The 72,089-nt window shown below is 38.3% G+C and overlaps 2 protein-coding genes across 2 annotated transcripts in view; one reads left to right on the top strand and one right to left on the bottom strand.

The window, feature by feature from the left end:
- The window catches only part of LOC118803063 (natural resistance-associated macrophage protein 2-like), a 17,697-nt gene extending 73 nt beyond the window's left edge, over positions 1 to 17,624 (bottom strand). Inside the window, exons 1-15 of the mRNA XM_036563569.1 lie at positions 17,502 to 17,624; positions 15,817 to 15,956; positions 12,900 to 13,019; positions 12,689 to 12,808; positions 10,451 to 10,557; positions 9,347 to 9,417; positions 9,177 to 9,244; positions 8,039 to 8,194; positions 6,469 to 6,627; positions 6,067 to 6,153; positions 3,450 to 3,569; positions 3,161 to 3,310; positions 2,956 to 3,029; positions 2,466 to 2,619; positions 1 to 2,192 (exon numbers count right to left, since the gene is read on the bottom strand). The exon at positions 1 to 2,192 is cut by the window's left edge and continues 73 nt beyond it. Coding sequence (XP_036419462.1) covers positions 2,085 to 2,192; positions 2,466 to 2,619; positions 2,956 to 3,029; positions 3,161 to 3,310; positions 3,450 to 3,569; positions 6,067 to 6,153; positions 6,469 to 6,627; positions 8,039 to 8,194; positions 9,177 to 9,244; positions 9,347 to 9,417; positions 10,451 to 10,557; positions 12,689 to 12,808; positions 12,900 to 13,019; positions 15,817 to 15,956; positions 17,502 to 17,526 — 1,659 coding nt within the window. The 5' untranslated portion in view covers positions 17,527 to 17,624 and the 3' untranslated portion in view covers positions 1 to 2,084. The remainder of the gene's footprint in view (positions 2,193 to 2,465; positions 2,620 to 2,955; positions 3,030 to 3,160; positions 3,311 to 3,449; positions 3,570 to 6,066; positions 6,154 to 6,468; positions 6,628 to 8,038; positions 8,195 to 9,176; positions 9,245 to 9,346; positions 9,418 to 10,450; positions 10,558 to 12,688; positions 12,809 to 12,899; positions 13,020 to 15,816; positions 15,957 to 17,501) is intronic.
- Positions 17,625 to 31,432: 13,808 nt separating this feature from the next.
- Positions 31,433 to 68,439, top strand: anos1a (anosmin 1a). Its single transcript, XM_036563571.1, has 14 exons — positions 31,433 to 31,634; positions 39,168 to 39,215; positions 50,989 to 51,051; positions 53,699 to 53,921; positions 54,024 to 54,208; positions 55,674 to 55,803; positions 56,937 to 57,145; positions 59,623 to 59,764; positions 60,774 to 60,884; positions 62,922 to 63,010; positions 63,821 to 63,992; positions 65,242 to 65,459; positions 67,029 to 67,173; positions 68,070 to 68,439. Exons 1-14 carry the CDS (start codon positions 31,464 to 31,466, stop codon positions 68,117 to 68,119), a joined length of 1,956 nt encoding a protein of 651 aa, XP_036419464.1. The 5' UTR covers positions 31,433 to 31,463; the 3' UTR covers positions 68,120 to 68,439.
- The last annotated feature ends 3,650 nt before the right edge of the window (positions 68,440 to 72,089 follow it).

The raw sequence follows: 72,089 nt of genomic DNA, 5'->3' as shown, positions 1-72,089 counted from the left end.
AATAAACTGACTGGAAAGGTTAATAATCAGAAGTATGCTGAAAAAAAAACAAAAATGGCATCTTGAATATATATGATTAAAATATGTCAAGCAGTCGCACATGAACAAAAAGTAAATAAATCAACACGATTCTCACCAAAAAAGGAAACTTAAAGATAACAGTTGTGCTGATGTGATATTTCAGTTCTGTGCAACCACTTTTATTATTACGTATTTTGAGCATGAACCATTTTTCAGTATCCAATATTATAGTAATAATATGTTTTTTTGACAAAACAGCATGTTTATTATATTACATGCTTAAAGCTAATAGCCTTATTTAATATATCTTTTTGTAGCATTTGCATTGTTCTTTTTAACTTGTCAGGGAGGACCAGGAAGTAACAGATCCTATCAAACTAGTAGAATGCAAGTACAGGTTTAAAAGCCAACTAGAAGCTGATACATTAAATAAAACAGATGACCAGATGAAGTCCATGCAAAGAAATCCAACTCATAATCCGAAAACATACAAAGACTTCACAAAGAGAGACTGACCAGTGTGAATATATAAAGCCCCTAGATTAAGGGACGGTTGGTTGCAGCAGCAGGTCGCAAACAGCTCAATATTGGGGATAATGCGACCTCTGGAGGTGTGCATGGGAAAAACCATCAATATATTTGTGATGCAGGAACAAGATATTGTTATAGACAGTGGAACTATTTAAGAGTAACACTTTAAATAAGGCTGACTATTTTATTAGCTCATCCTCTAAATGTATAATTTGTTGCTATAGACTTCCTGTGGTGTAATAGATTAAAAGATGGTTAGAGTGCTATTTAGGTACTGTACAGTTAATTACAACAATATGTCAAACAGCTTATGAACATGCAGTCAGTATACAGAAACTTGTTCACTATTTAAAACAAAGGTACCAAAAAGGTCCTTTGGGGCCATGCCATAGAACCAGGCCCAGTTTAAAACAAAATCACTGAGGATGCCTCAGAAATAAACATAGATGTGTATTAGGACAACGCATAGTTATTCAAAAACATAATGAAATGGTTGGATAGTATTTGTTCATGATTATATTACAAACAAAGAACACCAGGGTTACTGTTCCAGAGCACTGCTTGGCATGAATAACACAATAAAATAGTATGGTTTCTCTTTGGAATATTCAAATACCAATTGTTAAAAAAAAATCCATTCAGAGACTTTTCCCTTAACTCATTTAAATGTGCCGCCAGAAGAGTAATGGCATGTACACGTCCACACTGGCCATTGCGAAATGGAATTATGAAATCTGTGCTAACAAGTTTTCTATCATTATATTAAATATGCTTCTATTATGTAAAGTCTTTTATTATTGTTGGATGCGCTGTGATTTTTCCCAAGTGAGCACATGAACTCATTTTCAGTGCAGTTTGGATTGGCAAACACTTATTTTTGTTGTATTTAATCAGAGTAACTACAGATAATGTAAATAATGTGTGATTTATATTTCTATTCGTGCATTTTTTGTTCAAAAAAGTAGTTTGTGACACTAACAAAAATTTAAATCTATGCATTTTCAGTTTTGTTAAATGACATTACATTGTATTAACTGAGAGGGCAGATTAACATCGGCCTTAAATGATTTATTAAACAGTTGATATAACCAATTGGCCACCTAGTACCATACCCTGTAGAGAATACAAAATCCAGGACCAAGGATAAAGACTTCTGCTGTAGAAGAACCACAATTGGCTCCCCAAAGGACCTTCCAATGGATGATTTCTCCAAGAACAATTTTCGTAAGTGAGATATAGGTGTTGAAGTTTGAAGAACCTCCATATCATGCAAATATTCCACACCAACTAAAGTTTTTTCCTAACTGTATGACCAAGCCAAGAACCATTTTGGAACCATTATTTTAAAGTGCTTACTAGACTGTAGAATAAATGTACTCAGACCAGACTCTACAGAATCTGTTGCCATATATTGCAACAGAAAGTGTTAATGTTAAAACACTACTGTGCAATATTTAATAAAAAGGTGATATTTAGTAAAATTCCAAAAAATGTTTTCCTGCTAGTGGCTTGCACTGGTCCCAACCATCTGCTTAAGAATCTGAGTCTAATTGATCCTCAACAAGAACTGATCTTGGGTTCCTCATTCTGCAGCTTACATCCAGACAGGAGACACCAAGGGCAATCAAGCACTTCCACGCCTGGGAAGACAGGAAAAGAGAAGTGTTGTAAACTCACTGTAATGTACATCTAGAAATCATAATTAGGAGTCACTTCACCTGCCGACTTACGAGTACAGCACTAACAGACACTTTCTCATAATACTGTATAGTATGTGTTTATGCTAGTAAAACAGATTTGACGTCCAAGAGCTTTACTATGACTTGTCCTTGAAGAGACTTTAAGTATTTGATGCTGTAATGAATGTATTGGACATAAAGATTGCATTAATGAATGTAAATTAGCACACTCACCAGGTAAACAACGAAAAACACATAGGCAATAGAGAGGACAGCAGTGATGGCATAGACTGCTATACTGTTGAGACCAGTCACATAGACCACCACAAAGTATATATTTATTACACAGATGCCCAGGATGGTCAGAGCTCCACCAATTTTCCACACTCTGTAATTATAACACAGAAATAAGGCATGTGATTATGGTTGTAATTCCAATGCAGCTTTTTTATATATAGGAGGTCATCATCTCCTGAATACTAACCGTACCTCTCACACACCTGTTCTCAGTCTCCTCTCATCAGCTCCCTTACAAATACTCTCACACTTTTCCTCCAACACTGTTAGCATATCCCTGCAACTCTGAGCCTTTTACCTTGCAATTTATTGGACTTTGTGTCTTTTTTGATCTTGGCCAGCCTTTTTTGACTTTGATTTTGGTTTGCATAGTATTCCTACCCTATAAATCAACTGAGACAGCTGCACTATGGGTAGTGATACTCACAGTCCATTAGCAAAATCATTCATAACTCTCGTCAGGCTGGTGAAAGTCAGAATCGGGAATAAAGCAAACGGCAACTATTTGTGAAAAAGAAAAGAAAAAAAAAACAAGCAATGTTACATAGTAGGTATAGTACAGTCACAATGGCACTACCATCATTAGTTTAAGATAAACTTCCTACAGTCGTAAGATTAGAGTCCTGACCAACCTGTATGCTCTGCAGTGCATTCAATAAGTCATTCATGACAGTGAGGTCCTTTAAATCCTGGAAGAAGGCCACCAGTAGGGTGGGGACAATAGCAATTGAGCGTGTCACCAGCACTCTAGCAAAGCGGGAACAGTTGAGTGTAAGAAAACCCTTAGGATAGAGAGAAGAAGAGGGAAAGTGTGAGGAAAACAATGGGAACAAGTACAGCCATGTGTGTACCACAAACTGTTCTCTGTAAAACAGCTGAAAAAACTTCAGAAAACTGCTGCACTCCTTTAAGTTCTCTTACTTCCATCACAAACTGGCCAGCGTATGTGCCTGTCATGGTAGAGCTTTGTCCCGCTGCAAGGATTCCAATAGCCCAAATATAAAGCGCTGCAGGGCCAAAGTAACAACCCAGGACTGCACCCTGTGTTACGAAAAAATCAGGAAATTAAGTGAATGTTTCATGTAAACTGCCCTCAGAGATTTTATGAGACTATATGCAACTGAACTTGCAGTGCGCCTTATTTCACAGACGGTTTTATGAAGTCTACAACATTTCTATCATAATTCATTTTTACATGATCATTTTCTAGCCTCTCGTTATCATGTACAATTAAACAGCGTGTTTTTTTTTGTTACTGTGCTTTTAAGACTGATAGATGAGCTCTGTTCTGATTGGCTGCCCTGTATTGTGTCTCTTTCAAAAAGCGCTGAAACACTTCTTATAACTCAAGCGTAAATGGGTGGAGCTAAACTGCTGTAGGTTAACGGGACAGATATATGTTAATGTGTTGGTTTTTGTGACATGACAAAAAAAAGAAGTCAAAACAGCTTAGCCTCCATATATTGACTGTATGGATTGGAGAGTGAATTTTATTTTTAAAAAAGTGAGAAAATTCTGTGTTCCATGATACGGGTCCTTTGAAAACCTGAGCAATGTTTTATTTGCTGTTAAATCATCAAAATCAGTATTAATACTAATAACAAAGTATTATAATACCATGTTACGTCCATAGGACGTATGCTTTGTTTTGCTTGCTTCTCTTTCTTTCTCTCTCTCTCATACTCTTGCTTATTAGGAACCTGCCCACTCGTGCGTCTGATTGGCTGCCTGAAATTGAATGGAGTATTTCTTCGACGGCTGCGCTGGATGTCATCGAGGCTTTCCTCCATGCGGGCTTGGGGCGTTTGTTGTAGATCTGAACCGCAGCTCAGCTCGTTTGTTTTATGGCTTGTCTGTCCTTATGTCCAATGAAATAGCTTAGCTTAACCTCTTGTTCTTTATCCAGTTATCTCTACAGTTAAACCGTAAGCTCATGATCTGTCTCTGTAAATGTTCACTCTTATGCCGGTTGTAGGAGTGGGTGCCATTTCTTTTTTACTTTGTTTTCTCCTGTTTTGGTATAGATAGGGAGTTAGGGAAGACTGACTGTGTTTTTGTTTCTTGTTTTTTGTTTCCCTTAGATAAGTTAGTTTCCTGAACTCTCTAGCTAGGCTGGTTTTTGTTTGTTGTTTTGGCGTATGCCCACTCTGACGTTCCCCTGTGTCGTGTACCCAAAAGAGCAGCATAAAAAGAAAATAACATGACTTGATCTGTTTAAACGTCCTCTGGCTCTCTTTTGTCCTTTTTTATGTTATGATCATTACAAACCCCTAGACAGGTTGTAACACACCATTATAATAAAATTAAAAAAACATCAATAAGGATTATAATTACACAAATGCTTTTACTAACAACTTTTAATGTTGCCAACATATAATTTGTAACTTTTGGTTCTTTAATTGAGTGGTAGGTGTAAATACAAAAATGCTTGAGGGTCAAGCATGCAATCATGGCAGATTTGGCACTCCTGGAAGACCTCAACATATGTAAAGGAGTAGTCCATGATTGTGCTTAATGAAAAAATCCAGTTATACTCTGTCCTTTTATTATCTTGCTGTCCTAATATCTGTATGAATTAGATCACTTTTCATGTAACCAACGTGGGACGTGTCATGTTCAGATAGTCCTTGTAAACGCATCTATTTTTGAACCACAAAAGGCTGCAGCTTACAAAGTCATGAATTCATGTGGTAAACTCATGCAAGTTTCATACCAAGTTGTGACATATCACCAGTCAGAGCATTCTCTAATATCATGTGAAAACAACAGACCAAGCATAGACGACATCCAAACATGTTGCCTGCTCGTATAATAAAAGTATCAGTTGCCCATGACCACCTGAATAAAAACAATTCATTACAATCTGGTGATGTGACAGTTTTCCGACTTTATGAGTTGACAAAGACAATCTGGATGCACCATATGTGAATACAGGACTGGTGGTTGGTGCTTGTTTAAAGCAGCAGAGGCTGATCCTGCTGTGTAATAGTTTTCAGAACACCACTCATTTGAACGTCACGATAGTTTCATAATGTGGAGTTTGAATCTGCACTCAGACACAACTCTGATGAATATTTAAATGTATGTGTAAAAGGTAGCAGATGGGGGCAATTTCTGCAAAAGTGGCTTACATATACAGTAGTATGCAAAAGTTTAAACTCCCCTGGTCAAATTCCAGATTTTGTTGATTTTGTAACTAAAAAAATTGTTTCTATTATCTGAATTCAACATATTAGAAAAAACATACAATGTAAAAAGTGCCATAACTTTTGCACAGACCACATTTTATTTTATTTTATTTCCCCATATGTTTAATTAATTAATTAATTAATTAATTAATTAATAGCAATAGTGTGCTCCAGTGTGCAGAAGTGTGTTCTCTGTAGAGGGTGGGTTAGCTTAATTTTGCTTCGCAAATCAAAAAAACGTAATTTGACCAGGAGCACCCAAATTTTTAAATGCAACTGTATCAGCTTTTCAACTCATCAAATAATTTTTCTGTTCCAAAAATACATTTGAATGACAGTTTCTGACGTACCCCTTTGTAGAGGTCGACTTCCAATGTTTCATTGTTGTAGGGGAAGAGGCCTGCGTACGAACTTCCTGACTGGTTACACTGTTGCCTCTAAAAGTCATAGATTTAGTCATCACAAATATAGGAATTTTAAATTAATGAGTCATCATAAATGTAGGTGTTTTAAATCAATGATTCATCATAAATATGGGCTTTTTAATTTAATAAATCATTCAAAGAGTCATCAGTGATATGAGTGCTTAAATAAATTAGTCATATAAATATGGGTCTGAACTGTTATGTTAATTAAAATTACATCATTACATTAATGTAATTTAAACTGCTCTTGTGGCTTTAACAATGGAACATGAAAAACTGCAGTCTTTTCAGTCGCCTGATTAAGGGTGGAGCTTGTGCAATACTTACCACCTGCATATTTGTTTTTCCATAAAAAGCCTCAGCAAAGACAGCCACCACAAACACATTGATGAGGAAGGAGACAAAGAGTGCGATACTGGCCTCAATGAAGAAGTACTTGTTGGCCTCTTTTACCTCTCTGTTATTAGCTCGGTCTATCTGCCGCGACTGTGGAAAACGAGAAGACAGGGCGTCAGTCCTTTCACATACTAGACATCGCTTATCTTAGGTTAAACGCCAAACGTTGCCTTGATTGGTCTTAACAAAACAATTGCAGTTGGAGGATGTGCTATTTAAACTATACTGGTGTTAAGAATCTTTAGAAATATCGTTCATAAAATCCTGAATTTGATATGATTAAACACAAAAGACAAATACTGCCTATACACCACCATTTAAAAGCTTCTCATATTAATAATTGGGTAGTAAGTGGGTGGCGCTGTTGCCTCACAGCAAGCAGGTTCGATTCCCCAGTGGGCAACCAGGGTCCTTTCTATGTGCAGTTTGCATGTTCTGCCCATATCTGCCTGGCTTTTCTCTCATAGTCCAAAGACATGTGGTCAGGCGAATTGGAGATACTAAAATGCCCCTAGGTGTGAGTGTACTGTGAGAATGTGTATGTCTGTTTGTCTGCCCTCTGGTGGACTGGCAGCCTGTCCAGGGTGTTTCCTGTCTTTTTCCCAGTGAGCGTTGGGATGTGCTCCAGCACCCCCCGAAACCCACAAGGATAAGCGGCTTAGATGATGAGTGAGTGAGTGAGTGAGTATTCAGTATGTCAAGTTTTTGGGAACACAGAGAAGTTATTAAATTATAAAAAATACACTCCAGTTATCTATTTATAGTAATGTCTTTATGAGTTATCTGACCATTATGATATGTTTGATTGAGATATGAGGCATTATGATATTAATTTTATTATAATTTCATTCTCAATGTTGTACAGCTTTCTCGGTCATTATGGAATCATGTACATAAACAGCTGTACATCAGTACATTACAGCTTCCTACATATTTATATCGGTGAATCTGTAAAGTAGTAACATCATAATAGAATCATTTTATATCTTCAACAAATTTGTTTGACTATAATGACATTTTCATTATAGTCAAACAAATTTGTTGAAGATATAAAATGATTCTATTATGATGTTACTACTTTGGGTGGTAGTGCGCATGATTATGTAGGCCTTAAAATTTTTAAAACCTTTTTAAAAATGTTTTGAATCCTGCTATAATTGATATTATCCCAGATTATTGTTCAAATCCAAAATATCCCCATATTCAGTGTTTTTCAAGTCCAAAAGTCCCCATTTCCCAGTTAAACGTGTCCCATACAATAAACTGTAGTAACACAGTTAGGGCCCAACAGTAAAACATTTTGCTGTGTACATTCTGAGCTGTATGATAAAGTTAACTTTAACAATCCAAGCAATTTTGTAAATTAATAATAAAAAACAATGTTGTATGTATAATGTATTAATGTAAATAAATGTAAATCTATACATCTCTAAAAAAGAAGAATATTCAAAGATTTATTTATTTTTTTAGTCAATAAGATGGACACAGCACATTGTCTTACCTTAACGAGGGCTGAGTGCAGGTAGATGTTATGAGGCATTATTATAGCTCCAACTATTCCTATAGCCTGTTCTAGCTGTGCTGATCCACAGCCCCGACAGTATGGAACAAACATACCCTTCAGCACCTCCGCCTGGTTTGGAGCCACAATCACATACTGGAAGAGGACAGGAAGAAAAGAGCATGTAGACCTGCTTCAGAATCCGTTCTCATTATATTCTTATGCAATGTGATGCCTTCCATTAATGCCAGTGTAATAGTAAACAATACATGTTCACAGAACCATTTCCTAAATCGTAAAACTGACATATAATTACAGATTATTATTATTATTATTATTATTATTATTATTATTACCATTGTGTGAACATGATAAACAGTTAAACTAGACTTTTTTTTCCTTTGTTTTCCATTTTATTATTAATTCCACAAATAGGTTTTTTTTTTATAACAATAAAACAACAATAATAGCAACACTTTTTGTCTGGTAATTTTAGGACTAATTTAGGACTTCCTCAATAGCGTGTGAGCCACAAAACTGTTATTAATTTAGTAAGAGAATGTAATTCTCTAAGCCTGATGCCTACTTCTTCAAATGCCATTTCTCTGTTTAAAAAGGCCCATTTCACTTAATATACGAGGGCCGAGACATTATTTTATTCATGTATTTTTCTCGAGATTCAATGCCTGATGTCTGAAACCTGACACTGTGATTTGAGGATGTTCTAAAATCTACACCATACCATACGGGCAGCTTTTTATACAGGCATTTCTGCCTGCAGCACCGAGAGTGTTCAACCAGTGCAGCTCAACAGTCATGTTTCTACAACAAACTAATCTATGTTAGCTACAACAAATGTGGTTTAAATGTAGTATATCTCATCAAACAACATGCTTAAAAGCTCAGCTATGTTTAGATGTGAGAATAGTAGTGTCTTCCTAAGGAGTGCTCAAAATAAATCAAAATAAATCAATACGTTTTTTAAACCGGCTGAGTTTTACCCTTACTGGGGGCTCTCACCACGGTATCTCAGTTAACCATCACAGGGCACAGACCTATCAGGCACACACTCTACACATGGTAAAAGTCTTTGAAAGGGGAGATGTAAAAAAAAAGTCCCCAAATTCTCTAAATATACCTCATATCCAAAGGTGACAGCCATGACAGTGATAAGAAAGCCAAAGAAAGCCTCCAGCTTCCTCAGCCCTGTTGTTCAGTGATGCACAATAAGACATGTTAAGTGTTATTCAACATAACTATTATTATGTATGTCTTCTTACATATTAGATTTCAGTAAGATAGACCCACCCCACTTATCACAGAAAAGGAAAATAAGTGTGTCTCCAATGGTGATGATTACTCCACCCCACAGAGGGATTCTGCAAGAGTGAAGAAATACATTAGGTCAAATTATTATTGGATACAGTCATAATAATTTAATAGTAATTAATAAGTCATTAAACACCAGATGTAGCTCCATCAAGTGTAAGCGTGAGGGAAGTTTTCCTCTGTGAGACAGTTAATTAATTTCTGAATTAAGTACAGAAGTTGCAAACCTATTTCTAAAAAACTGATCACAAACATGCTCAAAAATGAAACTTTCTGTCTGTTTCAACTGTCTTTGTCTATAAAGCTGAACTGTCTTTACCAAGCCACACACCATTCAAATCAATTTACATACTTCAATTACAAAGCTGGGACAGTGTGTGAAATGCTAATCAAAGCAGACAGCAATGAATAGAAAATTCAATGTGACCTCCAAAAACAGAACGTTTGTCTTTTTTCTTATGAGCTTTTTTGTAAATATATGCTCTGCTCCAAATTTAATGTAATATGTTCCAAAAAGGAGGCAGGAGCATGTTTACCACTGTGTTACATCAAGTTTCCTGAATAATCACTTGGGGACTGTAGACACCAATAAATCCAGTTGTGAAAGCTGGATTTTTAAAATATTTTTTCTGTTATACAAATCTTCACCTGCACATATGAAGTCATTATTTTCAATGGGATACAGCAGGCATGCTAGTCTGGACTGAAGGCAAGCCAGTCTAGAACCCACACTCGCCAATTACATAGCCATGCCATTATAACATATTTCAGCATTAATTGTACCTTCACAGAAGTGCAAGTTATCCATGCCATTAGCACTAATGCACCCTCATACCATGACAGACCTTTACACTGGGAACAATCTGGACGGTCTTTTTCTTCTTTGATCTGACATCCATTTTTTCTATAAACTATCTGGAAGGTTAACTCATCAGGTCACGTATATGTTTGTACTGCACACATGTACTAGCTCTTATGGTGGCTGGGAGTCCCTCAGATATGTAAAACAATATAAAATGAATTGCTCTAAATCTGGTGCTTAATAATATCAAGAATGTCATTTGGACAGAAAGCTTATGCCACCTTCCAGCAGACAGCAGATTGAAAGCGATGGCAGTACCGATGACCTCTTGCATGTCTGAACCAATGATGGCCACTTCTATCATCAACCACAGGATTATACGAGGACCCTGGAGACAGAAAAGGGTGATTATTAATGCAGATAGGGGGTGCTATATTCATTTTAGTTTTCTGCATAAGTACACCACACATCTTCAGTGCAGTAAAGAGCAAAAAGTATCTGGACATGTTTTAAAAATGTATTCAGTTTATTGTGTTAGGAAGCAAAATGTCAAACCAAGTGGCATTTTTTTTAAACAGATCATTCTGTTGTTTTTTCTTTGGCAGCATTTTATTTCCTAAAACAGCTGGTGTGTTTCAGATTATCTTTTGAGCAGTTTCTTTGCAGACTCAAAATGTTTTTGTACACCTCTGAGTTTGTGATCCCATCAGTGAACACATGCTCACTCACACCAAAGTACAATCCTGTTTCCAAAAAAGTTAGGACTCTGTGCAAAATATAAATAAAAACAGAATGCAATAATGTGCAAATCATTTAAACACCACGTTTAATTGAAAATAGTACAAAGACAACATGTCAGTGTTGAAACTTTTAAGTGCTGAAAACATTTTTTGAAAAATAGAAAAACGTGGAACATGTCACAGCTACTTAGGTAAATTGGCAACAGGTCAGTAACATTATTAGGGTATAAAAACAGCATCTCAGAGAGGCTGAGTCTTTCAGAAGTAAAGATGAGGAGGGGTTCACCACTCTGTGAAAGACTGTGTGGGCAAATAGTGCAACAATTCGTGAATAACCTTTCTCAACATAAAAAAAGAGCTATTAAGAGGATTTCATCATCTGTGGTACCTAATATCATTAAAAGATCCATAGAATCCACAGAAATCACTGTATGCAAGGGACAAGGCCAAAAACCAATATTGGCTGGCTGTAATCTTCAGGCCCTGAGGCATCATTGTATTAAAACAGACACAATTCTGTAGTGGAAATCACTGCATGGGCTCAGAAACGCTTCTGAAAACCACTGTCTGTGAACACAGTTCATTGCTGCATTCACAAATAAGTTAAAACTCTAAAACGCAAAGAAGAAACCAGATATAAACAAGTTCCAGAAATGCCGCCACCTTCTCTGAGCCCAAGCTCATTTAAGATGGACTGAGGCAAAGTGGAAAAGTGTCCTGTGGTCCAACGAATCATTATCAGCATTAGCGACTGGCATGGGTGACTGGCACATCTGTGAAAGCACAATTAATGCTGAATGATATATACAGGCTTTGGAGCAACATATGCTGCCATCTAGACAACGTCTTTTTCAGGGAAGGCCTTGCTTATTTCAAGACAATGCCAAACCACATTCTACATGTATTACAACAGCATGGCTTCATAGTAAAAGAGTCCGGATGGTAAACTAGCCTGCCTGCAGTTGAGACCTGCCACCCACTGAAAAAAAATATTGCATTGTGAAACAAAAAATCCAACAAAGGAGACTTTGAAAAGTTCAGCAGCTGAACTACTACATCAAGCAACAATGGAAAAATATTTCACTCACACGAGCCCCCATAGCTTATGTAAAATGGATATTGAAGAGGATTAGTGCACAATTATCCTTTCAAAGTTATACTGGATTTATTTCATTGATTCAAACAAAAGAAATCCAGTGGATTTCAAAACAGATCATACTTGCATTTATGTGTGAATTCAACCTCATTTTTTGAAAACAAGCATTTTGTGGCTGTGATTTCCTAGAAAACATATCTTACATCCTGAAATAATGTACATTCTTGCAGGTTTCATTTCTTCTTCTTATTATTATTATTTTGCTGAAAGGTAGATGCACTCTGACAAGATGTGAGTTTGATCAACCAAGTACAAAATAGTAACCCCCCAAAAATATATAATTTTGGATTTACCACTTTTTTACCATTGCCACCATGATAACTGAAAATTCAGAAGACATGAGAAGATCCACTAGTAGTAATAATGTTAAACAAATTGGCTATATTTGCATTGTAAACATCATGACTTCTGTTTCCTATCACCACCACTGTAAAGAAATCTGAGTCGGTAAGTTCTCTACAATTTATGATTTTTTATTATTATTTAATTTTAATTATTGATTATTGTTATTAATAATTTCAGCAAAAACAACTCTGAATTATTTTGTTTGCATCTCAAAGATTGAATTATGCAGATTATTTTCACAATTGGCAGTTTTCCTATTTAAGGCTTTGTTAACTTACACAGGGGTACTCTTGTTTGCAGACTTCTGCCAAGTGCATCCCTGTGACCACGCCAAGACGAGCAGCCAGTCTCTGTAGTAGAAGGCCGATGACAGTGGACAGCAAAAGTACCCACAGGAGCTAAAGCATAAAAAGAAGCATGCAGAGTTTAGATGTGCTCACAAATAAAAAAAATGACAGAAATGGAAAATATTAATTCCTTTAAACACACCTGAAACCCAGCTATGGCCCCTGAATCGAGGTCAGATTCTATATTCCCAGGATCCAAAAAGGCAATACTCATAAGGAATCCAGGTCCTGTGAAGGCCCACAGCTTGCGAAAGCTAAATATCTAGAGAAAGAGGTAGAAGAGAGATACAGTCTTAGAAACAGAAGTGTCAGACGGTCTCTGGAGCAGCCAGCTTTGTTTCTCTAAAACAATCTTTCAGTTGATGCTTCTTTAAAAAAATAGTTTGATAAAAATCTAATTTACATGATTTTCCACTTACCCCAAATGCATTACCCTATTTTCGCACCTTATTTAATGCATCAGTTTATTGTTATTCAATATGCAACTTCTAACTCTCTTACAGTAGACAAACCTTAGGTATTACTGTGCTAACATTATGCACCTGTGTAGTGCCATTTTACACACTTCTGCACTCCATCTTTCCAGAGTTCGAAGGTCCAGTAGTACCGTTAAGCAGGACATTACACAAGTGATAATATAGTTCCAATTGTAGTTTTAATGTGTTTAAATTAGGCCTATCCTAGCCATTTTAATGAAGATTTCGGCATGTATTTGTAGAAATGGTTTGGGTGTCTACTGACTCCCAGTGTTTGTTAGCACCATTAGCCTAGCAGCTCAAGTTCTACATTAAATTTGGACACCAACCATGTCTTTGCTGAGCGGCTGCACTTGATGTGGAAAATCACGTAAATTAGATTTTTCACCAAACTATTCCTTAAATCAAAGCATTTTTCAACCTAATCTGATGAACTTGTAGCATAGAACACTTAGTATGGACAATGATTTAGGCATTCCCTGTACCCACTGACTCAGAACTCACAGTAGTAACTTATTTTGTGTTTTGAGTCAAAAGATTTCCTGTTCATGCACTAAGTACAGGAAAAAGTGAAGAAATTCTTGCATGTGGTAAGTGACCGTAGATGGATCGAGGTCAATGACAGAGAAGTAAATTGTACAGAGAAACCTCGCAAGGAACTGTCTTGGTTTAAGTTTTTGCCTGCCTGGAGCCGGAGGTGGAAAAAAGAGACAGAAACTGCGCTGAATAAAAGTGAAAGTATGGAAACTGAGTCAAAATCTTACTCAGCTAAAAGTGGAATAGGAGACAGAAAAATACCAGTAAAAGGTATCAACATTTAAACATATTCAGGTTTATAAAAGTAAAACGTAAATGTTAAGCTGATAGATAGCTGATAGGTGACATCAGAAGTAGTGGCATTTTTTTTCAGTCCAAAATAATACTTGGCCTGAGCTGAGCACACTTTTTATTACAACATTTAACCAAATTCTTTAGAAAAATAACAGTGTGGGAACCAACTGGATGACAAGAGAAAATTCAAATGAAAAAAGAGAGAACTCTCCTGGTCATTGAGATTTGTAGCAAGTACTCTGAGGCTCTAAATACAATTGTATGAAGTTTTTATCCTGAAAATGTAACTGAGTAAAAGTACTGAGCAATACTTGAGTAAAGTACAAATCCTCATTTCTCAGGTATTGTTATTATTATTAGATAGTTATTAGATATCAGATTCCTTTAACCTTGTAAAGCTTGACAGAAATAGTAATACAAAATGTCTATTTTTGAAGTGACACTATTTATTGGCCTTTTAACTGATAATGCATTCGCTGCACAGCAAACTTGTAAAGGCCTCCTGTGAACTCTTACTAGTAAATCGGAATTAAACTTATTCAGTGAATCATGTTTGTTTCAATCTGAAATTTTATGAGTTATCTAAGTACATTGACTATAGCCTACATACAGTGCTAGCACCACATAAAAGTTGCAGGTTTCATACATAAAACTAAACAAAGTCTAAAATCTAAACAAAGTACACATTACTATATTCTTTTAATATCTATTGCTTATATGTTAACATTAAAACACACAAAGAATATTATGGAGAGGAATTACATGTGTGAACACACTGTATTGTAGATAGATAATAATCATGTAATATTGATGTGAATAAAATAAGATTTGCTGTTTGGCTACATATTTCACTAAGTGCTGCTGCACACTGACAGAGATTCTTTCAGGCACAGCTCAGCGTGCCATTTGTTTTAGCTTGTTTTGGCAATGCAACATGGTGGTTCTGGGAGATTATCAATAATATAAGCTATGTACTTCTTTTGACAACCATCCTGCTACCCCACAAAATTAGTTTGAAAATTAAGTTTGAAAAGTGAAGAGGGACTTCAGTCTGGAGGGATATCAGAGGGTTCTGACTTAAGACTGAAAGACCCCCAACAATTGTCAGTTCTGTTCCAGATCCCAGTACATACAAGTCTGCTAAGAAAGTAAAACCAAAAAGAGAAGCAAAAAAGCTCTTATTCTTATTTTCACTACCACATTTTTTAGACCACTTGTCACCAACATGCACTTGGAAATCCGCCATGCTGCAGAGTTTGCAGTTTACCGAAACACATTTTGCACACTGTGTAGATTTTTATTACTCATAATACCTGCGGACATAAATTTGATACTCATGTTTTTATGCACTAAACAGTCATATTCAAATATTACTTACATGTTTATTCTCAGCTCTTACACCAAGTTGCTTTTCTTTCACAACGTTGTCTTAAGATATTTTCACCATGCAAACAATCATTGTCACTAGGAACTTTAGAGAGGAGTTTCTGAAGGTTTTTGGAATTTCAATGAGAGTCAAAAACTTGCATATCATATTTCATACACACGGCATTTTTGAACGGTTTATTAAAAGGTTCTTTACACAATTAAAGGGCCATTTTCCATGGAATTGCTCCAAAGAACCTGTTTGGCACCTTTACTTGGTGAATGTACACATAATACTAGATGCTGTGTCCTGATGATATTAATACTATATAAAAAATGCTGCTTAATTAAATATGCATGGATGTACACTGTGTGGTCTTTTTATACCTCAGAGTCATCGGTTGGGACGGCTACCCTCTCCTCAAAGGTGGAACAGATGGGTTCATCATCAGAGTCAGCAGTCGATGGAATGGCGCCATACTGGGTGGGCCCTCCTTGCATGTCCCCAATCTGATGACGATGACTTTCTGAGAGGAAAGGAAATGAAATGAAGACCGAAGGCAAAAGAGATCATTGCAGCTCTAGATTACATCCTCTGAACCAACAGAATTCAAGATTTACTCTAAAAAGCGTCATTATTCTTTGGAAAAGTGCCCAATGCAGAACAGAAAATGGAAAGGTGGAGCGATCTTAGTGGTAGCAGTCATTGGACAGACCTAGCTGAGTATGATCAGATAAGTGAGGTTTGCACTCTGTTTGTATTTTATTTGGATAGCCCACTGTAAAGGCTTTGTAGGTTTTTACCTTGTATTTAACTTACATTCAGTTATGAAAATCATTTTGACTTTCCCTAACCTTAGGGTCCTAACCCTAAACCTAACCTTAACCCAAAACCTAAACCTGGCCTAATACCAATTTTTTACACTATAGGGTGGTATAGGTGGCTATCAAAAAAAAGATGGACCCTCTTTTTTTGTTTTTCTAAAGCTGGGACAACGTACTGATTTTCGAGCTGTGAAATCAGTAGTTATATAAATATTTCAGTATTATTATTTTATTTTGCTTATAAAACAGTGTTCAGTTGCAGGTTAGCTTCCACACAAAGACAATGCTATCTGAAGTCTGGCATTATTTTCCTTTTTTATTGTAGTATGAACTGTCCTCCTGGATGTTCTGAATATTGAACTATAAAGTACGTATGGCTTAATGTATTAAAAAAAAAATGCTGCATTTCGCATCTGTTGCAACTTTGGAAACCAACTGAATGCGCAGCAGTCTCTCAAAATGAAACAGTTGTTCCTTATTGAAGGCAATGGAGAAAGACAGTAATGAAGGTGCGTCTACAGTTGTGATCACAGTAGGGGACATAATGAAAAAGGCTTTGTTTTCAGACAGTGCAGGTTGGCAAGGGGAACATTCTTGGGATCATCCTGGAAAAAACATGTCACTATAACTCAAGGCATTTTTGTGCATGCCTCAATTTGAAGAGTGCATGCCAAACAAAAACCTATGCTTAGAGTAAAAGTCACATGATCATGGTTAAATTGCGGTTAATACAATCAGATTATGTTCAATCAGATTGTTACTGCTATAATCAGATTATGTGTTAGAACTGAAATAATATGAATTACATAACAACTATATCTAAGTAGTAGACCCAGTTTGGTGCTTTTAGTAAACTTAACCCACAACTTTGGCCACTTTGCACTGAAGCATATGATTAAAAGAACCACATTAGTAAAATGTAGCTTTCATTTAAGATGACATTTCACAGTTGTCCTGTATTAATTCAGCTATGTAGCATGCAAAAGTGACTTTCTTCTAACTGTTTAAAATTTAGTAGCATAAAAAATGGAATATTTAGCAATAAATTAATGATACACCACACTATGTTGTATAATATTTTTAGTACATTACAGTTAGAAACATATATTATCCACCACAAATCTGTTGGAAAGACTTGCAAAGAACATTTAGTGCTATTGACAATGACTGAGAATCTGCTGCCAATGTAAATTAGCTAGAAGTATAAATAAATAAAGAGTGAAATATATAGAATATTTTCTACTTACTAAGTTTGGAGTGCTCGGTTGCCATTTCCTCTTACTTATGTTCTGTCATGAGCATTTGGTAGTGAGTAGGCAAATATATGGCTAAACTGCCACTGATAAAACCTTCCCTGTGCACATCAGGAACTCCTCTGATCTCATTTTCAGGAAATACCTTGTGCTAAGTACTTGCCTGCCTGCGGGCTCATCTTTCATCACTTATTTGCCAGTTTTTCATGGGAGCATCTTTATAAGGGTTCTTGTTATTTATGCACATGGAAACTGTTCAAACCTAAGCCTGAAGATTTGGATGAGCATCTATAAGTCAAAGAAAGTGAGGGTGTAGGAGAGAGCTGGACAAATGGGGGGCAGTTTAACTACCACAATAAAATAAAGTAAAATCAACAAATGAATAAAAGTATGCTTCTTCAGTTAACATATCTTTACATAACATATCCGTTAACCTGTCCAAAGAAAAACATGTGTTTTCAAAGCGGTAACTTCAAAGGAGAAAGCAAAAACCTTTTAATGTAAGTTAATGTCAAGAGGTTTTATTCCACGTGATTTTGGAACATTTCTATTGTTGACTTGACTAATAGAAATGCTCCAAAATAAGCCCATTCATTGTGAATTTCAATGTAACAGACAGCTGCTGTGTTTAAATGGTGCAGAAAAATAAAAATCAACAAAAATGCGCATACACATTTTATTTTTTTTTTGTTTGATTTTTTTTAAGACAGTGATGAAATGCAAGGCTAGTTTGAGGTTCCATTTGAGTAAACCTCTGAAAAACTATTACTTACACTGTAAAAAAGGTTTTCAGAAAAAAAAAATCATGCAAAGTTATTGCTTTGGGAAAATTAAGTTATTTAGCAGGTTCAAGCTTAAATAACTTCAGATTTGTGTTATAGTTCATTTCTAATTTTCAGCGATGCACACTTTTACAGCAAGTAGGGTTAACTCAGCCAATTAAAAAATATTCAAATGAGCCGGCATTGCTCTACTTTTTCAAGGTTTGCTTAGTTGAAATAGTTTGGTTAACTTCAATCAGCCTAGTTAGGTTAACCTCTCATTTAAATACCGCAAATGACACCGCTATAGTCAATACAATTGTGCAAACAAATTGCCTAAATTGGTAAGTATTACTCTATAAAATTTAAGTCTGAATCACCCATGTCTTCTGAGTATTCTTTATTATGCAGAGTCATGTTTACTGGGTTGAGTTCTGTTAGCTGGATTCTTTCTGTTATATTGTGCTACTCATTGGCTAATGGTGCCTGGTTATCTGCATTTTCGGATGTGCCCTTATTTATCCTCTGCTTTACTGCAAATACTGTGTAACAGAATGAACTGAAACAGCTAATTTTAAGTGGATTGTTTCATACAGTAATGAACAAACGGCTCAGAAAAAAAAACAAGAGTCACCAGTTTCTGAGGACTCAAATAGCTTCATGTATCTTTACCATTCTGATCACAAACTGTCTGGGGACTGGAATTGACCATCTGATAGCAGTCATGGTTATAGGTTGAACTGGTAAACCTGAACAGAAAACATCATCATGCAATAACAAAACATGTAAAGTGCATCCAAACAACATTTCGCATGAGAATATGCAATGACATGTTGTATGTATACCCAGTATATACAACACTTTTGACACGTAGAACATATATATATATAGTCAAAAGTGTGAAAATGTCTGTAAGATACTAAAACTGAGTGTTATATTAAACATACAGCAAAGTTTGAATGTAAAAGCAGGACAGAAATATAATAAAACATGGCTCAAAAGACCTATCTGAGAACTGTCTGGATGTCCTAATATTCTGATGAGCGTGCATGTTTGACAGCCTTCAGTCCACAGCTCCCGACCTGCTACCTGACCGAAGCAGAACTTAACACAAAGCCAGAGGCAATTCAGGACCAGAAAGTAATTCCTCCCAGGACTTTGTTCCAACTGCCTGGACACTTAAGCTGCTGGTTTGAGATCACTACAAAAGGCAGACAGTGAGCCAAATCCTAGGGAGTATTTTTATTTTCTGGACCTGAACTATGCACCTATGACCACAGCTCACATGCAGGTCCTGTTGTAGACTATCTCTGCTGTGCCCACTGCTCACAAAAACCACACTGGCATGGGCAGTTGACCACATAAAGCGATGAATGGACATTCTTGCTAGAATAGCTTTCGCTTGGTTGTTAGCTTGCTCTCTGTACGTTTCTCTGACCGAAACACAGCATAAGGGACCACAGTTTTGTTAATCTGTGTGGGTGGGACAAACCACATCAGCCTCTGGATTGGTGAGGACACTGCTTACATACACAGTACCCAAGAATAAAACTGCCATTAAAAAAAGAATATACTTTGTACATGCATACTGTTTGCAGGATTGACCTACTTAGAAAGAAAACACGGATTTAGATTTTCTGGGGCTTTAGGAATGTGTAACTGCTTAAGAACCACATTAGTAGCCTAATGTTTTTTTTGTCTGCTTTTTCTTTCTGTCCATGTCTGTCTGATAGGTAGATATGTCTGTTTCTGTCTTGTATTGATTCATCACATGTCGCTCATTTTGAAATTGATATTGCTTGCAAAGCCTTACAATCCTCTAGCTCCTTGGCGACCAACCCTCCTCCTGGAGATCTACTTTCCTAAAGAGTTTAGTACCAACCTGCATATAACATGCTGCCCCAGGTGTGGCAGATTATAATGGGAACCAGACTCTGCAGGAAAGCAGATATCCAGAGTTATGCTCAATCTCAAAATGTCCAACAAGGCATTCAGTTTGATAAGGTTAATCAGTGCATTACATTTTACATTTCTAAAAGTTCCTCTCAGTTTATTGCCAACTGAAACAGGCCATGCAAATACTGGTGAATTCTCACTAAAGCATGTAAACATGCTTTGGTAAAGATGCAATGGCACGAAAGAAAAAATATTTTTTAAATTATTTTTGCAGTGCTTAAACATCTGTTTTCAGTGGTGGTGAAGAACTGGATATCTGTGTATTGTATTTTTCTATGTGACACATTCTTTTGTCACGAGAATGTTGCTGGCATTTCATTACTCAGAGCCAAAGGATCACAAAGTCCCTATTTTTCTCAAATTGTGCAATCACTCTTAATAATTCTGTATAAAGGCATTATCAAACCACAGCATGCTGTTTGTCTCCTAGAGGTTATCCAGAGTTACTTTCAAACAGACATGACTGTTGAGCCATTTTCATAGGCTGCAGTAACTGGCAGTTCACTCTCATAATCAAGGAAATCACAGTAAAGATTTGGTTTGTGTGGTATGTTGGTTATCTTAATAAAATATAGAGCTAAAACAAAGTTAAAACAGCATGAAACAAAGTTGCACAATGGAGCTGCTCAATGGGAACTGAAAGTGGGAGAGGAGGTTTGTCATGTGGTAGTTATGGGAAATGGATAGACTCTAAGCTGTCTGTGATTGTTGAGATTTCAGCTCTATTTTTGCATGTCTTGTCATTTTAGGTCAAACAAGGTTTAGCTAATTCCTCAACAGCAGTCTACTTTACTTTGTAATCATGTTTTGTGGGTGTAGAGCACGTGTTGTGGTTTCTATCCTCAAATTTCTGAATGGCCTCAAGTCATCACTTGTACTCCATATAGTTTTTTTTTTTCTTTTTGAGTCATATGAAAAATGTATTGTATTAACTCTCTGGGGTCTGAGGGCATTTTCTCGATTTTTGCATATCTTCTTAAACTTGCCTTTAAAGACACTTGCCTATAACATAAAACCCATATGTGTCAAAATGCTTCATTATCTTCATCGCTACTTTCCAGCAAATTCAACTGCTGTAAACTCTCTGCACGCCATTTCACACATGTCTCTGATATCAACTGGATGAAGAATAAAGGGTTTCCGAGGTGGCGGGTGAGCCCTTAGTGATTTCCTAAGTGTCCATTGGTCAGTTTTACACAAAATTGGTGGACACACATTGAGTGGCAGATAACGTGTTTCTCAACCCCTCTTCATAGGCTCATAACTCTGGATGTGTGTTACGTATGACCTCACGATAAGATGGAATGGAAGGGGCGACACTACAGATTCAGGAGATGTTTGAATCATATTTCTGTGCTGTATTACTGCAAAGAAAGAAAAGAACGCAAAATAAAAGCACTAGCGGTCTCAGACTTTTTATCCCTACTACAGTTCTTATAATGTTTCAGTCACATTAATTGCTTTGCTATTTCACAAATAAACCTCTTTCCCTTATCTAATTGGGCCCTCACTGTCAATTGATGATTTCATGGATGGATATAGAACCAAAAAGAAATGAAGAACCTTTGCTGTAAAAGATGAGCTAGTGTATAGAACATACAAATTCCTTCTATATGTAAGCATACCTGGCCAATAAAGCTTGATTCTGATTCTGATTCTGAACCTTTTGTAAGTTTAACTGAAACAGTTTAACTCCACATTATATAAAGGCTGTAACATCCGTTCACTCTTTGTCCTGGTCTTTCTCTGTTTTTGCCTTTTTCTTGGTTTCCCAGTGCTGTGTGTGTTTTTGTATATCTGCTATGTGCCTCTGTTTTCTTGTGACACGTGCTTTTGTTGTCATGTTGGCTCCTCCCCTGTCCTGCAGTGTCTTCACCTTTTCTTTGTCTCCTAGCCCTGTCCTCTCATTGGTCTCAGGTGTTTCTCGTTTTCTGTAGTATTTATACCCCTGTGTTTTGCTCAGTCCCTTTGTCTTGTATTGTCCATATTCCTGTTGCTGTTCCTTGTTTAGTTTGGTTTTACTTTGTTTTGTCTTGTCATGGCTCTATCTGTTCCACTCACCTCTGCCACTGCATTTTTGGACTCTGTTGGCTCTCGCACTTGCATCCTGCCTCAATGCCTCCTATGTTACAGAATGCAAGACCAAACAAGCATGCAGTGAGTCTTGTTCTCTCCCATGAGAGAGAACTTAAGTATCTTGAATTACACTCCTCTCTACAGTCTGGGGAATCTCTTCTTCCTTCATTGATGGCTACCTGTAGTAAGTATGCTGGTGAAGATGGCACTTGTGAGGGTTTATTATGCAGTGCAGACGTTTACCTTCAATATTTACAATGTCCTACCCCACCAGACATTGTGAAAGTTTTGTTTTTATGGACTTTTCTCAGAGGCAAGGCCCTAGAGTGGGCCAATATTGTGCTTGAGAAAAGGGCTAAAGAGGACTGGAGGGATTAAGTTGCTGCAAGCAAGATTCTCCAGACCTGCCTGTAGTCCCTATGTCCCCAGTTCCTGCTCTCAGGGTGATGTCTACTCCTGTACCTGCTCCCAGGGCCGCCCCAGTTCCCGCACTGGCCCCTCAGCAACCCGCTCCAGTGCTGGCCACTCAGCGCCTTGCTTCCCGCTTCACGCCACGTTCCATGGTCTCCTCCACGTCCTGTTCCAGCCCCTGCTCAGCCACCTTTTCAGTTTCCCACTCAGCTTATCACCCAGCAACTATTGCAGTTCTCTGCTCAGTCTGACCTCAGTTCTGTTTCCTCCTGTCTGCCCAATCTCCAGTCCATAGTTCTGTTTCTGTCCCCATTAACATGTATGTCCCTGTACCAGTCTCCATCAGTGTTTCTGTTTTTGTGTCTGGTCTTTGTACCCATTCCTGTTCCTGTTCATGTCTGTCCCAGTGATCCTGTCTGTCTGTGTCCCCATGTCTGTTAAGTCCCTCTCCTGTTCTGCCATTTGTCCAGCCTCCTACCCAGTCTTTTGTCCAGTCACCTGTCTGTCCCCTGTCCAGTCCTTTATCCCATCTTCTGTCCAGTCTCCAGTTCAGTCTGCTGTCCTGTCTTGGGTCCAGTCGCCTGTTCTCGTTCCACTTCCATCTAAAGTCATGTCTCCAGTCTTGTCTCATGTTTCCTCTTCTGTCCAGCCTGTAGTCCCATTTCATGTTTTGTCTCCTGCCACTTCTAACGTTTCATTTCATGTCCAGTCTTTTGACCAGTTTCCTGTGCGTTCCTCTGTTTAGTTTCCTGTTTTCTAGGTCAGTCCCCTGTCCAGCCCTTGTTTCCAGCCTCCCGTCTGAGCCAGCTCCCTTGGTGTGTCCTGTTTTGTGCCTCAGGAGCTGCACGTTAGAGGGGGGCTTCTGTAACATCCGTTCACTCTGTCCTGGTCTTTCTGTTTTTGCCTTTCTTGGTTTCCCAGTGCTGTGTTTTGTATATCTGCCATGTCTGTTTTCTTGTGACATGTGCTTTTGTCATGTTGGCCTCTCACCTGTCCTGCAGTGTCTTCACCTGTTCTTTGTCTCCTAGCCCTGCCCTCTCATTGGTCTCAGGTGTTTCTCACTTTGTTAGTATTTATACCCCTGTGTTTTGCTCAGTCCCTTTGTCTTGTATTGTCTATCCTGTTGCTGTTTCTTGTTTAGTTCGGTTTAACTTTTTGTCTTGTCCTCTACCACTATTTTTGGACTCTGTTGGATCTCACTTAAATAAATGTAACTTGCACTTGCATCCTGCCTCAATGCATCCTATGTTACAAAAGTTCTATGGGTAGACAATATGGCAAAAATATAATGTGGTACTTTGACATTTTATTAATACACAACATGCATTACAATATTAGGTTTTTCTGAAGACTGTTAAATCAGAACAGACAAATGAGCCACAGTGCCAAATTAAAAAAAAAATTCAAAATCTATGAACATGACTGATTTGATGTGCTGCACTAAATCCAATTAAACATGACTAATTCTGCTCTTTGAAAGGAAACAATATCAAACTTTCAGGCTCAGAACAGCATGATGTGACAGTTTATTAGAATTACAGTAAATACTGCCACATTGCCCATCCCTGTTTCTACACTCTTACAAATAAAGGGTTCTTTGTGATGCCATAGGAGTACCACTTTTGGTTCCCTAAAGAACCTTTCAATGGATGGTTCCCTAAAGAGGATTTTTTTTTTTTTGTAAGTGATATGTCAGTGTAAAGAACCTCTGCATAACATTATGGTTCTATGTGATTATTCCATTATGTGATAGTTTTTCACTCACAGATCTTTTTCAAACATAGTTCTTTGGGGAAGCAAAAGTGGCTCTTAAATGGCTTCGCTGGCACCTTTTTTTTGAATGAGTTTAAAAACAAATGTAACTTCACTGCACTGCAAATGTAACTTTCACTGCACTGTGTTCCTACATACTGGAAAGTTTTTGAAGGAGTGTAGAATTCCCAAAAAGTCTCAAGAATTGTAACTAAATGGGACTCATTTGATTTAAGGAAGCCATCGCCATCGGATGTTACCAGTGATTCTCCTAAATAATAAAAAAGACGATTATACAAACTAACATTCTGAAATGTACTGAATCTTTCTAAAGCTAATTGTTTTAAAGCCTAAGTAAGAAAGACATAAGAAATCACAGGGTTGTTCCTTGTGGCTGCCAAATTTGTTGTAATCAGCTGTATCTGACATCAGTCTCATCTGATATAGTCACAAGCACTCAATGAACACTTCTCTACAGTCACAGGATTCACTCTTGCATAGTCACCCCAACTAGCACAGCAGCTTTCATATCCTGCACCACAACCTACTATAACGCTGAACTGAGCTGATATTGTACATGTTCTCTCCTCACAATCTGCAGTCACTGTCGTTTGCCAAGTATGACCACCAGGTGTCGCCACAGTTCTAACTCTGAATTAAAGCTGCTTGTGGTCCTGAGCCCAAAGTACTTCAGTGAAGTTAGAACTCAGCAACTTATTCATCTCCCTCTAGTGGATGACATTCGTTTTCCTTTTACAAAATGACACGAACAGAAAATATCCATTGGATTGGTTTGTAAACTCTTCAGCTGTTAAAATCAAGCATTAATACATAACACACTAGTTTTATGAGAGATGATTACATGATAGTTTATTTTAGAATAAGAAAATAAGTGGTGTTAGGCCTGATTATTGAGAATTTAACAATTATCTAATATCTTAATGGCTGCTTTTTGATGAATGTGATAAATGTTCCTTTTTTTCCTTCCTGGGCTGGGTAGGAGCTCCTATGATCAATATGCAGCATACTTCCAGCAGACTTTATCTGCATATTTTATTATATACACAATGTAAATGTCACTGACTCAATAATCTAACCCAAGAAATGACCAAAACATGTAATTTGTCAGTCCTGCCATGCGTATAGTGTTACATTTCTGCCAGCTATTAGCCGTGGTATGTCTGTGTGTTTTGCTTTAATACGTCTCAAAAGAAACCACAGTACGTTCTCCAAAGTTTAAAAACAACCACCACATAAAATAGCATGACTTTACCGATATTTCTAACAATTTGTCCCCATTTTACTAGGTATCTATTGATAAAGGAAGCTGTTTACCTTTGTTTGTATTTATCTCTTGATTGCGCTTCGGTAATAGTCAATATTATTAAGTAATATAGATAATGTTATTCACTTTTATTCAAATCCATAAAATATAAAATAACTAAAATAGCAATGTTATTAATTAGTTAAATAGATAGTGAATAAACAATAATATTTTATCACCAACAAATATATCAGATTCCAGCACCTCTTCACTAGATTAAACTCCTTAATGAGTGTAGAACTGCAGGGGTACTACTGCAAAAGTTTTTCCTGATGAAAAGGAACCTTTCCCATTACCTTCATATGGTGCTTCATAACAGTGTTATACATGTAGCAAATGTCAGTCACTTTAGTATAAAGTATAAGTATAGTGTAGTATTATGCCAATAAAACACCATTTACTTTAGAAAGCATATCATGCCAATTTGCAAATGCTGACATAAGCTGTTCATAAATTTACAGAAATTAACTTACTTAATTACTGTTTTTTATGTGTTTTTAAGATGTTATTTGGTGTTTATGCATGTTTACAGATTTGTGGCTTTACAGCTTTCTATGTATTATGGAGTTATGTGCTTTGCTTAAGTGATCAGTAATTTCAGGGTTCCAGATGCTTTTATTAACCTTTATTGCCATTTGCACAAGTGGTATAGGTGCATGGAAGTCTTTCATGGCTTGTATCAGTAACAGATATTAACATAGCTACATGTAGACACTACATACAGAAAAATAGTCTATATAAAGACAATGCACAGGTTATTGTGGTATATACAAAAATATATGTATAAAAAAGGGAAGCATGCTCATAAGGAGGAAAGCGCATATGGGCCTACTCCACACAGGACATCTAGGCCGTAGCCATAGCTCTCACGGTCTGTTATTCTTACCAGTCAGGCTTGCTGTCCTGTTCAGCAACCTATTCTTTTGCATTATGATGATCTCTAAGGCTACAGAGTGGCCTACTATAACTGCTATGGCCTAGATGTCCTGTGTGGCGTAGGACGAGCCTTGTTCCTACAGCGAAATGTGCCAAGTTGCTCTACTGATGACATGAACACTGTTAAGCTGTTCTGACCATTCTCTGGAATGTATGCCTGTCCTTTGAGTGATAGTGCCAAACTACACAGTGATACTTCCAGTCAGAATTCACTCAGTGGTGAACGTGACTGGTGTTTCTTCTTGTCACCTCAAAAAGTACGAATACTATTATGGCTGACCTGCACAGGTTGTAGTCCAAAAAACCTGAAGAAAAAAAAATCTTTTTGGAAATAAAACAGTTTGATGAAGCATATAAACATTGCTAAAGTTTCAAAATATACTATTTATTCCTTAGTCCATATAGTCTAGATTAAAACAAAAAAAAAGCCTGTTTTAAATTTATATCACGAAAGCCAACACATTTACATATATCCACCTATACAGCCTACAGCTGTTCAGCTTCACCCATTCATACTGAAGTTATAAGCCATGTTTCAGCCTGGATTGCTTTTTGAATGAGGCCCAATACAGGGCAGCCAATCAGAACAGAGCTCATTTAGATATGTATCAGCCTTAAAGGCAGAGTACCAAAAAAGCCTGTTTAATGCTGAGGGACAAAGACAGGTTGGAAACTGGTCAATGACTTATTAGCAGATGAATTATGACTGTTTTGGCACAAATGCAAATGGCCCTTTAAAATACATATTTGGATTTCCTGGTGCCAGAACTCCTTTTCACATATTTATATGATTTGTTCATCTCAAATCCAGTGTCATGTAATTGCTTTGAATTTCACTAGACGGCAATAACATTCCTAATTCACACAGCAGCAGCGCTAAATGTCAGCCCTGGACTTTTCACTAAGAATATAACCATATTTTGGCGGTTTTACATTTCAAATGCTCCCATGCTAGTCCAGTTATTTTCATATAATTTCATAGTTCCATATATCATCCTTGAATGCAGCGTCAGGCCCACAGTAGCTCATTCCAAAACATACCACAAAAGTTCTCTCACTCTTCCCAAAATAACACTGTTTATAGCTGTTTATTCAGGTAAACACATGTTGCCAGTGGAAACTCTCATAGTAAAGGCTGACGTAGGTGACCCTCCCCGCATTTTTTCCACCCGTAACTCAAATAAACAGCGAGGATCCCCCGGATCCTGCTTTACGAGGCTTCCCCATGGGCAGGAGGCATTTCCCCACGAAGCAGGAGGGGGATCCGCTGCTTCGAGAAGACCCCACACCGCCATGGTGTTTCCTCCTCACACAAACGCACACATTCATAGCTGTAACGAGACCATTAGAGCTTCACAGCCAGTTATTTTTATGTGGCAGAAACACAGACAGCAGCGTTTAAGCCACGTTTTTGTTTAGGAGAACTGAGTGGCATTTTCACCTTGTAAGGGTTAGACCACCAAGGGCCAGTTTCTTAAAATGTCCAAAAGTCCAGACACCCCTTCTAATTAGGGAATTAAGTGAACCTATTCTGACACAGGCACCCAATTTTACACACACAGCTTGTATAATCTCTCTAGAAAAGCATTTCTGATAGAATGTGACACTCTGGAGCAGCCACTCATGAGCCTAAGATCACCCTATCCTATGCCAAGCATCAGCAAGAGGGGTCTACAGTCCCCCAGCGTTGGGCTGTGGAGCAATGCAACTGTTCTTTCTGGAGTGATGGAGTTCCATCCAATATCTTTGGGATGAGTTGGAGAGGAGTTTAAGATCCAGAACTAATCGTCCAACATCAGTATGCGACCTCACTAATGCTCATGTGACTGAATGCAATCAAATCCTCAGCAATAGTTTAACATCTATGGTAAAGCCTTTTCTGATGCAGCCAAGTGGGAATTAATTTTATTAATACCCTTGATTTTAGAAGATATGATGGATAAAGAGATGTCAAGCATTTGCACATATAGACCCAGTCTAATAGACCAAGCCTAATCCTAGACTGAAAAGAATGTCCAAAGGAGACTCCCCACTGAAACTGCAGTTTAGTCCAAGACTAAGCTTAATTCATGCCTGGGAAACTAGTTTATAGTGTAGAATAAGTCTTGTCTTACTTAATACCAAATTGCAGAGTCATTGGTGAATCTCCACTGGAAAATCTAGGATTAGGCTTCATCTGGGAAGCTGGCCCTTTATGTCAAAAAATTTGACATCTGCTCAAGCAACACTGGAAAGTCTTTTTTTAGTCTAGGCTTTGGCCCACAACTCTCCTAGAACCATCTCTATAAAACCTCAACTAATGTAGGCCGAATTCCAAGTTTTAAAACCACCATCTCTAAACACATTTGCTGGGAGCTCCTTAAGCTATAACACTGTGGTTGTGAATCAGCTGCTGCTAATTACAGAAGCTTGATGTCACCTCTGCCTGATGGAGAGAGCCCATTCTGAATCCCCCACCTGTAAAACGGAGCATTAAAATGATGATGAAGCAGCTGCTGGAGCACCAGGGATGCCTCACTGCTTCGTAAAACACCCAGGCTTTCGAGAGGGAGGAGAACGGCAGGCTTGTTAACACCCCGGGCTCTCCCGTCCTTGTGAAACGGCAGCTCACATGCCGGAGTGAGAAACGTTGAAGGATTTCGCTCATGGTTTCCTACACGTCATGTTTCGCTCCATTCCTTGGGCGAAAGAAACGGTGCCAGGCAGTCGAGAGATACCTCATGGCGTATGGTAGTGGTTGTTTTAATTGCCCTGCACATAAAAAAACGTGTTGTTTTTTAAGCTACCGGTGAAAAGTGCTGTTTATAGATGTGGGGTTCCCTGGATGCTTCCTGCCTTCCACTCGTTGGGCTCAGGTTTGGGATCGGGCCAGTGAGGCTGTTGGGGTTTCTGTCTGACACACACATACGGCCGTATTTCAGCACCACAGCTGAGGGTGAATGGAAAATCAGTGCATTGCTTGGCAGCATTGCTTACCACAGGCACTTAGCCTTTTAACAGTTCAAATAAACAATGGCCTGCTCCATAGGCCTGCCATACATTTAGCACGCACGTTGCAGCCTAGTCGGGTGAGTGGAAACTCTTCGGCTAGCAAAGGCTCAAGATTCCACTCTTATCTTTCTAGATTAACAAGTTCATTTCTGTACGCATGACAGATTATGTAAGTGAACATCATTATCTAACAGCTTTATCAGCCATGTGTGGCTTTGGATACAGGCTGCTCCAACCAGCTGCTTGAGCATGTGATAATCTGTGTCACCAAAAGAGGGCAGCAGTCAGCAGTTGCTGTCGGCGTGATCATCAAGATCAGACCAAAAAGTTGTCAGAGGACCTGACTTTACACATGAACACATTGATAATAGGGTGAGTTCAGGTAAAGTGGGACAGCTTAATATCACTTAAATGTTGACATTTGTGTGTTGAATATTTTAATTGTTGAAATCACTTGGTAAGTATAAAAAGCAACATATGTCATAATTAAGGTAGATAAGCACATTCTAAGCCAAAGGGGTTCTGTGATTTAGGAGAACCCTTTTTGGTCCTATACAGAACAGGTTTCTCAAAGGTTCTATATGGAACCATAGACTACAAGTTTTCCCTCATAAAGAAGAACCATTTAAGCATTCAAATAACTATGTATGCATTCAAATGGTTCTTTGAGTTGTCATGGTTCTAAATATAACCCTTGACATTACTAAGAACACTTAAATAAACACTTAAGGATGCACCCATAAGTGAAACCAGTATCGCTTGAGTTTAAGATGTAATTTTGATGAACCGCTCAAAAGTGTCCCATTTTACATGAACTGACCAAAATTGAATTCAAATTAAAATTGCATTCCAGTGTCCAGACAAATGCTGCATACCTTTGCTTTGCAACAAGGTCTTGCAAAATGTATAAGACAGCAAATCCAAAAGGAGAGGTCAAAATTCCTGAGATGGTGTGGGATTATAATTGAAAGTTCTAAATCAGGATGGAAGTCAGTCCAGATTTACTCATTAATGTCCAACTACATTTAGCATGATTAGGAAAAATGCTTCTTCTGATTAGTCCAAAAGGATGAAATGTTGTTAGGTATGCACTGGATAAACATCTGACAGCACTCATTTGATGACATTTTCATGGGTTTATTAAAAAGTTGGATTGTCTCTTGTTTTGTTTAACCTAAAATGTGTGACCTAAAGGCTAGATTTAATATGATAAATTGAAACTCACTTTTTTAGCCACACAGTGAACATTTTCTTCAGGTTTGTACTCAGAAAACCTCAAAGAACATGTAAACCAAAGCAAATAGATATGGACATTTATGTTTTAGGCCAGGAGCCATGCAGCTGGTACTGTACTGTCTTATGTTAATACATTTAGTTTCACATGTTTAATGAGAACTAGCAGATGTAAGTTTTGATAATACTGTAGACTTATATATTCATAACAGTAAACCTGAATTGCAATACTCCTTTGTAATAGATAGAATGTCATAAAGATTCAGTGAAAGCCACCTCGTGCTTTCCATCCAGTTTGTAGGCGCTTTCCTGCTGTGAATTACTGTTTACCATTAGCAGCAGTTCAGGCTTCACGTTGTGCCTCGCATCAGGTCTCCACCAATCGCGTGCCGCGTCGCTCCGCTGACTCCGCCCCCCCGTGCTCCTCTGATTGAAGTTTGCTCATTTCTCTCCGTGTCTCTCACATCCACTTTAACTCTCGCGCTTTGCGGACGTTTCCTCTTCGCCGGTCGCAGCATGCAGAGCGCCGTGTGTGTGTGGATTACTCTCCTGCTGGGCTGCAGCAGTGTTTGGGGAAGGAAGGCGGACTCAGCCTCGGCGCTTGGCGGCATTTTCCGCACCAGGTGCGCCGCCAGGTGCCTGAGCCTCCACAGCACGCGCATCGCTCTCACAGCCAGCCACTTCCAGGTGCGTGCATGTATGTGTGTGGGTGTGAACGCGTTGGTCCTTCTGCTGGGAAACAGCATGCAAGATGACTGCTCAGTTATATGTGTGGGGTAGGGCTGGGCAGTACTGAAGGAGATCATTTGCAAATATACCACTTTATTAGATGAGATGGAAGCTATAGAGTAAATAAAGTTAGGAACCCATGCTGCTGTTTACAGAGCTGAGAGCTGCCATGGCTTTTTTTGATTAGACTGTTTTGTAAATGTTAATCAGCGCGCATATATATATATATATATATATATATATATATATATATATATATATATATATATATATATATATATACACACACAATATACACACAATCACGTGTCCATTTTTGCTGTTGTTTGACAAAAATGGCTAGCTTCCCTTTACCTTGTCAATTTAATGATGAATAGACCAATAAAAATCATTCAAAATGACTTTAAATGCACGTTTTTTTCTATTAACGTCCATAAAAAGTTGTAAAAGTTAAGAATGTTTCTGTCCTTCTCGTGTGTTTTGGAGATACAAGGTTTTGTTACCCTAAATTACGTTATTGTTAACTGTCATGTCCTGGATATTGTTTGTAAGGTGCATAAAAATATGCTTTGCTACTAGGAACACCACTATTTTATGCACATTATATCATTGAGTAAAGATATCCCTATAAAACTCTATCACTGTATTTCAGTAATACAGTATAACTATATAGTTGACAGAATGGGCTGCCCTAACTCCAGTCTTGTATAAGCTACATGGCATGAGTAACTATAAGTGCTGCTTCGTATGCAAGGGTAAAACCATTTACAGCAACCGGTTCGACTAACTGTAGGTTCATATAGGCTTTGAGGCATGAACCCCATTTAAAGTAACCTGTCAGGTAAATGCTTTATATGCAAGGGAAAACCATTAAATTAGCCGTTAAAGTAACTAATGTTGTGTGCAACCCCATGAAGCAAAACTGTTAAATGAACTGCTGTCTTGTAAGCACAGCCTCATAAAAACGGCTGAAACGAAAGCATCTAAAGTAACTGCTGCTTTCCATGCATGGGGTGAAATCATTTAAAGTAGCCAGTATTATGTAGGCTACATAGCATGAAACTATGTAAAATAACTGTTCTGCTTACTGCTATTTTACAGCATCATAAACATAAGTTGAAGTGCTGACTGTCCTAAATGATTTTTTGGAGTGAAAGTGGGCTGTCATGAATGAACTCTTCATTTATTTTGTGGTTGCGTGTTGGTTAATTCCCTGCCCCTCTAGTTTGATGATTAATTTGCTTTAAGATGCACCCATTACTAACACTGGTGTACAGCTGCACACACACACAGCTTGTATAATCTCCATAGAAAAGTATTGACAGTCGAATGGGACTCTTTGGTCACCATGCTTAATGCCAAGTGTCAGCTAGAGGGGTATAAATCCCACCCAGCATTGAGCTGCAGAGCAGAGGAACTGTGTTCTCTAGAGAAACTGAGCTACATCCAGCACCTTTGGGATATGTTGGAGTGGAGTTTGTGAACCAGAGCTAATAATCCAACATCAGTACCTGACCTCACTCATGCTGTTTTGGCTGAATGCAGTCAGTTGAATTTTAGAGCACAATTTCTGTGTATTTGCTTTGTTTAACATATTGGGGGAAAATATTTTTTAGATTTACTGTAACTTTTTGCACCAGCCAGGTTTTATTTATTTATTGTTTTCCTCAATATTTACTGAGCACATACACAGTATTTGTGTATTAAAATGTGCAGAAGTGTGTTCTCTGTAGAGGGTGTATTAACTTACTTTCACTAAGAAAATCAACAAAACATGTTATTTAACCAGGGCATCCAAACTTTTGCACACGGATGTATATCTATGTGTCTTAAAAAAATAATTGAAAAAACACAGAATAAAAACTTACTGTAGCGTGTTCAAGAAACATGTTGTCGTGTCAGTTATGTGTTCTTCAGCATTTATTGCACTTGGTTCACTTTGTTATGGACTCTTATTGTAGAGGGCGGGGCTAGGAATTTCCCTGGGGGTACATAAGTATGTGAGCAAAGAGACCTGAGGTGGGTCAGAGAGTGAGCTGTTAGAGAGAAAATCTCTGCTTGTGTACGGCGTGGCTGTGGCCAACAACAGCTGGGAAATAAAGCATCACAGCTTGTGCGAAGGCAGCATCTCTTTTAATATCAATATGAGTAGTATGGTGTGTACAATATGTAGACTGTTGCTACCGTCCCTTTTCAGTGTACATATTCAAATGAAGCCACTCGTATGAGCTTTAATATAGCAGTGAGTGTTCAGCTCAGACACATTTATGTTAAGATTAAAAAATTAAACCGCAATGGTCACTGCAATTGACAGAGTGGTCAGCAAGTTATTTGACTAATTTTGGAAAGGGATATGTTTAAAAACATTTGAGAATCTGACATCATGCTAATATCTTTTTATGAGCCTGTTCAAGTAATAGGAAATTTTGCCATGATGCACTTTATTAATAATTCAAATACTACTGAGATACTCATTACTACATTCCATTAAAGTGAGATGGGATTTGAAAATGAGAGAATGAGCAAACAAGCGATACACATCATGATATTTAGTTTTTCTGAGGTGTAACAGGTTGGAACAGATAATAAAGCTCCACCAGTGCCACCAAAACAACAACAACAAAAAACACTATCAAAAACAATTTTAACATACTGCACAAAAGTAAATCCAGTGGTGAACCCTGACTATTAGAACTAGGCCTTCAGTTTAGGATATGAATCTCAAAACTTGGTCAAAAAATTAATTAAAAGCCCATCTCTTTGATAATGCTAACTTCTGCTAGCATCTTTATGGGATTCTAGTAGTTTGTTCAGCTGCATGAACATTTTTTGGTCATTCTAGATTAAACGTACATTTGAAGCTTCTAAAAGACATTCCATGTTTTACATGAAGCTTTTTCTCAAGTAATTCAGTGGAAATCCAAACGTGATTTGTTGATTCCTCCATCACATCGTAATTGTACTGATAGTTTATCTAAAGTGTTTGGACTTATCTTCAACTCTTGAACTCCCAACCAATAGAAAAACTCACTTAGCTATATCTACTTAGATACCACAGAGAAAAACAACTCCTGAAGCAATTTTCTGCTGGACATTTGTTTCTGCCCTAAACTTAACAACGAAGCAAGAGCAGTACTTTAAATTAAATTAAATACAAGCATGATTCTGCTGAATAAAAGTGAACTATAAATACAGATATGCATATTGAAGTTCCCTGAAATCATCAGGTCTTCCCTGGTGATATCCCTCATATGCTCAGAAAAGCATATTATAACAATGTGATATAATTTTTCACGATAATGATTCACATCATCAAATTGCTCACCCCGAGTCAGAATATCCATTTACAATCGTATACAAAAGTTAGGGCACCCCTGCTCAAATTGCATGTTTTGTTGATTTTCTATGTGAAAACAAGTCAATTCTGCAGAAAACACACTTCTGCACATTTTAATGCACAATTACTGTTTATTTGCTGGACTAAAATGTGGCCTGTGCAAAATGTACATAAAATATTTTGTTTTATTTTTTCCAACATATTAAATTAAGCAAAAAAATGCAAATTGTGCTGTAATATTTGCACAAAAATGCAGTGTAGGGTCCTTGTAGAGGATGTATCAACTTCTTTTCACTAAAAAAATCAACAAAATATGTATTTTGTCTGAGGATCTTCAAACTTTTGCACACAACTGCATAGAAAATGTTTGTCTTGTCCTTGTGTATTTCTGCTTTCCAGTGCACTTTATATCTGTACCCAAAGATGCTTGCTTGTTATTGTGATTACATCCATACTCATCCCTTTTTGGAACCATTATCTTGATTTATGTGGTTTCCATTTGACAGACAGCTAAGCCTATAATGATCAGCTAGACCTTTTTTGTCTTTTTTTGAGGACACAGAGTTTCTGTGTAACTTTAGACCATCATGATTCAATATGGAAAATATAAAAACAACGTATGTAATATGAGGAACTTCTCATAGAACATGACCATTTCATTATTTCTGGTTTGCTGTTGGGTGTAGTTTCCATTCTATCTACAAAAATATACTATAGCATCTAAACCAAAACAATAATAATTCTAATTCTGTCAGCTAATGAAGTCCAGCAAAGGTTATCCTGTGCTATGCACCCCAATACATATGTTTTAGAAAAACAAGTCTAGTTCCATTTTAATTAAAATTTCTTCTCAGAGCCAAGTGCAGTGACCTCAAAGGACATCCGTTCAACAGCAGACATCTATTCAAATGGTCTGTCTTGAACCATGTGACACTCCTCCTTCTATCTGAGCCAGACATCAAAACATAGTCTATGGAAGCTGAGCGCATCAATCTCCGTTAGCGCCCCAACGTCTCTCTTCAGCTCAGCAAGCTGCCCGTGACCTGGGAGATGTTATCGAGAAGTGAGACGAGGATGGAAGCTCTTTATTGTGGGAGCGCTGAAAACGCCACTGTTCAGATCGTTCCACGCGGTTCTATTCAAACAGCAGACACCGTTGTCTGCCTGCGTTCTAGAACAGCCTTTGCAGTCTAAGCATTTGGCTCGTTCAGAATGAATGCCTTTGATATGTGCTGATCATTGTGGATCATTGTGTTGGTATCCACATCTCCAGCACCCACTCATCGAGTTGGGAGAAGAGCCATTTTGTCAATTATCTCCTTCTTCAGATATGAGATGGAAATTAGGGTCATGGGTTTATTTGAATGGCTTCGGTTGAATGAAACATCACATCATCACGTGTCATGAAGGTCTCAAGGGCATTCCTGGTCAACGATCGGGGAAATTAGCCTGGCTTTGAGGTGGTCCATTTTTGGCCCACGATTAGCCAGTTTAATGGCTTTCTAGACATCTCCTCATTGTTTCTATGTGCCAAAATGGACTATTGATTGTTTGATTATTTGACAGCAAGTGTCAGTTTATCATGCTCCATTCATCACGTTTTATGGATTTGCGTAAATAGAAGACCATGCAGAGCTCTACACATGATCTTGATGAGAAAATATGCAGCTCTTGAGAGTTATAATACATTTTCTGTTAAATTTCACATATAATGGAAAAGATTTGGTTGACATTAGTACCACAGGCACACATTCACTTACACGTGAGCTACATCGTGCTTCTGCCTGAGGCGCTGTCTATTGATCCCACCTCACTAGTCACAATAGATTTGTTTGACTTATGTCGGCCACGGTGGCTCAGATTCAACATGCTCGCAGAACAACATTGTCATGGTGTAGCTTGTTTTACAACAATCATGTATGGCAGTCATACTGAAGCATGTAATCCCTCAGAAGTCGCCCATGTGGACGTTCTGCATAAGAACTGGAGGATTATGTTTTTGTTTTTCAGCTAGCGGAACCCTATTGTCCTCAACTTTGCGTGACTAGCCAGAAGCTGCCTGCTCAGCACTCTGAACTCTGTATTGTAGAAATTTCGGAACAGCTTTATTTGGCCATGGAGCAAAACACTATGACAGTTCTCGACATGCTAAAGAACATTCCAGGATTTGCTGTGCAAACAGACTTTTGTGATTGCAAGAGCGAGTGAGAGGTTTAGAGTGTAGACTCCTGACTTAACCTATGTATAGGCTTGTCACAATCAAATTTTAGCCGGCGATTAATTGCCATCTAGATAATTGTGATTTTTAATTTAATTGTGTTTGTTGTGCATCATATGCACCAAAGTTAAAAGCTTATTATTAGCTTTTAACTAGTCAAATAAACAAACATTACTCAACACTGCCCTCTAAAGGTGGTATAGCACCAGCCTGAAGAACCTTTTGTTGTTTTTGGAAGACCCATAACATTTTAATTTTTTTTTAACAATGCACCAATTTGGCATTCTCATTTTTGTGATTTAAACATACGATTGTGAAAGTGAACAACTGTGTGAAATAATTGTGATCAGGCAATAAGTAATAATTGAGACAGGCCCACTGGGGTATCTATCCTAGCTATACAGGAAGATCTAATCAGATGCTCCATTTTTTGAGTAAATATTTGTCTTATAAAGACTGCTGTGTTATGGAATTATGTTTTAAAGTTGGAAGTGAGGATGGCAGTCAGGTTAGACTTAAGGTCAGGGTTAGGCTGATGCCGTGCAGGTGGTCCTGTCCTATACCAGTATGTTTTGTATGTATTGGGTTCAGTGGTTACATCTTCAGACTCGCAGGTCTAACTTTTGAGGGTGGGCAATATTGCCAAAATATGACATCATGATACTTGTTTTTTTAATTGAGTTATTCTGAGGTTTGAGAGCAAGTTGGAACTGACAGACTGCATCAGCAAATCAATAGTGCCACATTTAAAACAAGATGTTATTAATAAATAATAGGCTACTTAAGAAGGAACAGTAGGAAGAATACTGGGAGAATACTAATCAATTAGTAGTAAACTTTTTATGAAACTATGAATATGTGATAAATTAAGGGAAATACCTGAATATATGAGTGGAGAATCACAATGAGGGTAGATGCTTCCAGACAGGTGCACGGCATGATACATTTAAGAATTTAACATCCTACAATGCTCTGTTTTATGTACAAAAAATGCTGAACAGGTTTGATTCTGGATTAAATAGCAAGAGGAAAAGACATTTTGAAAGAGGGCTCATTATTGGGCAACAGATCTTCAGAGATGTGGAAAAAAGTGATGTAGTCAGATGAGTCACTTCACTAAGTTCTCTACAAGAGGGCGAGTGCATGTGTGAGACACACTAAGAGAATGATGCAGGCCTGAACGCTTGGGGGTTATCTGACTCTGTTATGCTGTTGGGGGCATTTTGCTGGCATAGTTTGGGTCCACAAAGTTGTTCTGACTGATCACCTTTATCCTGTGATGAAGCATTTCTATTCATGTTGGAGTGGTCTCTTTCAAGATGTCAGTGTCCCCATCCACGGGGCACGAGGGGTCACTGGATGATTTAATGAGTACGAAAATGATGAAAATCATATTATGGCCTTTATAGTTACCAAATCTCAACCCACCTATGGGAGATTTTGGACCAACGTGTTAGACAGAACTCTCTACCACCATCTTCAAAACCAACTGAGGGAATCTTTTGGAAGAATGATATTCCATCCCTCCAGTACAGTTCCAGAGCCTTGTAGGTTCTCTGCCAAGGACTATTCTGGTGGCTCACGTTGGCCCGATACTTTATTAAGACGTCAATTTATTCCTTTAATTTGTTGAGACGCTGGTTACTCTTGTTTACAGGCTCTCTCTAGTTGGCACTGCTGATGATATACTCAGAAAAGCATACTTAATATATCACCCAACTCTATGTTTGAATACACTGTAAATTTTTTGTATATAATGACAAACCTGAATAATATATTGTATTTATAAATATTTGTGGTTTAATTTAACGCTAACTGTAATTCATGTTCCATGTTTTGTCTCACATCAAAAAAAGAATGTTTATTCTAAATACGATTCGTTGTTACAGGTTGCGGCGTGATTCTCAATTCATTCTCTCTCTCTCTCTCTCTACAGAGTAATGGATCCCTAGGCTGGTGCCAAGGCCATAAGCAATGTGCAAAGGTAATTTCTGTCAAAATTACATGTCATTACGTCGCCGTTTGACATAAAGCCGCCGAAGATCCGTCATTTTAAAACATTGGTATGCTCACATGCCTCCGATAATGACATCATACATCACAGTGAGATCGGTGTGTCAGTTCCTGCTTTGGAGCCATTATTCCTACGTGGGGTGGGTTTCATACAGAAATGAATTTGTGATATAGTGGCTCAGCTCCTGGTCACAAATATAATGAGACTGAAACAAATGAAGTTGAAAGGCTGCTGTGTGGTCTGATGCACATTATGCAGGTCCGTGCTTTTTTAACTGCGAGGCAAAATGCTAATTTCAGCAAATAGCTCAACCCACTTTTAGTAATGAGGAGATTAACATGCTGCAGCAGGCCTGTAATTAAATAACAGTATCGTGCCCATAGCAGAGAGGTATACGGCTGACATGATGCCAGCGCAGATTTTTCCACACTCATCATTATACCGCACTGTTTGAAATGCGGAGCGCTCTCTCTCTCTCTCTCTCGCTCCTGCTCTTTCGCTTTCTCTCTCGCCTTCTCACTCTCTCTCTCCCTCTCTCTCTCTCTCTCTCTCTCTCTCTCTCTCTCTTTTTCACTCTCTTGCTGTCTCTCTCTCTTTCTGTCTTCCCTTCTCCCTGCTTCTCTTTGACTTTTTCTGTCTTTATAGTGTTTGTATCCCCCCCTCGCTCTCTGTGTCTGTATCTCTCCTTCTTCTTTGTATTTCTGTCTTTTTCTCTCTCTGTCTCTTCTCCTACTGAGTTTTTTCTATTTCTCTTACCCTCTCAGTCTCTCCTTTTTTCCTTTCTGTCTTTTCTCTCCTTCAGTCTCTCTCTCTCTCTCTCTCTCTCTCTCTCTCTCTCTCGCTCGCTCGCTCGCTCGCTCGCTCTCTCTCTTGTATTTCTCTCTCTGGCTGTCTCTGGGTCTCTTTCTTTCTGTCTTTTTCTCTTGTTTGTCTCTCTTCTTTCTGTCTCTCTTTCTCTCTTTGTTCTGTCTCTTTTTTCTTTTCTGTTTCTCAGTCTCTCTGCTTCAGTCTCTCTCTCTCTCTCTCTCTCCCTCTCTCTCTCTTTATCTTTCTTTTTCTTTTTTCCTTCTCTCTGTTGTCTTTGTTTCTTTCTGTCTCTGATTTTCTTTCTTTTTTATTGCTTCTGCATCTGTCTTTCTTTCTTTCTTTCTTTCTTTCTTTCTTTCTTTCTCTCTCTTTTTCTCTCTCTCTCTCTCTCTCTCTCTCTCTCTCTCTCTCTCTCTCTCTCTCTCTCTCTGATGTACATTACAAGACGAGGTTAGTTTTTTCCCTTGTTCCTGCTTCCCTGCATACGTTTACATATCTTTAAGCTAAAATTAGTATCAGCGTGTGCAGTTAGTAAATATACATTCTTCAATACACTTAGTACACGATAGAGCTAGAATTCAGCTTTTGTTTAAGCTTTTCAGACCAACAAAGAAATTCTGCTGTGTGAAACACCTCCTCCGGCCCTGACAGCTCTAACTCATGTAAAGCATTGTGCATGTCTTGGTTAACTGCCTAAACAGACTGTTTGCTCCTGCACAGGCAAAGAGGGCTTTGAGGGCTTTTCTGTGTTGATGTATGTCTGCATATGGCAGGGAGTGGTGTAGCACGTGTTTCCAGATCACCCTCGGGGTTGGCTTACAGGAACAGCCGGGGTTTCGACCTCTCTCGCTCCATCCATGAAAACATTTGGCCAACTGTTCCACAGATTTTCAGAGCATTCTCTAGAGAGTGCCCCCCCCCCATTCACTTTAAACAAGGCCAGTCCCCTTAGCACGCTCACTATTCATTGTACCAGGCTCTTATTGGTTTAGAGGTCCGCTAGCCACAGACCAATCAGCTTTTAAAAGCCCTGGTGTCGGTAGTAACTCTGTTAGATTTTGTCAGTAGGCCGGGCCAAAGCTATTTGGCTCCGTTTAATTGCGTTACTACCTCAAGTAGCTTCCTGAATTAGAAAATTAAAAGCTCTTTGTTGCTAATTAGGCACCGTTTTGCTCTTAGTAAGTGCAGTTAGGGAGTAATTAGTAAGTGAGCAGAAAACGACTCAGCCTGATTCACGTGATTTGAACTAGACTTATTTATGAGCCTCTGTCTGGAAGCTTTGTGGTTAAGGTCAGCTTCCTTGTTTAACGCAAGTGGTTTGTACTGAAATTACAGATTCGCCTGTGGCTCCTTAGCTATGTTCAGGTGTGCTAGGCCTCTGGATGTCAGTCATACTGTTTTTGGGCAGAATCCCACAACAAAGCATCCATGTCTGAAGGCTTGATTAAAGGCTATGACTTGGCAGCATCAGCAGCCATCGCATGCTTGCACAAAGCAAGAGGCAGCCTTTGTTCTCATGACATTGTTTACTGTAATGCTTCTTGACGGCTGTTTGGTATTTCGTGTGTGTAGGCAAATCACTAATACTGGTAGTCGCCCCCTGGGGTTTTACAAGCAATCCATATGCCCAGAAATGTTGTTTCAGGATGGCCAAAACCAAACTTCTTTAGATGTTTCCTAACTATTTTGTCTGCTCTATTCAAAGCTTCAGTCTAAGAAATGGGAGTTTAACGAATTGTCCCCTATTCATGTCTTCAAAAGGCCAAATTGACTGTTAACCTTAATGCCCTCTCATTCTCACACAGTAGACCTACTCAGACAGTGCTTGGTTGAAGAACACTCCAAAGGGATTAGCATGCAGGCCACACGTCCAGAGATTCACCAGTTTAGAAGGACCGTAGGATAATTAACAGTACAAGAAAACCCCTCTAGCTGGTGGTTGATCTGCTCTTGAATGTCATTATATGCCTGCGACAGTAACCTTTTAGCGCTCCATATTTAAATGTCAAGGAAATAATTAGTGTACCATGACAATGCTCTCGGCCACTTTAATTATAGTTTGAAGTATTGGCAATGAGGCGACACCGAGCTATGTCTTTATAGTCATAAGAACAAAGGCATGAGTGTAAGCTATTGCGATTAGCATGCCCACAGTTTCAATTATGGCCACTCTAAGTGAATTAGCAAGGCTTGGGAAACCAGAGCTTCTCAGTGCTAGTACTACGGTAGGTCTGGAAGGCCCTTAAAGCAAGTGCAGTTTGTTCAAACAAGAACCGCAGACAAAGACTGGATCTCTCTTTTTCTCTCTTTCTCCTTGTGGCATTAGCTGGGCATGCCATCAAACGCTGGAGTGAATGCTTTGCCCCGCACCCAAATTTTAGCATTATGCATGGTCAGCGCTGAAGCGGTTTGGTTCATTCAAGAACTCTTGAGGATGAAGGCTTATGCACTTGGACACACTCCACTGAAACAGCTGCCCTGGCCTTAAGTGTCTTCATTTCAGAAGGTGAAACGAAGACATTTCAGGCCAGGGCAGCTTCGCTGTCATATCGAAGCCTTGTAAATTCTGGCCTTTTGAGTGAACATTTCATGATGAGTGGATCAGTAGAAATGATATAAAATCCTGTTGTGTTAACGTACATTAAATTTAAGAATTTTTGTTAACCATCCATAAAGTTCCCATTCTGGAGATACAATAGCCTCCATACTTTGCATAGTCCAGTGGTTCTTGGTCTGACTTTCACTGTATTGCTTTTCAAGACACTGTCATGGACATTTATCGTCGAAAGACGAATTTTCCTCATTTGTTTTTTGGAAATAAGACTTTAACATTGCTTGTAAACATTGTACCATTTGCACCCCAGTATGTACGAGCCATGTATGGAAATTTATGCTGCATTTAGGTGCTCCTTGGAAGGTTATATATATAAAACCAGATGGTTAACTAGTAAATACGACTTTAATCCTTCTGGGTGCTTGTTGGAAGATACGCCCAACACACAGAAAAATGAAGCATGGAGGTCTGGAAAATATGTATCCTGCTTTTTTTCTATATTAAAACGACACAAAAGTGCATCAGACATTGTTTTCCATATTCACGGCCAGTTTTACCATTTTTCATGGATGGAAAAGGTGAAAGGTGGCGTTATATGTCACATCTGGATCATCTAGAATAGTGGTTCCCTGGCTAGTCCTCAAGGCCCCCCAGATGGTCCACATTTTTCTTTCATCCCAATTTGTTGAGTTAGATTGGAGCAAAAATTTGGGATGTCAGTGGGGACCCTGAGAACTGGGTTGGGAAACACTGATCTCGGATCCTGAGTTTTCCTGTAGGAAATATGACTTCATCAGCTATTTGAAAGGAATTTCTCATAAAGTATAAGCTGCAAAAACAGCCCGTTTGGAATTTATTTGCATATGTCCGTCTTTTCAGCTTACACCAGTTTAGCCCCGCCCATTCCTGTTGAAGTTGTAAGAAGTGTTTCAGCTTAGACTGCTTTTTTTTAAGGGACACAATGCAGAGACAGTATGAAAAGAGTTCATTTACAAATAACAGTCCAAAGCACAGCACCGAAAACAGCCTGTTTAATTTAAAGACATGAAGAAACATTGTGGACATATAAAAATGAACATAAATAATCATGTAAAAATCAATTACAACTGTTCATACATAAATTCCTGTAAATGTCATAAATGGAAAATAACTTAGCATATAGGTCTTTTAAGGGCTTGGTACTGAGCTGATAAGTGGAATCAAGTATGCTAGATAACAGAAAATACTAAACTGTGCTGTGTAGAGGCACTCCAGGGCCAGGATTGGGGAAACTGCAGTCTGTCCTGCATTAAATACGAAGCAAGTGATTCTTATGGGCTTAGCTGGAGCTAGCCCAAGGCAACCTCTTTCCCAAAACCTACTCCCTGTCCACCACTCTTAAATAACCTTTATTTTGCAGGGTGGAAAGGAATGCTTGATTTGCGTCTGAAATGGGGCGGAAAACTAACCGGCGCTGGGGTATAATAATGACACCGGGCTTTCAGGAGCTTTCGGACGGATTAGCAAGGCCTCATGTGAAAGCGGAGAGACCAGCTTTGGCACGAGTTGATAGGTGGTTTTTAGAAAGGTGATCACTGCACTCTTGTGTTTTTTGGTTCAGTGGTTTTCAACCCTTCGAGGGCAAAGGCTTGGACCAGTATGGGTGATTAATAGCGAAGTTTTGTAGTAGGGGCTTTTTTTTCCCCCTTTTCCAAAGTGCAATGCGTCACATAAGGCTGTTTGGTACAAGTGGGGAGAGCCATAGAGTTAGCCAAGCACTGCTCTGAGTTTGATAGATTAGATCGTGGTCCTGAATGCGAGGTGCAGCGAAGCAAGCAATTGTTTGCAATATGAGAGGTTTATGAATAGTGCTTGAAAGCCTGGAGAATGGGCCTCTGTGCAGCTTGAGTAGAAGAGGATAAATTCTACCATGCAGTACACAAGCTGAATTTTATAGGACAGATTGCACAGTACGCTTACGATAATAAATTTAGTGCGTTTCTGGTGGCAGTGAAGGGCGACGCTAGAAAGTCTATGATTTTCAAAATGAGAGCATCTGCCGTGCCCAGCAGTGAAAAAGCATCGATCTGTTAAGGTGTGATTTGTGATGGCCAACTCTGGCTATGGCATTCACTCCTCTTATTCTTTAGAGCAATTTAGAGCTGTAGTTTGGACTAGTACACTAAAAGGGTAATTCATAGTGCTTGCCTGTGTTGATAAAACCCAAAATCACAATATATTCCAAGTCAACTATTTTCTAAATTTTCCAAGTATCATGGCATCAGATGATATTTAATTGGCATTAATAAAGTTAATCAACCCATGTTTCCTGAGTACTGCTACTCTATGCTAAAAGAATGTATTACAAACCGGACCCAGTTTTTTATGGGACTGTTTTGTTCTTCCAAAATTACACTAAGGGGAACTGTACATAATGTGTCAAAGCCACGGTGGAGAGGTTCTTTGTTGTTGTGCCTAATCTTGAAACTGGACTTAAACAGTGATTACAAATTGCTTGTTTATTGGCCACATGGCCACCGTTTTCACAGTTTATCTGCTGCTACTCAAACTTTTGCATGTCTGTGCCTGAAGGATGGAAACAGCGTTTTTAGTCATTACTTCTCATTTTGACACTTTGTAGTAGGCCTATTTAGTCTTCTTGTTTTAACTCAAAATTTCCAGTCATTTTTCTTTTTCTTTCTAGTATCTTAAAGACAAAAGGGATGCACTGAGATTTTGTGTAGTGAAAATTTTCAGCTGAAAGTGGTCAAAAATGGCATTTTTGGGGGTTTTCAGATAAAAATTTTGGCTGCTTTTCTAGATATAGGAACAGATCTCTGTTCATATTGGCTGCCCTGTACTGCACTGTAAGCAGTCCACACTGAAACACTCTCACTGAAACACTCTTCAGTTTGAATGGATGGGGCTAAACTGCTATAGACTGACTGTAAATGTATCTTTTTTTGACACACAGAAACAGTTGATTAAAAAAGGCCGTTTTTCAGCTTGGTTTCCATATGTGAACTGTATGGACTGAAGAGTGAATGTTGTTTACATGCTGCATCAACCCAAAGAAAAATTTGGGTTTCAATATTTTTTTACTTTCAAACACTTAGGTATCTGTTACATGCAGTAAAACATGTCCAATGTGCCTTAAGAAAGAGTTCCTATATTTATGAGGTTAATGTATGTGAGAATTGTGGGCAGGGTGCAGCATATCCCCCCAGTTCTGCAGTGGCGGGGAGTGCCAGAGTGTTTAGTATGGTTAGAACAATCAGGCCCTGGGCATTTTCAGCTGGGACCTGGCTGCAGTGAGCTCCATAAAATGGGCTCCATGCACTCCCTCACAGTGCCCCCGTACCTCCATGCTATTATTCATAGTTTCCAACAGCTCTGCCACCCGAGAAAAACATCGCTCCCATGCTCTTTAAAAGGTGTGAGCTTTTATCACTGCCCTCTGAGATAAATGGCTCTTGCGATTCTTGTACTTGTTCAGAATGTTAGCTCTAGAATACATAAACACACTGAAAGGAATGGTTTGGCGAAAAATAAAATGCACACAATTTTCACGTTATGCCAAATACCTGAATGGTTTAGAAATTGACATTCAGTTTTTTGAAAAAGTACATAATGTGTGTGAAGATAATTATGAAGTTATTTGGATGATTCCACCATTGGGGTGCCTTTTAGCCCTTGTGACTCTTACAAATGAATCTTTTTTTTTACATTTATTAAAAAAAAACATGCATTTAACAAATTATAAAATAGTGTAAACCATTTCTGGAACTGTGTCTAATTTTTTTTACTAGGTTTCTTTGCTGACAGTTGCTTACATGAGTAACAGGGTTGAAAACAATAGGGTTACATTTTGGCATTCGGCAGAGGCCATTATCCAGTCTCAGATTACAGTATATTCATATTGCAGAGGAAGGCGAATGTAACGTTAAGAGTCTTGCCCAAGGGTTACTTTTGGTACAATCTAGTGTGCTTGCTTGGCTGGGCAATTCATTTCAGTCTATAATTTGAGTAATGAGGTAGACTTTAAAGTGATCATGTCAGTCAATATCACAATATCAGTGAAAGAATGGGAGAACATACATAAATCAAATGTAGTTATAGTGGGCTGGAACAGCCAAAAATGCTGATTTCTAAGCGTTGTAGGATTTATTATTATTATTATTATTATTATTATTATTATTATTATTATTATTATGTTTTAAGTTATTTATCTGAAACATGCACATATGTTGTGTTTACCAATGTTCAAAATGTCATTTACTGTACTTTTTTACTTTGTATATATAATATCATATAATTGTAAATGTAATATCAGTGGGACAAAGTCACTTAGTAAATTTAACTCAGAACCATTAGCCAACTGTGTTTGCACACAGAGGAATTAGACCTCCGCATTTAACCCATCCATGCAGTGAAGCACCCACAAACATGCACACTAGTGAACACACACACACACTAGGGGGCAGTGAGCACACTTGCCCGGAGCGGTGGGCAGCCCTATCCAGTTGGAAGTTAGGTACCCTGCTCAAGGGCACTTCAGTCAAACGTGACCTGACTAATCAGTCCAGGGAGAAAATTCAGATTTCTTTTTTGGAAATCCACATTACTGATTTAATTTAACTGTCGGCTGTGGGGACCAAACCGGCGACCTTCCGGTCACAAGGCTGGTTCCCTAACCTCCAGCCCACGACTGCCCTTTAAAGAGTGGCTTTAAAGAGTCATAGTAAAAGCCCCCATTCTGAATGGTGGATAAGAGAACTGAATTAAATCAGTAATGTGGATTTCCAAAAAAAGAAATCTGAATTTTCTCCCTGGACTAAATGTAGCTGATCAGCCAAGTCATGTTTGATGTCTCACGTTGGCTTCTTTAGTAGCAGTACAGCCACAAGGCTAGTGTAGCTATTAAGTAATAGAAGCTTGTGTACACTGATTAGCATTGTACAAACTGCCTGTCTAAATCATCACACATCTGTGTTAAACTGTGTCATTGTTGAGTAATCTCAAATAGACTTGCTTATGTGGTTTCTGACACTGTATGACATATGTTGTCAACAAAAATGGACAAAAGCACTGTAAAAAAATAAAATAAAATATGTAATAAATTCAATAATTCATAATTCAAGATGGCTACCACTTCTGTTTTTAGCCGTTTTAGCTTGTGTTTTTAGCTATGCTAAAACAGTGGTACTTCTGTCTGTTTCACAGAGAACAGCATGCAGTGTCAGAAACCACATAAGCAAGACTGTTTCAGATTTTACTTGTAAGATAGATTAGCATTGTAGCTCTAGTCTAAAACTAAAGAAGCAAACTTCAGACACTAAACATGACTTGGCTGAGGTTTGAGGGGGAAAATGGGTATAGATTTGATTTGTCTTGCTGAACTATTTCTTCTAGCCCATGCACATGCATATGCAGTAACCCGTGCTCATACATGCATATGCACACACCCAAACGCACCACATAAAGGGACGTTTTCTGACACCCTACTGAGCAGAAGCCAAAGAAAACTTCCTCCTGCTAAGAAATCCTTGGCGGGTCAAGTGGTTTAATAATGGATGTCCTAAAAACCAACTCACAAGACCGAAGGGATACTTTCTGAATGACTAATTGACTAATTATCATTTATAATGATCTTTGGAAGCACTTTAATGCATTATTCTTCACACCTGGGTGGGGGTGGAAAGAGTACTGAAAATTCCTGCTGAAATGCCTGATATTTAATTAAATAAGACTAGGTCAGCTTCTATTGCAGTGAAAATTCAATTGAATACAAGCAAAGTTTTTAATAGAGAAAATTATTTCTGGAGAAAGTTATTTACTCAAGTAGGAACTGAAAAACTCCCCCACTGATAACTTTTTAGTTGCTTTTATGCCTGTGCAATCTAAAACTACTCAAGAGTTCATCAAGTAGAATACTTGTTTAGAAGTAAGTTAAGATAAAAGTATTGTGATTTTATAATTTGTAATTGATATGATTTTAATTTAACTCAAGTACTGTAATGAGAGGGGCTGTAATTTGTTATGTTTCACCTCTGTACCTGGACATAGGGAAATAAGGCCCAATCAATATGTTTGTTGGCTGATAATATTGGTTGATGTTGATGAAATGGTACTAATTGATCGGTCCCACTAATAATGTGCATACAGATATTGATTGCATACTAACTTGACACTGAAAATGACCATGATAATGATAATGAAGTCCCAATCAGCAGCCTAATGCAGCAATAGATCTTCCAAACAACAACAGAGTTTAGCTTAAATCTTATAATTATATGCTCTGTAAGAGAACCAGACTGTTATTTAGTGAATTGTTTTATATTTTACAACTAAGAATTTGATGGTTTCCAATATGCTGGAATTCCCTAGCTTACAGGACAATTCCACCAATCTTTCAAAATTCTGCATAATTAAAATGGTTAAGATGTAAACAGTCATTCAGAGTGGTTTGATGTGAAATGCTCAGTTCTAGAGAAACTTACTGAGTCAGAATTGTTCACAGTGGTGGTAACAGGAACCAGACATCTGAAGATTTTGATACACCTAAAAGCTCCTTCACAAAAAGTTATTACATGAAATTGTTATGGATACACTGCCTGATGTATGAGACATTGTTTTACTGTAATGTTGAGATGGTCTTGGCTTAACATATTGTCTAAAATCCACTGATGGCAGAGAGGCACATGCAGAAAGCAGCCCAAAAGCAAACCAGTTTTAGCAAAACAATATTTTAACAAAAAACACAGGAGATGCATGTAGGTTCAGTGGTCATTTTGACTATATTTGTGTTGTAGACATCATAGCCCCTGGTTCCTATCACCACCACTGTGAAGGAGCTGGTAGGTTTCTCTAAAGTGAACCATTTCACATCAACCCATTCGGTATGCCTATGTTTACATCTCAACCACTGAATTAAGAAATTTTGAAAAAATGATGGAATTCCCCTTTCAAGTCATTCTTCTTTAACTACATTACAGCAGTACCAGCTGAACTTGTAAATTTGAATACAAAACACCATCATGGTTAAAATAAACATGTAAAAAGCATCCAAACCTAACCATAAGTATGTGGACAATCTTTCTATGAAGAGAACTGATGAAAAATAATGAGAAAAAAGAGCTAATGTACATAAATCACCAAAACCACTAAGACTGATGGGAAGCACCTAAGTGCTACAATATTTGTGTTGTTTCAGACTTGTTGAGTCATATTAGACAGTTCACCACTTAGAGAGTCTGTTTAATTCCAGACTGTACTTAATTATGGTCTTAAAATCGTTATCTGCTAAAAATGTTCATATCAGCAGGGCTCTATTGAAAAGTGGTCTCAGATCAGTGATAGATGTATGGATACTTCTCGTGTTCTCCCTCACAGTGTGGTGCTGTGGTGCAGTGACTGCTGTGTCTCATTAATACAGCATGAAATTGGAAATGTGAATTCCCCCGAGGCATCCAGGCCCTGCTCGCTCATGCAGGAGAGGAAGTGTAGTTTAGGGGAGACAGGATAGAGGACACTGGAGACAAGTAGGAGGGAAACAAGGATAAAGAAAGAGAGACAGAGAGAGAGAGAGAGAGAAAAGAGAAAGCAGAATGTCAAGGCATGTTACTAAGGCAAGAATAAAAAGTATATTTGCATTGCTAAATGCAAATGCCGGATATCGCTGAAGGCTCGTGAAGAGGATTTTCTTTTCTTTTGTGAAGAAGAGAAAGCATATAAGGACAAAACAGGGGGGGAAATGCATTTACCAAAACACAACAGATCTCTGTCGTGTCTGCTTGAATGGGCTGCTGTTTTTAAAACTGCTTCTTTATCAATTTCTGCTCACCATCTGGGTTTTTTAAAGAGCTCATATAATAAATAAATGAATAATAATAATAATTATGAATAAATGAATAAATAAATAATAAATGTCATTTACTCCCAGTCAATGTGATCGACATACTTATATGGAACTAAACTGCCAAAGCAGCCTGTTTTGAATTCATTGTTTTTGTGATGCTGCAAAAGCTGAAGCATTTACACATATCTGCCTGTTCAGCCTATATCAGTTTAGCTGCACCCATTTACATTGAAGTTCAGCCCAGACTGTTTTCTTAATAAGGCACGAGGGCAATCATTACATACAGTCATGTATGTAAAGGTTTAGGTGCCTGTGGTCAAATTGCATGTTTTGTTGAAGTTTTGTGAATATAAGTTACACATCCTCTACAGAGAACATACTTTTTCCACAGTTTAATGCACAGTTACTGTTATTTGCTTGATTCAATAATTAATTTCTCAACAAACCATAAACATTATAAGTGAACCTCAGGTGAAAAAAAAAGACAAGAAAAGGATGTGGTCCCTTTAATGCAGTCCTGTCTTACCTCTCCTGTCTGTTCACAGTGCCTGGAGCCATGCAAGGAATCCTGGGAACTAAAGGATGGACCTTGTCGGGAGCTGTGCGAGGTATCAGCTACAATTTTCCTCACACTGTTTCTGGGATGCTCTTAGCAAGAGAGAAAAAATCCCCGTTTATTGCTCAGTCCACAGTCCTTGTTGTCTAAATACTGCTGATCATCTATTTTCCAATACTGAAAGACTTCTCTACCATATTAGTCAGTTCCCATTATTAAAATGACAAACAAAAATGAACTTCCTTAATTAGATTGCAGCTTTTTTTGGATGGAATTCAAGTTGACCTTGTTTCCTTTGTTTGCGAATCCTGTGATTGTTATAGATGAGAGTGGTTTTTTATTTATTTATATATTTTATTAATCTAAATTGATTTTTGAGCAAGCTGTGTTTTTCCTTTCCTCTTACATGATTCATAAAATTGCAAGAACAATGGGCGTTCTTTTAAACAATGGTCAAAGACATATAAGAGACACTCCTGAAAAAGATGGTTATTAACGAGTTCTTCAAGGGTTCTTTAGTTCTATAGAACCGTGAAAACTCAAAAAACCATTTAAATGCTTAAAGGGTTCTTTTTGAGAGAGGTTCTATATAGCACCAAAAAGAGCTTGACATTGTAGGTAGAACCCATAGAACATGGGTTCTACATTGCATTAAAATACATTGCACTAATGATACAAATATGTGTGTGTGTGTGTGTGTGTGTGTGTGTGTGTGTGTATGTATGTATGTATGTATGTATGTATGTGTATGTGTATGTGTATGTATATATATATATATATATATATATATATATATATACATATATATATATATATATATACATACACACACACACACACACACACACTTCTCTATACAGTCATGTGAAGATCCCTCATAATTATTTGTTTAAGTCACACCCATTGCTAACAAGTGTATACAAGCAAGCACATAGCCATGCAATCTCCATAGACGAACGCTGGCAGTAGGTCACACTGAAAAGCTGCTAGATCTGCCCTCAACTGCTTTTTGCGGTGTATAATTGAAGTGGTTGTGAGCAACAAGTAAACCGTGGAAACTTGCAGAGCGAGGCCACTGAGAGCCGAAGCGCAAAGCGCATGAAAATCATCTGTCCTCTGTTGCATCCCTCACTGAGTTCCAAGCTGCCTCTGGAAGCAATATCAGCACAAGACTGTGAGTTGGGAGCTTCATGAAATGTATTTCAATGGTTGAACAGCTGCACACAGGTCTCAGATCACTGTGCTTAAAGCCAAGCGTCAACTGGAGTGGTATAAAGCTCCGGTCACTGGAATCTGCAATTCCATCATCTGGAATGATGAATCATACTTCATTATCTAGCAGAATGATGGATGGGTATGACAGACGCTAGGAGAACGCTACCTACTGGAATGCATAGTGCTGACAGAAAGTTTGGTGGAGGAGGAATAATGGTCTGGGGCTGTTCCTCAGGGTATGGGCTTGGCCCCTTTGTTCCAGTGAAGTGTAGAGTTAAGGAAACGCCATACAAAGACATTTTAGACAATTATATGCTGCCAACTTTGTGGCAACAGTCTGGGGATGGCCCTCTCCTGTTCCAGCAAGACTGTGCCCCTGTGTTTAAAGGGACATAGTTTGACGGGTTTAATGTGGAAAAACTCCAGTGGCCTCCACAGAGCTCTGAGCTCAACCTCTGGGATGAACTGGAACGTTGATTGTGAACCAGGCCTTCTCGTCCAAATGCAGTGTATGACCTTACAAATGATCTTTTGACTAAATGGGCACAAATTCCCATAAACATGCTCCAAAATCTTGTGGAAAGCATTCCCCCGGAGGAGTGGAGGCTGTTATAGCCGTAAAGAGAGGGGGCAACTTCATATTAATGCTCACACCCATGCTTTTGGAATAGGATGTCCAGCATGGCATGTCCACATACTTTTGGTCAAATATTGTATATTGCTATTGGTAGCAAACGTCTTTTCTTAGTCTAACAAAAAACGCAACAAAGCATGATAACATGGCTAACAAAAAGTAGAAGTTAGTAGTCGGCAATTAGCATGAGGCTACTTAGTGACTATTCACTTTCATTCATTTGTAGCAACTATTAGCTTTTTTGACTGAAAAAAATATGTATAACAATGGTTCTTTAAAGAACCTTCCATTGAAAGATTGGGAAGCAAATCTGGTTCTTCTGTACCATTACTCTAAAGAATCATTTTGGCACCTTTTAAGAGTGTATTATAACAAATGACAACATTGGCATTTCCATAGTGCTATTTAACCCAACCACAAAATTACACAACTATCATAAAACAATGTCTCTGGCATCAGGCAGTGTGTAGATAATGATTTCGCGAAATAACTTCCTGTGATGAGGCTTCAAGAGACATTAAACTCCTCAGATGTCTGGTTCCTATCAGCACCACTGTGAACAATTCTGACTCAGTAATTTTCTTTAGCATGGACACTTTTCTCATTATACGAAGTGAATGATTTTGTGTACATCTTAAAAATTGAACTATACAGTAATTTAGAGTAATCAATGGAATTCCCCATTATTATATAGTAACTACATTATTATATAGTAACTACTATGACTGTATAGTAACCACTATGAGACTAATATGTAGGTTGTCAAGAGACTGGGAAAAGGAAGTCTGTTGAAGTTTAAATGGTTAAAACCTTCTATAAATCACTGTGCTACTCCTATTTGCATCCACAGCACGCGTTTCCGAAGCGTCATGGTGAGTGTGTGACAAGCTGTGAGTTTCTGCGCTCGGTCATGGTGGTGAAGCAGGGTGAATGTCCAGCTCCAGAGCGGGCCACTGGCTTTGCCGCCGCCTGCGTGGAGGGCTGTGAGGAGGATGGAGAATGCTCTGCCCACAAAAAGTGCTGCCCCAATGGCTGTGGACACACCTGCCAGCCGCCTAGGAACCTGTACAGAGGTGCGACACAGTGTAACACAATGCAGAGTACATGTAAGATAACACATCACAACACAGTGAAACCCAATGCATTGCCACAACATTATGCATTTTACACTCCAGGCGCTCCTCTGAAGCCCAGGAAGGAGCTGGTGTTTGAGGAGCTGCCCTCAGGCGTGCTGGAGGTGCGCTGGTCCTCCAAGTTCAACGTGTCGGCCGAGCCCGTTCTGAACGTGCTGCAGAGAAGGTGGAACTACGGCATCCACCCCAGCGAGGATGGAGCTACTGAATGGCAAGTGGTGGCACAGGTACGTGTGCATGGTTGAGAAAAAAGGGAGAGAAACATGGTGCTTATGTTTAAATGTGTTTAAATTCATCCATCCACACTTACTCTCTCACATTCTGTCAGTCACTCGTCCATTCTCATCCTGCTCTGCCATTCAGACATTTAGAATCACTGTTCAGAAGTTTGGCATAAATGTTTTTCATGATATAAATCAAGGTAGTGGCAGATACATAAAATTAGTGCTATATACTAGCACTGTGCCATCCCACAGGTTCCAAATAGTTAGCAAGAAGCTATAAACAAAGACATTTTAGATGTGGGAGAATTAAAAACAAAGTTGCAGATGATTCTAATATGACAGAGAAAGCTGTATTATGAATTTAATATCCAGAATGCTATATTTCAAAAATGGTCTTCAAATTTCAGCAGGTTACCTAACAAAAAAATTAGTGTACAAATAATTACACATGATCCTACTGTGGTTCCCAACATACATACTAAAACTATAATTTCTTTCAAATTAGGTCAATCTTGCATGCAATGTACACGTATACAACTACAAAGTATTCCCTATGAATAACAGTCCATTGTCCAATACATGCCAAAATTTTCCCCTTATGAAAGCTGGGTGGTCCTAATCTCGGGTAATACTTATGTAAGCACTGCCCTGGCCAATGACAAGGTTTATATGGTTTGTCCTGCCCCCACAGCTTTAATAAAACGTCTCTTACACCCTCTCTTCATTCGAGTTAGCTAGTAATCTAGCCATTCTGACTGCCTGTCAACCACCCATTCATTAACTGGCACCTTGAACAGTAAACCGAATACTTGAGCACCGTGCGCATCCCTAGTTCATTTATTCATTCGACTGTCAAACCAGCCATGCTGGGATTCTGTGTTTGTGTGAAAGAACCTTACCTTCTTTAAAAGCATCACAACATTAAAGCTAGATGATAATTTTACTGAGTCATGGAAACAGCAGGGATCGTCTAAAACGGGTCCCCAGTGTCATCCACAAAGGCTGTGGATTTTCAATCCAACGAAGCAGAAGCACCTCATACAACTAATCAGTTGTTTGAAGACTAAGACCAAAAGAAAAAGTGTGCTAAAATCAGCAGGAAAGTGTTTTATTTAAGTTCGTTCTCTGGGCAGGATGTATTAACTTATTTTCACTTAGAAAACTATCAAAGCATGTGCAACTTTTGCATATGACTGTATAGTTTGTCACATCTTATCTTGTTTTTCATTCAAAGTTTGCTGGATGATAATACTCATTTTTAGTATCATACAACCTTTTCTCATATATTTTATACATTAAATTATTTCCTGAAATCTAAAAATATCATTTGGTGTCTGGTTTAAAGTATTTAAATCTACATTATGTAAGTTGTGCATTATGCTTAAAATAACAGCACTTATCTATAGAATGGAAGTGTCTATATTGTGGCTGTTGTACTGAATCCTCTGTCTCTGATTGGATGTTGTAGACGTCTGAGGAGCGCGTGTGGCTGTCTGATATTCGACCCGGCCGCTGGTATCAGTTCAGGGTGGCTGCGGTTAACGTGCACGGCACCAGAGGATACACCATGCCCAGCAGACACTTCAGATCATCCAAAGGTCAGAGAGACACTGAGCTAGAGAATATTTATGACATGACTGATTTGAATCACTCCGTGTTGTCATTGCTGATGATGAGAACAGCATGGTGTAGTTTTATATTCATCATATTCTCATCTGTGGTTATTTCTCACAAGATGTTTTATTTTGATTTGAATTTGATGAAGTTATTGTTGTGTGAATTGTCATGTTATTTTATTTTTGCACATTTCTGTATAATTCTTTTACTTATAATTAATAATTAATTATTTGTAAATAATTAATATTTACTAGGAGTACAACGATACACATATTTTCAGGCTTGATATGATGTTTGATTCTAAGGTCATATACACATTGATGCCTGGTTTAGATCACTGATGGTGCTTTTCAAGAAAGACGTCAAATACTTGACAGAGAGACCAAAGAGGATATCAGTATTAAATTACATTATACTGTATGGAACATTTTCTTTTTTGATACTCTATTAAAATAGTGATTTAATTACTGATTGCATACGAATAGTGTAGCAAACAACAATAATAATAAACCAGATGAAGTAACAGATTCAAGTAGTGTCTAGGGCACACAAAGACCCTCCCATGCACTAAAAAATGATGGGACATCAGGTAATAGAGGACACTAATAACACTTTTGTTTATTCAAATCATAAGTGATTAAATAGTGTATTTGTGTTTATTAGCATATTATTTCTAACTGAGCAGAAGGAAATATAAATACAACAGTTTCATTAGTGCGAATTACATGTACATGTTCATTAAACTCAATTTAATCTAAATGGTAACGCTTTATTTGGATAGTCCACTGTAGATGTTTTGCAGATGCTTATCTTACACTTAACTCACATTCAGCTAAATATCTGTCTTCATTTTCCTGAACGCTAATTCTAACTCTAACTTTAACTTCAAACCTAAACCTAATCCTAACCCTGACCCAAGTTTCAGCAGATAGTTTGTAAATAATTTGAACATCTCCAGATAATCTATTGAGGGTCTGTCCAAATAAAGTGGGGCTGAATATTTTCTGTGTTATATTTTATATGACTCTCTATATAATATCTCTCTCTCTCTCTCTCTCTCTCTCTCTCTCTCTCTCTCTCTCTCTCATATGTAATCAATATTTCTCCCATTCAGATCCATCCCCGCCTCCGGCCCCCTCTGACATGCGGGTCAGTCACATGTCCTTTGGTCCAGACCGGTCCGTGTCTGTTCATGTAAACTGGGAAGCTCCAGCAGACTTGGACATCCCAGTACATCATTACAAACTGTCCTGGAGCTGGACAGTCAGCGGTGGAGAACTGGCCACTCCTCCAAAACTCAAGAGGAGGAAGACCGTCAATGGGGTAAATATTATTCAGCTTCCTTTCTTTCTTTCTTTTTCTTTCTTTCTTTCTTTCTTTCATGCCTTCCTTTCTTTTAGGCGTTTCTCTCTCTCTCTCTCTCTCTCTCTCTCTCTCTCTCTCTCTCTCTCTCTCTCTCTCTCTCTCTCTGTCTCTCCCTCTCTCTCCCACCACCAGCAGGCTGCTCTAATTCCTCAAACTCCCCTCAAAGGCAGAAACTCCACAGCTCCGTTTTTCTTTTTCATTCGGCAAGCCGCAACAAATTAAGTATCCCAGCGCAAACGGCGCAAGATAAACAACTCGCGAGAGCGCCTTTGATCACACAAAGCCTTCAATCAGAGCTCTCAGACAGTGAAGCAGGGTGGTATTGCATTGCATCACTGCTGCTGGCAAAAGGCAGCATTTCTCTGCGTCGTCCGACAAATGGCCAAAAACAGCATATCGGCTCTCGTTCCGTTAGAGAAAAGGAAATCTCTTAATAACAACGAAATTGTTTTTCTTCGAGTGAGATCATTTTCAAGGAGTTTATTTTTTTTCTTTCCCCTGAGCAATTTCAGGGGTGGCAGCGGCACTGTTTGTGTTTTATCTACATGCTACATTTTTCAAAAGGCTGGAGGGGGAGTTGTGGACATTTTCTTGTAAACCCACATTTTTTAAATAACTGCTGGTTGAATTGGGACACATCAAAACCTTGCTTTAATATAAAACCTCTAGTGCTGTATTTGAAGCTCTTATTACAAAAGGAAAATAATGGAAATCATTTGTTTATCCAAGCCATACCAGAATGCCAAATACAAGAATTTGAATTACATCATGTGCTGTATTTCCATACACGAAAGCTTTTGTCTTGTTTAATTGGTTAGATGATTAATAAATGTAGTAATAATACATCACTAAATGTTCTTTGTACCATCTGAATGCAGTCAGGTGCTAACTGGGTTTGACAGAGTTTACATTGTTTTCTTATAAACCAAAGGCAAAAGGAATTGATTGACATGATTTTTAAAGTTTGTAAACCTTTACACTGAGCATTTAGTGGGTCCCTACTTTTATTATGCACTCTTATAACATAAGAATAGTTCATGCAATGCCAGTTGGCGTTGCAGTCCGTGTAGTTACTGAAATAATAACCCTTAGGATGTAATAAGCCTGCAGTTTTAAGGGATTAATGAAGACTTCAGAAGCATCCCAGTGGGACAATGTCATTACATTTATTATTACTTTTAGCAAAAATAATTAAAAGGAACAATTCAACCCAACACTTATCTGATTCTTTAACATCCGCCCATTGGCTTCCATTGTAAATGTCTGAGTCAACAGTTTTTGTTATTTTTTAAAGTACTAGGAAATATGTTGTCATTGTCTGACTGTTCTTTTAAGAATCAGTTAGCTGGACACTATTGCTGCAGACATTTTAATGAGCCTATTTATTCTGTTAATAAATGTATTGTTGTCTATTATCTCTTAAAATATGAATGTTCATGGTTGTTTGTATTGCTTCCAAAATGTTGGCCTATAGTGAAAATATGACTGTTCAAACACATGGACCTTCCTGAAGAGGCACTCTGGCCAAATTGAAATATAGCAAACAACAAATGTGAGATAAACATACTTATTCGCGCCTCTTACAGCAGAGCAGCAGTAGTCTCTAAAGTGAGATTTTCTGGTGTAAGAGGTAGGACTTTCCTGCCCCGCAACTGCTTTGGGGTGGATTTTTGGTGGCAGACTGCTTTGATTTCCATTAGCTGGTGAATGCAGAAGGAAAGCAAATAGCTCATGTTGTTGCTGGGAAACCAAATACCTTAATGCAACCTCATAACTGTAGTAACTGTCTTCAAATCATCACTAGAATGGAGGAATGGATTACTTAAACGGCAGAAATGACTCCTCAGATTAGGAGGTTAGGTGATTTAGGAAACAAGCTAAAAGCTAAGTTAGCAAGCTAGACAACTGGCTATCTTGATTCTTTACCTTAGTTTTGCTTATTTTCTTAGGCTGAAAGGATAAAAAACTTGTCTCTGGTGTTCATTTTGTGCTTAATAAACATAGAATCACTGTTTTTTTTATGATTTTCTTCAATGATTGTTACACTAGAGAGTTACACTAATGCTAGCTCAGGTGCATTTGTTAGCAAATCATTAGCTAGCTGTCAGAATTGGTTGACGTAACAAGGATTTCTTACGTGTTTGTGCAAAGCATGCTGGGTATTGTAGTGAGAGAAAACTGATGAATGAAAACATGATAACGATATAAAGCAAGGTTGAGGCATATAATGCTGTGCTGCATAACACAACAAATAACATGATAAACTAGCTTTAGGCCAGAAAGCCCCTTTACACTTATTTTGTGAATATGATATACAACATGTACTCACTGTACATTTATCTATGGCTCTTGGATAAAGGGGCCACTTTAGCTGTCTGATCCTTCAGTACTGTGGCAGCATTCTTACCTTACCTTCTTACCTTTTTTGTGTGTAGGACTCTAGTTCAGCCGAACTGGAGGGTTTGAGGGAGAATAGAAGCTACACACTCGAGCTGCAGGCCGTATCCTACTGGGGCCAACTCCCTCTGAAAAGCTCCAAGGCCATCCTGCGCTTCTCAACACAACGGACAGAGACGCGTATGCACCTTATTCACTTATCTTTTAAAGGGATGCTTCACCCATACAGTGCTAATGTAGCTTACCATGCATGAAAGCTTTGTTGCCATATAGCATAACTGAATGGTAATGGCACCCTCAGCTTTCATTCATTGTAAGTAAGGTTATTGGTTATTATAATTTTAATCCCGTAGACAAACCTACCTAACCTAGGTTTTAGATTCACAGTTATCAAGTGCTTTATCAGAGTTACTGAATAATTGAATAAGTCTTAAATGGGCAGTATCATGGAAAACCAATTCTCCTTGCTTTCTAGTTTGATGTAGATATTTTATTAAGCATTGTTCATGTTTTAAAACAGACCATTCACTTCCCAGTCTATGCAGTCTATATGTTAAAATCAGGCTGCAAAAAAATTGCATTAATTGTTGTAACAAAAAAATCTAAACAACATGTTTACAGATATCTTTCTATTTAGTCTAAAGCAGTTTAGCCCCACCCATTTACACTGAAGTTATAAGGAGTGTTTCTCCTGGACTGCTTTTTTTGAGACAGCCAGTCAGAACTGAGGCCATTTATATCTATCCACCTTAAAGGCTCAGTAACCAAAACAGCCTGTTTGATTAAGTGACAAATAGAGGTGGGAAAAAGATTAATGTCAGAAAAAAAAATTTTTTTTGGTGCATTAAACCACTTAAACTTCATAAGTGGACCTCAGGGAAACAGGATGTGGGCCATTTGAGTTTAACAATCTAATAATAAGCCACCCGTTTAAGGGATTAATGCATTTTCCCCTTGTAAAGGGATTTATTTACTAATGCATGTTTCTTCTGTAAAGTTTACACTTCTTATGGGTGTTGTGAATGAAAGGAGCGCTATAAATTCTCCACATTTTTCTACTCTGCCTTTATTTCCCGTAATCTTGGTTTAAGTGTTATTACTTTCAGAGTGCCTTGCATATTTGGTGGCTTTGGTTTGTATTCGGTTTCATGCCAGTGATACTGTGTTTTCATGATTGGCTTCGTTTCAGAGCCCACGGTGAGTTCTGTGCCTCAGAAATCTCAGTCAGACATTCTGGACGTGGGCACACCATTCTACCAAGACGGACAGCTCCAGGTTCGCGTTTACTGGAAGAAACGAGGTATGAAGGAATGGAAGGAACGGATGGATCTCGTCTTTCATCAATTCAGGGGCTATGGGAAAAACCCTGTGGTGTTTTGAACTGCAGTAAAAAGGACCCCACCTCAAAGCACAGATCTGTCTTTGCGTAAACAAAGAGCTAATCATAAAGTTAAGGATCAGGATTTTGTGTAATTAAAAGAAGAACAATGGCTTGCTGCCACTTGGCCGGAAAAACTTTACTCAAATCAGTGTAGTCTTGATCATGAACTAGCATGTCTGCACTTATTAAGAAGCTGTGACAGTTGCATTACTTGGTGAATGATCTTAGATGTGTACCTGGAACTACATGCTGCTGCCCTTGAAGATGAATATACTTTGTATCCACTGTAAATGGTCAGAAAAGAGCCTCGATTTTGTATGGAGGCATCCAAGGATAAAGCCCATGAATCATTTTAATATAAGTCCAGAATTGGCCACAGTTCAAATGCATTCATAATCCTTCTAATGGATGGGGAAGAGATTTGAGAAGACTACTCATGCTTATCACTGCTGTACATTATGGAGATTGCCTGGGTTTGGGTGCCATCATTCAGCAGACAAGGGACATGATATGCAGGCATTTGACTACAGCTAAACTGCAAAAGAAACAAAATGAAATGATTTTCATGAAAAGAATGAAATCAAGTCAGATCTTCTTTCATATAGTTCTTTTCATGCAAACATTGCAAGGCGAAGGGGCTATACAGACTGAAACGAATGAGATAATTCAAAGGTATGAATGAGATCAGGATATAAAATGTTTTTGGTGGTTTCTGTACATCTTAAAGTAAGCCTGAAATGAAAAATGCCATTTTTACCTTGTTAGTTCATATCCCTGGTCACGGTTCATCACATCGTTTTATTAAAAAGACAAAACTTTTTTCCCTGTAATCTTCAATCAAAATGTAATGACTTTTACTTACTTCTAAAACATCTATTGAGTTTTGATTATGTCATTGTCCAACAGCAGGCAGGGCAAAATAATATTAAGAGTATGATTGTATCACCTCCCCCTCTTACCAGCCCCACCTATCGTGTAGAAAAAGGCTCAGCTAGCTCAGAGACCATCCCTGATACCATCTTTCACTCAGAAATATGTCAGCATGAAAATAAGGTGTTATGATTTCCCATTCAAGTTGACTTTAATTTTATTTTAATCTGTTAACTTTTATCTTAGTTCTGTTTAAAAGAAGCTTGTTTGCTTTCTTGCTGCTTTCTTGTATCATTTATAGAACAGTCCTAGGCAACCTCACTTCGCTTTGTTCTACACTGAAGACTAGTTGCTTGTTGTCATTCTCACTATAGCATTGTCTAATTTATGGTTGCAAAGGGGATGGATATAAAAAAATTGTCCAGCTTGCAACTTTTTACACTGTCCGAAATGTCATTAAGAAATGAAAGATAAGGGGAACAAGGGAATATCTGGAAGACCATGAAAACTCTGAGACAGAACTGCTAGTATGCTAGCCCAAAAGGCAAAGCAAAACCCCCATATGACAGCAAAGGACTTGCAGGAAGGTTTAGCTGACTCACCAGTGTTGGTGCACCCATCTATTGTGCAGCGTTGCTTGAACAAACATGATCTGCAAGCAACATATAGAAACATCACGAGTAGATAGAGGAATGAATTCCACTAAATATCAGCAAATTCTAGAAGCAAACATGACAAAATCAGTCAAGAAACTGAAGCTGAAAAGAGGCTGGCTTCTACCACTTAAGACATTCCTCAAAATCCACCACAAGCTACTTCAAGAAACAGAAGCTGAAGCTTTTGAAATGGCCCTCAGAGTCCCCTTACTTAAACATCATTGAAAATCTGTGGGTAAATTTTAAAAATGCTGTGCATGCAGATGACCCAAGGACTATCAGAGAACTAGAAGTGTCCTGGAAGGAAGAGTGAGTGAAAATTATTGTGTTTGGTACCTTCAGGTCTTGTACATTTGTTGTGGCTTTGGGCCAGATGTGTCTAATTTAGCTGGTTTTCAATGCTAAAACCACTGCCTGTTTTCTTTTCCAGACCCAAATGTGAGCCGTTACCGTGTGCACTGGTTCCCTGAGTTCTGCTCGCATAATGGAAGCAGAATCCAGGAGAAGCTCATCACTCAGGTAGCCTCCCAATTCATCTTACCCACTAGAAATTTACAGGTACAAGGCTCATACCCTGGCATGAATTCAACCATAAGACAGATCACTGTAGGAAATAACAATTGATCACTGTGAGTGGATAAAAGACCAAATGGGAAATCTCGAGAAGTTCTTTGAGGAGTTCCTTTGAGAAACACAAAGCAGGAATGTTGATGACAAGTAGTTTAACTTAGAAGACAGATACTCATGTGGTAAGAAATCAGACACTAGCTCACTTTAAAACTTTCCCACTATTACTAGAAAACAGTCAAATATCGATTAAAATACTGAGCTCTAATTCTACCGAAGTCTTAATTGGTGTCAGAGCTGATCATGGCTTATTTTAATAGGTCAGTATTGACTATATCAAGCGAAGTCAATGCCTTGTTGCATTCAACTGTGGAAGTATTTCTGGTTTTGCATATCCTCTTTGGGGGCTGAGCCCTCCTAACTTAAAATCACCCCGGTTCACAGTATGTGACATACATACTAAAATGAACTGACTTTACTGTAGCATTTTAATATAATTGGCAGCATATCTTACCAAAATTGTATTGATTTTACCAACTTTAATGTACTTTATTTGTGCACTATGCGTTTTTTTTATCTATGGATATACAAATATTAAATCAGACTTGATATCAACAGATACCTAATAATAAACTATACAATTTAGGACCGGGGCAAAAAAAAACCTTGATTGTGACTTTTCATGATTTTTATCTTTTATTTTCTTCTCATGATCTTAATTGTACTGGGGTGCTCATAACTTCATTATATTGTGCTCCAAAGGAGAATTATGCAAGCCTGCCTGGTCTACAGTTCTCCTGCAAGTATAAAGTCTTCATCCATCCAGCGGGGTCCAAAGGCCGAGTGCAGGCAGAAAGCACTACCTTCTACACCCCATCCTGTGCTTCCATCCAGGGAAAAAGCGCCAAACCTATCCTCTGCCCTGGAGAACCAGGTTAGTCTCCTATATCAATAGACTAATAGATAAGTTTACACAAGCGCTGTGCAAGCTTATTCTCACAAACAGCAAGGATTAGAGGTTTATCTCTTAATTTTGCTCAGGGCATCTGTTACCTGATTAAGAAGCAGTAGACCATACCTGCAGATGCTCCAGAGTATTAAATCACAGAGGTGCGCCTCAGCGTCTCATTATCCCTTAGAAGCCAAAAGTTATTACTGTCATTAGTTTCACTCTGAAGTGGTGCAACCATCTGAATGTTGATCCTGTCGTCAGAAGATGTGTGAGTTCAGTCAATGGTGATGCTACAGCCATCCAAGGCTGAGAGTCCAAGACAGCATAATTGGTCTCACTCTCTCTGGGTGGGCGGGATGGTCCTCACTTTTCCTATCGCTTAATGTGATGACATGGGCGTTTGTCAGCTAATGCAACAAAATTGGTAGTTTGAGTTTTTCTCCAAGCACACTGAACTGTCCAATGATATTGCAGTAGGGGGAGTTCAAAAGATGCTGTTGCTAGATTCATGTGTTTTGGAGGATGCATATACTAGTCTTCTCTTTCCTAGCTTGGTAGCAGCATGTGATGGGGATACCCAGCTCGTGCTTAGGATCCGGCAACATCTAAATCGGTGGGGGCTGGGATTGGATGAAAATCTGGTTGTTTCAGTGACCTACAAGAAATATTACTATAAAATCACACTTCCAGGGGTTAATAATAGACCAATATAATGTATTAGTTAAATGAGTTAAACAGAGTCAAAATCGTATACAATGGAGCTTTCCAAAGTTTTTCACTTGTGTTTACAACTTGGTCACCATTTGAGTGGAATTTACTTGAGGTACATTCAGAAGTTCATGAGTTTAATGGGGATCCCAAAATACAACATACATCTGTGTGTGGAATCTTGAATATAGGGTACTGAAGGACGACTGGTCCTCATTCACCCCAGTTCTTTGCAAGAGTTGACACAAGGTGTCTTCATAACATAAAATTGTCTTCGTAAGGTCTTCACTTTCATGGCTTGGTAGCGTCGTGTTCTGGCCTAGCTAGTGCATGTAAATTGGTTTCAAAAAAATTGACGGGGTGGCGGCGAACTGAGTAAAAATGTGGATGCTTCAGTGAGCTACAAGTGAGAAAAATTACAGCTAAATGAGTCAAATGGAGCATATCAGCTTTTGATTAATTCACATCAGGCCGGTCTCCCTTCTAATCCCTTTAATTATCCTTTGAACATTTCTTTCTGTAGCTGCTCCGCCAAAAGTCCTGGCCAGGGCAGAGAACCTTACTGCAGCCTTCTCCGTCCACAAGGGCAACGTGACTGGCTTGTTCTCGTGGGTGGTGGCCGTGCCTCGATCACCTCAGCAGGTCACAGGCTACCAGGTCACCTGGGCAGAGGTCACCGCCGAGAGCCGCAAAAACAACCTTGCAAACAGCCTCATCTCTCAGTCCCAAATCCTACCTCCAGTGAGTGCCTGACCACCATCACTCTCACCTTTCCAGCATTATAAAAATAAAGGTTCTTTGCAGGGATATACAATTGTTGGAAAAATATTAATTTGTATTGAACCTCTATGTTATGTGGAGATTCTTTTTAAGAGTTTTGCTTCCACGTATCATTTACAAAAGGGTTTCTCAAAGATCTACCCACTGAAAGGTCCTTTAGGGATCCATAAGTGGTTAAGCTATGGCATTGTTTACATGAACACCTTTGGCACCTTTCTTTTTGACAGTGCCTATATTATGATGCAAAAAACAAACTGAGTTTTGTCTACTAGTGTATGCAGATGTTCCTTGAAAAGTTAGAATATTGTCATGTGAGCTAATTGTAAGTACTAGTTGTTTGCCTATGATTGGTCATCAGTGCCTGACAAATTTATCAGTATATATATCTGCTTGGATGGACCAATGACATCACTCCCTGCATGAGTTTACACAGTATCAGATGTTATCAGTCTGCTGATACAGTTATGTGCAAAGGTTAGACACCTGTGGTTAAATTACATGTTTTGTTGATTTTCTAAGTGAAAATAAGTTAACACATCCACTACAGAGAACACAGTTCTGCAAACTTTAATGTACAATTACTGTTTATTTTCTGAATTTAACATATCGGGGGAGAAAGGAAACATACAATGTGGCCTTTGCAAAAATGACATTTTATATTTCATTATTTTCCAATATGTTTAAATCAACAAAAAAACATTTGTGCACTAAACTTCGTAAAAACAAATGGCATACTTAAGTTCCTTGTAGAGGATGTTTTAACTTGTTTTCACTTAGAAAATCATGTCTAGTCTTGCAAACTGGTAAACTCTTATTAAACTGTAGCTTGCTCATGTTTTGCACTTGTGTTTACAACTTTGTCACCATTTGAGCACCACTTCCTTGTGGTAAACTTGGAAGTTTTGCATTTTACAAGGACCTCAAAATGCACCATAAGTCTACTTAGTCTTGTCCTGACCAGTTTGAGGAAGACTAGTCCTCAGTTCTTTGCAAGGTGCGACAAAGTGTCTTTGCAACACAGCTGTCTTCATGAAGTCTTCATAAGTCTTTACACAATATCCCTTTACACCAAATGTGGTCAGTCAGTCAAAACATGTTTGGTGTCTGAAGTTTGCTTCTTTAGTTTTGCACTGGAGCTATGAGGCTAAGTTATCTAAGAATTATTGACAGTCTATGTCAGTCAGATTCTTTAAATTTAGAAACTAGAGCCTGAAACTGTGCACAATAGCCAGTCCCAGCAGTCAGACCTTGGTCCAAACAAAATAGCTCTTTAGTCTTGATCCCCAAAATAGCTTTTCCACATTTCAGGCCATTGCATGGGGCACCTTTTATTTGGCTAGATCGATCCAATGTATTCCCCTGATGCTTGTTTATAAAACGTCAAATGTAAAAGTCAGTGCATTTTATGTTTTATTTTTTTTTCCAATATGTCAAATTGTCAAATATCCAATATCTCTCTCTCTCTCTCTCTCTCTCTCTCTCTCTCTCGATCTCTCTTTTTCTTTCTCTTTCTTACTCTCTCTCCCTCAGGAGCGAAATATTCTTGTAGTCTCTGGCTTGCAAATGGCGTCTCTCTACAGGCTGGAGGTGGGGGTGATGACCACTGGAGGACAGGGTCCAACCACTTCCAGAACCTTCCAGACTCCAGGTCATGCCAGGCCAGTCCTGCAGTATAGTAAGCACCCAAAACCTAATGAGCACTTTTGTTTTAGCTTTAAAATACCATTTATATAACATTGATTTCTATTCCTTTCTGCTTTGTGGTTGCATAAGAAATAATACACCATAATAAGATGCTGCTAATGATGTTTCATTATAAATATGTATGTATAATGGTGAGTCTGGGCTTTATTCAAGGTCTTCAGCACCCAATGCTTGGAATAGAAAATCTTTTTTTAAAGTGTGGCCTTTAGAAGCCATCCAGCCATCCAAGGAAAATGCAATGTCAAGTGACTGTGACATAGAGGCTTTTAAATGTTGATAGAAGTCATGGTTGTGGATTTGTGAAAGCCAATTAGAAGGTCACAGCATGCCTGTGTGTGTGTGTGCATACTTAAGTCATTAAGTCATTGAATTAAACTAAGTAATTCAGAGTAGTTTTATTCATTCATTATAGAGAAACACACTGACTTGGAATTATTTACAGTGTGGAGATGGGAACCAGGGGTCATTATGTATAGAACTCAAATATTGGCATTTACTATGCAAAACGATCAGTGAACCCTACATCTATCTCTCCACCGTAATTGGATTTTATGTATGTTTTAGGTCAACACCTTATCCCAATGTACCCAAAATACCCAAACAATGTCTCAGGCTTCAGCAAGTGTATTAACAAACTTTCATACAATAATTTGTTTGTGTGGTAAAATTCAGGGGCCTTAAGCACTTCAGATGTCTGGTTCCTGTTACCACCACTGCAGACAATTATGACTCATTAGAATAGAAGCATTTCACATCAAAGGACTCTGAATGATTTTGTTCACATCTTAATTTAATTAGACAGACATTTTGAAAAATCGATGGTTAGCATGTGGACTAATGCCTTCAGTGTTTTGTTCTTATCTGTAGGACCTAAGGTGAAGAAGCACCACTTGAGGTCAGTCGCAGAAGAGCACTGAAACTGAAGTGAACCATCTAGAACCCTAACCCCAGCTCCTCAGGAACCCGAAGAACCGAAAGAACCAAAGAACATTCAGGAGAGAAGCTCATAGCAGAAGCTTTTGAGCAGGTCAGAACCCTTCAAAAATCTGACTCTGGAAGTGTTGAGAAGGAGATTTGGAAAGACATTCCCAACAAAGGATATCCATCATTGAGAGAGTCAGGCAAGGAGGAAAATAGGAACAGAAAAAGTGTAAAATAATGAAGATAAAATGGATACAAAAAATAACCTGAGTGAGTTACTTTGTTGTTGGAAAAAAAAACTGCAGTGCTGTTCAAACGTCAACTCATCATTCATTTGATTTCCAGTCAAAAAGTACAAGTTATTCATTTCTGAGGAGATATTTCTGAGGAGGAAGGAGAAAGTCAGCGGAAAATTAGGGAGAAAACAGGAGTTTCCCAAACTGGAGAAAATGGAACCACCATAACTCTCACCACAGTCCATACAGTACTTAAAGCTTTCGTCTTTGGTGTGTGTGTGTGTGTGTGTGTGTGTGTATATGTGTGTGTGTGTGTGTGTGTGTGTATATATATGTATATATATATATATATATATATATATATATATATATATAATATGAGAGAGAGAGAGAGGGAGAGCGCTATCCTTCCACTGTGAGAAGACAACACTATGGTTCTGAAAGAATGTGCAGCTGTCAAGAAGCCATTATTGAGAAAAGAAAATAAATAAAAAAGAAGAAAATTTCCAGATCAAAGAACAAGCTGCTGGTGTTCTCAGAACATAAAAATGGATCCAGACCTCAACATCGCTGAATGTGTTTGGATTACTTGGAGTGTGAGAAGCAGAAAACACAACCAACTTCTAAGACTGAACATTAAATATATTGTGCAGATTTCTATGATAAACTGAAAGCAAGTCTCTTGAAAACAAAGGCAAAAGGTGGACACACTAAATACTGAATGATTTGGTATTATGATCAGTTGTTGACGCTTCTATGATATTTTCTCTTAAATATCTATTCTCATTTTTTCCTGACACTGACAAATAAATAACTTGTGAATAATGCAAAACTGAATTGCCATTTTGACTGGAAATTAGATAAATGGAGGGTGGTCTCTGACTTTTGCACAGTACTGTATGCCTCAATATTCAGTTTGTTTAAATGACACTTAACCCTCAAAGGAAACTGACTGTTAATCTCTGCTCCACTATATCATGTGTTGAAAAAAGAAAGAAAACTGAGGAAAAATCCTGTGTCGCATGTGTTTGCTTGGCCCCCTAAATGACGTGGACTCGTGAAATGGTTGTCAGCGGTTCTGCATGTGTATTTCCCCCCCCGTGATCTGTGGGCATGCACCTTTTACCCTGTGTCTCCTTACAGCTATCATCTCCTCCCCAGCAACAAACCATAAACTGCAAACCATGAATCATATTCGGTGTATTGATGATCAAGTCTAAATGATATCTCATTTAAAGTGTAAAGCGGACATTGTTTATGTGCTTCTTACGCTGTACAATTATTTGTTGCGATGCTGTCTTGTAATTCCTGTATATACTATATGTCCTTATTTATTTGTGTATACACTACAACTGTGTAATGCTTGTGTGCGTGTGTGTGTTTGTGCGTGTGTATGTTTGTATGTGTGTGTGTGTGTGAGTGAACTGTATAATATCCTCCCAGAATCCCTCATAAACACCTTCATATGGAGATTTTGTGTAAAATAGATTTGTAAAGTCCCATGGATTAAAAAAATGTAATGTACATATTTTTTATTATTAAAATCCTCACACCCTACTTCTACATCTAATATGTTCTTCTTTTAATTGTGCTTTTATTTTGAGTGGATCAAACAATGGTATGAAATGATTAGTGGATTTAAACGAATACTCAATCATTCTTTGGATTAGTCTCTGCCATGGTCAGTTATCAAGGACAGTCATTTTCATGGACTTAGAAAATCTCAGAAAATACATACTTATAGTAGAAGTCACTTGGCAGGTGGTTGATTACGGCAACATTTATAGGAATACTCCATTATTTCTAAACGTAATTTTTGTCTGCCACATCTCGAGCATACAGTCAGCTATCACGGACAGTACCTTCCATGGACGTAGGAAATAACAGAACACAAAAATGTTCACTCAAAACACTCTTATAATGGACTTCAATTGGTAGGTGTTGGACTGAGGCCAAGTTTAAAGGCATACTCGATCATTCTTCAACTTAATCTATATCTGTCACATCTGTAGTAAATGGTCATTTTTCAAGAACAATAAATTCCCCAGACTTAGAAAAGAACAGAAAAAGTTCATTTAAAATGTCCTTATAATGGAAGTCAATTGGCAGGTGTTTGACTAGGGATGCATTCAGACAGTGGAGTGCGTCTGAACGTGCGTCTGAACTATGAGAAATCCACCTGTGACAAGTTTTGCAAAGTGGCGAAGCGAAGCGGAGTGAGGCCGCACCAGAAAAACATGTTCCGTGGCAGAATGAGCCTCCAGAGGTGGTGCTCTGAAGGGTACATCTTCAGGAAAGATATTCTATTGCAGCTATATGTTTTTCAGTGACAATCCACATCCTGCAGTAGAATATAATGACATTGTGGGTGTAATAGTTCTGCTGTCTGATCATGGCATAAGGCAATATTTAAAGGAATGCTCCATTACTTTACAACCTAATCTCTATTCGCAACATCTGTAGCATATGGGTCAGTTACCAGTGATGACTGTTTCCATAATGGAAGTCAGTTGGCCGGTGCTTGATTAAGGCTTGATTAAGGACATTAAGAGGAATACTCAATCATTCTTTAGTCTAATCTCTATCTGCCACATCAGTAGCATATGGTCAATTACTAAGAATGACTTGGTCATTTCCATGTACTCAGAATATCATAAATAACACAAAAAAGGTTAAGGCAACATTTAAAGGAATTTTCTATTGTTTTTCAGCATAATCTCTATCTGTCACTTATGTAACATACAGTCTGTTATCAAGGACAACCATTTTTATAAAAATATAAATAAAAAAAAATTAATTCATGTAATACACACACACACACACACACATACATACACTATATACTATATATATATATATATATATATATATATATATGTGTGTATATATATATCTATATATCTATATATATATATATATGCAGGAGAATATGATATAATTATGTTCCCTGACTTAAGGTACTGAAGATGTACTCTTGAGGGCACCACCCCAGTTACAAGAGGCATACCACCTATTTTCTGTAAAAGCCACTGAGCAGGTGCTTTACTCCTTTATGAAAGCCCAGTGGCCTCCATTAAGAGCGTTTCTTTTACAGAGACAAAGCCAGATTTAGATTGAAAGACAGAAATTGTGTTGAAAAACAATAGATTATTCCTTAAATGTCTATAAAATTTCCACACATCTGGAATGCATAATACACTATACCTATGTTCTGAATTAACACACAGAGGTATTACATTCTTTCTCCCAAAGGCAAGCTATTCTTCTTAGCCAAGCAGAAATCACATCATCACTAAAACACAGCGCTATCTGTTCTCCACATAATGATCTCACTTGGGTTAGCGAAGAGTACACAGACGCCAAGGGAGCCTTGCTCTGTTGGAGCAGGTCTTCTTCTGTTTTTCCCGGTTTCTATTTGCGGAGCCATTCGATGTGTGTGCAAACAAAGTAGCGGCAAAGCTCCTGGGATGTGTGTGTGTATGTGTGTGGTTGCACGAACACATGAGGCTTCAGTAGACAAGCCTAGAGTAGTCGGACAGGTCTGTGGAGTGACTTTCATTAGAATCCATATCTTTTTGTTTGCAGGCATATAGCCGTGTGCAAAGGTTTGAATGGTCAAACGACATGTTTTGTTGATTTTTAAGTAAAATAAATTAACTAATCCTCTACAGAGAACACACTTAAACATGGCATTTGTTCTGCAAATTTTAGAGCATAATTTTCATTTATT

Source organism: Colossoma macropomum, unplaced genomic scaffold (genome assembly GCF_904425465.1).
Source record: "Colossoma macropomum unplaced genomic scaffold, Colossoma_macropomum, whole genome shotgun sequence".
Classification (NCBI taxonomy): Eukaryota; Metazoa; Chordata; class Actinopteri; order Characiformes; family Serrasalmidae; genus Colossoma; species Colossoma macropomum.
This window is presented reverse-complemented; position numbering and strand designations above follow the sequence as displayed.

What these genes read in the sequence shown, in the direction of transcription:
- anos1a (XM_036563571.1), top strand. Translation starts at nt 31,464, where the DNA reads ATGCAGAGCGCCGTGTGTGTGTGGATTACTCTCCTGCTGGGCTGCAGC. An exon ending in TCACAGCCAGCCACTTCCAG is followed by an intron (nt 31,635 to 39,167) that starts GTGCGTGCATGT and finishes CTCTCTCTACAG; the next exon opens with AGTAATGGATCCCTAGGCTG. An exon ending in CCTCTGCCCTGGAGAACCAG is followed by an intron (nt 63,993 to 65,241) that starts GTTAGTCTCCTA and finishes TTCTTTCTGTAG; the next exon opens with CTGCTCCGCCAAAAGTCCTG.